The 71,078-nt window shown below is 39.8% G+C and overlaps 4 protein-coding genes, 1 long non-coding RNA gene and 1 pseudogene across 10 annotated transcripts in view; 4 read left to right on the forward strand and 2 right to left on the reverse strand.

The window, feature by feature from the left end:
• The first annotated feature begins 1,246 nt into the window (after positions 1–1,246).
• LOC147302252 (uncharacterized) lies at positions 1,247–9,124 on the forward strand. The gene is made up of 11 exons (XM_086284015.1): positions 1,247–1,399; positions 1,588–1,650; positions 3,482–3,892; positions 4,099–4,159; positions 4,739–4,874; positions 5,094–5,180; positions 5,401–5,702; positions 5,985–6,208; positions 6,493–6,693; positions 6,808–6,997; positions 7,250–9,124. The coding sequence occupies exons 1-11, from the start codon at positions 1,298–1,300 to the stop codon at positions 7,552–7,554; spliced, it is 2,082 nt and encodes a 693-aa protein (XP_086140141.1). The 5' UTR covers positions 1,247–1,297; the 3' UTR covers positions 7,555–9,124.
• On the reverse strand, positions 7,750–10,196 carry LOC147302253 (uncharacterized). Its single transcript, XM_086284013.1, has 3 exons — positions 9,975–10,196; positions 9,720–9,782; positions 7,750–9,369 (listed from the first exon to the last, which is right to left on the reverse strand). The coding sequence occupies exons 1-3, from the start codon at positions 10,074–10,076 to the stop codon at positions 8,257–8,259; spliced, it is 1,278 nt and encodes a 425-aa protein (XP_086140139.1). The 5' UTR covers positions 10,077–10,196; the 3' UTR covers positions 7,750–8,256.
• Positions 10,197–11,766: 1,570 nt separating this feature from the next.
• Positions 11,767–16,973, forward strand: LOC147302254 (5-hydroxytryptamine receptor 3A-like; annotated as a pseudogene).
• A 2,856-nt stretch (positions 16,974–19,829) lies between these two features.
• LOC147302255 (bile salt export pump-like) lies at positions 19,830–60,071 on the reverse strand. Of its 3 annotated transcripts, none has more exons than XM_086281988.1 (29): positions 59,936–60,071; positions 38,676–38,764; positions 38,521–38,539; positions 37,251–37,280; positions 37,119–37,170; positions 36,720–37,024; positions 36,464–36,551; positions 34,540–34,673; positions 34,299–34,470; positions 33,949–34,073; positions 33,686–33,860; positions 33,335–33,448; positions 33,135–33,245; positions 32,923–33,048; positions 32,274–32,477; positions 32,018–32,188; positions 31,614–31,815; positions 31,410–31,479; positions 30,901–31,003; positions 30,538–30,705; positions 28,857–28,961; positions 28,403–28,564; positions 27,642–27,845; positions 26,796–27,037; positions 26,050–26,206; positions 25,728–25,925; positions 24,000–24,206; positions 21,605–21,751; positions 19,830–21,142 (listed from the first exon to the last, which is right to left on the reverse strand). In XM_086281988.1, the coding sequence occupies exons 2-29, from the start codon at positions 38,752–38,754 to the stop codon at positions 20,942–20,944; spliced, it is 4,071 nt and encodes a 1,356-aa protein (XP_086138114.1). In that variant the 5' UTR covers positions 38,755–38,764; positions 59,936–60,071; the 3' UTR covers positions 19,830–20,941. The 3 variants fall into 3 exon arrangements, with proteins under 3 accessions (XP_086138114.1, XP_086138113.1, XP_086138112.1); XM_086281987.1 differs by lacking the exon at positions 59,936–60,071 and adding an exon at positions 42,095–42,380; XM_086281986.1 differs by lacking the exon at positions 59,936–60,071 and adding an exon at positions 38,852–39,005.
• On the forward strand, positions 52,863–53,953 carry LOC147302256 (uncharacterized). Of its 2 annotated transcripts, XR_015127201.1 has the most exons (4): positions 52,863–53,099; positions 53,352–53,460; positions 53,566–53,687; positions 53,830–53,953. It is a non-coding gene; the product is annotated as an uncharacterized LOC147302256 (long non-coding RNA). The 2 variants fall into 2 exon arrangements; XR_015127200.1 differs by having other exon boundaries at positions 52,863–53,460.
• Positions 60,072–65,241: 5,170 nt separating the features above from the next.
• LOC147302257 (retinol dehydrogenase 7-like) overlaps positions 65,242–71,078 on the forward strand; it is a 6,662-nt gene continuing 825 nt past the window's right edge. Inside the window, exons 1-6 of one of the 3 annotated variants that reach the window (XM_086282051.1) lie at positions 65,294–65,398; positions 66,828–66,993; positions 67,100–67,414; positions 70,174–70,432; positions 70,504–70,667; positions 70,751–71,078. The exon at positions 70,751–71,078 is cut by the window's right edge and continues 825 nt beyond it. In XM_086282051.1, the coding sequence (XP_086138177.1) occupies positions 67,102–67,414; positions 70,174–70,432; positions 70,504–70,667; positions 70,751–70,974 (960 nt within the window). In that variant the 5' untranslated portion in view covers positions 65,294–65,398; positions 66,828–66,993; positions 67,100–67,101 and the 3' untranslated portion in view covers positions 70,975–71,078. Of the gene's footprint in view, positions 65,399–66,812; positions 66,994–67,099; positions 67,415–70,173; positions 70,433–70,503; positions 70,668–70,750 lie in introns of those variants that run through there. The other 2 variants (XM_086282050.1, XM_086282052.1) reach the window with 2 other exon arrangements.

A 71,078-nucleotide genomic window follows, 5' to 3' on the forward strand; every position in this document is an offset into this window, starting at 1 on the left:
GGCTGTGGAGCGTGTGAGCAGCTTCAAGTTCCTGGGAGTCCACATCTCCGAGGATCTCACCTGGGCGACCAACTGCTCCAAGCTGGTCAAGAAGGCTCACCAGCGCCTCTTCTTCTTGAGGACTCTGAGGAAGAACCACCTGTCCTCAGACATCCTGGTGAACTTCTATCGCTGCACCATCGAGAGCATCCTGACCAACTGTATAACAGTCTGGTACGGGAACTGCTCTGCCTCGGACCGGAAGGCGTTGCAGAGGGTCGTGAAAACTGCCCAGCGCATCGCCGGAGCACCACTTCCTGCCATAAAAGACATCTACAGGAAGCGGTGTCTGAAAAGGGCTGGGAAAATCATCAAAGACCCCAGTCACCCATCACATGGACTCTTCACCCTCCTGCCCTCTGGGAGGCGCCACAGGAGCCTCCGGACTAAGACCACCAGGTACCGGAACAGCTTCTTCCCCACAGCTGTCAGACTCCTGAACTCTGCCTCCTGACATCTGACCCACGTTAAACTCATGGACTGAACATACACACACCCACAATGGACAACTGTACCCTCAAACACAATAATAACATGGACTGAACCACCACTCACAACCACTAGCACTTTATATAGCCTCTGTAGAAACTATCTACACCCTCACTTATCTTAACTGCACTACTGTATAGCTCTGTGTAAATAATCATTCTGTACATTTGATAATTTTTAATCCTACAACTGTTTACAACTTGCATAGTTCCCATTTCTGTATAACTGTATATCCCAGATTCTGTAAAGTTATTTATTTCATATTCTGTATAGTTTTTCATATTTATATCCTGTTCATATCCTGTACATAGCTTGTACTCACTACAGCCTGTACATACTTATAGTTATAGAATATTCACAACATACATGTTAAATGTTAAATGTAAATATTATATATAAATCTAAATGTTAAATGTTAAATCTAAATGTTATATATAAATCTAAATGTTAAATGTTAAATCTAAATGTTATATATAAATCTAAATGTTAAATGTTAAATCTAAATGTTATATATAAATCTAAATGTTAAATGTTAAATCTAAATGTTATATATAAATCTAAATGTTAAATGTTAAATCTAAATGTTACGGGAAACTAAATATTTAGCTAATATGCAAATTTATTGTACGGGTCAACGGTAATACCAAAATAAAAGCTTCAAGAAAACCTCCCGCGCTAAAGTGTGCCGGTCGCGGTCAGGATCTGTGTTTGTGCTCCTCTTACGGTCACTTTTGACTGCCATGAGCTGCTTCGACTATTCCCTACCAGCATGTCCAGCGATTTAGCTGAAAACATTGGAAGAGCCGTTTTGTCGGCCATCCAACGATTCAGCGGTAATGCACCCTCGACCTCACAAACGCCGCAGCACTTGGTAAGTTTATTTTATAGCATTTTGGACGGGTTGATAGCAGTGTTAGCAAAACTAGCAAAGCTAAATTACTTAGCTAGTCCTCAATTATTTCATTTGGTAGGCAGCAGACAGAGATCGAACATCATACAACTCTATTTATTTATTTGGTAGGTAGGTAACAGTCGTTCTTGATGTAAATGTTTCCTTAGGAATCCAGCAATGCACCTGGACCAAGTAGACCTGCCGTCTCCACTGGGATACCATACTGCTCGGTAGGCCTTCTTACACATATCATTTAATTCATTTATCATGAAATTTCCCCTTGTGGGACTAATAAAGGTATGTTATCTTATCTTAGCTGACTGGTTTTGATATACAGTCAGGTTCATAAGTAGTTGGATACAGACACATTTTCTAATGTTGCTTCTGTACATTACCAGAATGAATTAAAAATGAAACTACTCCAATACAGTTGAAGTGCAGACTTTAAGTTTTAATTCAGTGGGTTGGACTAAATGAATGCATAAAAATGTGAGAGGGAAAAATTAATTTGTAAACACAATCCTATCATTTCAGAGGCTCTAAAGTAATTACACAAATTAAATAACTGAAAATAAAATGATAATTTCTATTACTTTATTCAAAACCCTTTGTTGGCAATGACAGCCTGAAGTCTTGAAGTCATGGACACCACCAGGTGCTGGCATTCCTCCTTACTAAGGCTCTGCCAGGCCTTTACTGCATTGGCTTTCAGTTGCTGTTTGTTTGTGGGCCTTTCTGTCCTAAATTTAGTCTTCAACAACTGAAATGTGTGCTCAATTGGGTTAAAATCCAGTGACTGACTTGGCCATTCAAGAATATTCTATTTCTTTACTTTATTAAAGTCATGGGGTGCTTGGACTGTATGTTTTGGGTCAACTTCCATCTTTATTATTAAATGCTGCCCAATCAATGTGACTACTTTTAGCTGGACTTAAGCAGACAAGTATGTCTCTGAACACATTCAGCTGCTTCAGTCCTGTGTCACATATTCAGTAAACACTACCAGTGCCACTGGCAGCCATGCACGCCCAAACCATCACACTGCCTCTGCCATGTTTTACAGATGATGTGGTATGCTTTGGATCATGAGTCGTTCCACCCTTCTCCATACTTTTTTCTTGCCATCATTCTGGTAGAGGTTGATCTTGGTTTTATCTGTCCAAAGAATGTTTTTCCAAAATTTAGCTGGCTTTTACTAGATGGTTTTTTTTTTTTTTTTTTGTTAAGTCCATTCTAGCCTTTCTATTCTTGAGGCTTATGAGTGGCTTGCACCTTGCAGTGAACCCTCTGTATTAGGGCTGTTCGATATGACAATATGAAAACATCTATCATTTCATATTATACGCTATCATTTGTTCTGTGGTGTCGCAAAATAAATTTTACGTCAATATTTTTCATCGTTTTGATGGTCACTGTAGTGGCTGTATTAATTTCTTAATTTTCTTTTTTCTGTTATGTTCTCTTTGACCGCATGTTGTCTGTTCACAGTAAAATTTTCAAAATGCGTCTCAAATCAATTCCAGGCCTTTTATCTGCTTAATTGGTAATGACATCATCATTTTAATATGGATACCCTAAATTAAAGCTGAGTCTGCACATCATGTCCATGATATAATTTTGATTGGAATATGTTTCAGTAAACGGGCAACAAAATAAAACTTGTTAGGGTCCAAATACACACTGACCTAATTGCAGGCCTTTGCTACTCTAATTGAGTGCTCAAAGCACTTTATACAACAGATCTCATTTACCCATTCACATGCACAGATTAATACAAGCACTTTTTCTGTCCAACATTCGCACACAGTCATAGTCGGATAAACTCATTGGGAGCTCTAGATTAGAGCACCTGGGAACTGAATCACCAACTTGACCAACAATCACCAAATGCTAATCTACAAGATACAAAAGGTTCAGTTTTCTGTGTAATGGGTAGACAATAGTAAGATGGTCTGAGTCTACAGTTTGTTTGTTTGTTTTTAATGAACAGATAACAGAAACCTTACGGATGTATTGTAATGCATAGGTATCTATCTGTATCTGTGTTTGAATTCATTTCAGGTTCCTCTTCCATCAGTTCCTCAAGCTCATGCTACGCGCTCACATTTTGTGAGAAAAAACAAGACCTGCAAACACTATACAAAAGATGTTGTGTGCTTGCCCTTGTCTTCAGCATCAACGTTTCTCATACCGAGAGGAGATTCACGAGCAAAACTAGCACAAGATGGCCTTATTGGGAAGATCTCCTTTACATCTGACTGGTCTGAAGCACAACTTAGAGAAGAAATAACAGCAATCTTCAGAAGAACATTTGCACTGTCAACTGGCCAGACATTCCCTTTTGAGTATTTGAGTACAATTAGAGGATGTAAACGACTAATGAAACCAAATGTTTCTAGCAAGAAAGAAGTTGGCTCGATTTGTTCCACCACCTGCCTCTATATAATGGCAGGGATACAAAAACCTGCACAGGTAAACATTTTATATTGCAGTGCAGAAATATTTATTGTCTAAAAAGTGAGTCTGTTCCCTTAATATAATTTTATTAATTGTATTAATTAATATTGCAGTTTCAGCAGGTGTAAACAGTTTTTAGTGCAGCCATGTGCCTCTGTGTTACCAGTGATTTGGTGCAACTGTATTTGATTTTATGTAGAACATGCTTTCTTTTCCCTCAGGAGGAACCAGAAGAGCTGTCTGATAGTGACTTTGAAAGTCCAGTCTGCCGGAGAAGACGAGGTATGTGACGTGAATGAAAACCTAGTGAGGTTCTAAGCTCGATGACCAGCTAGATTTTGTTACTGCAGTGCGTAATAATTCCTGGGGGGTTTGTTTGATGAGAGCATCGTTAATTTGTCCGATTGGGGCGATCGTGGCTCAAGAGTTGGGAGTTTGCCTTGTAATCGGAAGGTTGCCGGTTCGAGCCCCGGCTCGGACAGTCTCTGTCGTTGTGTCCTTGGGCAAGACACTTCACCTACCGCCTACTGGTGTTGGCCAGAAGGGCCGATGGCGCGATATGGCAGCCTCGCCTCTGTCAGTCTGCCCCAGGGCAGCTGTGGCTACAACTGTAGCTTGCCTTCACCAGTGTGTGAATGGGTGGATGACTGGGTGTGTAAAGCGCTTTGGGGTCCTTAGGGGGGACTAGTAAAAGCGCTATACAAATACAGGCCATTTACCATTTTAATGTTTACGAATTATCACAGGTGATTACAGCCAAGGAGGAATATGTGCCCAACTTTCACTTAAACTAATATAAGGATATATAAAGGCTGTTAACATTATGAAGCAAGTCATGCTGACCTTCTTTCCTTTGTTCAGTGCATCATGCGTTGTCTACAACACCAGGTGAAAGTGAGGCCAAGCATCAGGAAACAGAGAGCTGCATTCAAGAGAGTGAAAATGAGGGACAGGCAGAGGGACAGCAGATGTTTCCATATAATGTGGCAGAATTTGTGTAAGCTGTTGTCTAGGGGTTAAAGAAATCCTTCATTTTAGATGTTGTTTAGGATATTGTTTTGATGCAAGTTTCCAATTTGCATGTTTGGGGTTTTTTTGCTGAATGACTGCAACTTTAGGATTTACATTTAATTTTTTTTTTTTTTTAATGATGTAGTGTGAGAAATTCTTCAAGGCTGACATGTTTTATGATTTCTAATATCTCTTATCTACTTAGCCCTATTTTTCTGGAGGAAGATGAAGCTCTTGAAGAGGCAATTCAGCGTAGCCTCCTAGAAGAGTCTGATAGACTTACCATATTTCAAGGTAAGATTTGAAAGTAACCTTTGATAATTGAATATTTTATTTGCATCTTTACTTGCATCATTTTTTTGCAGTTACACAATTACAAAGGTAATTGCTCATTTCTGACTAATTTAATATGGACTATCACAACATAATTATATGTTGTAACTCTGTGCACTTGAGTCAAATGTACAGCAAATTTCCATTTTTCCCCAAGATCTGTTTGTCATTGTCCCTTTTTTATATAGGTCTTTTAAGAAGCTCAGCAAAGAAGAAATTGAAGGTCTTCTTAGAGCTCATAGTGAGAAAGTCATTACACCAGGAACAAGACAACTCCATATCAGTCGAGCCAATGTGTGGTCGACTGCTTTGCGTCAGTTCAAGAGACCCAAGTTTGCAGAAAGCTGTGAGATGCTTTATGTCACATTTGCAAGCGATGAACATGATACAGAGGAAGATGCTGCTGACCTTGGGGGGCCAAGGCGGGAGTTTTTCCGTTTACTGGTGAAGGCCATCTTTCAGGACAGTGGTGCTTTTGAAGGTAATAGGATTTCGCAGTCAAACTAACTAACTTACTTACTCAAGGCCTAAAGGCTTGTTGACGACACTCGTTTTTATAATGTTACAAACGCAACAACCACCTGATCTGAACATTGTTTGACAGAACATTAACAAGTTAATAAATGACTACAGATAATAAATCTGTTATGTTCTGTGTGTCTGAAACAGTAAAAAAAAAAAAGTAATACATTTTTGTCTGTCAATCTCAAGATATCAGTTTGGGGTCTGTACAGAATATACTTTTTTGTGTGTTATTTTTCAGCTACACCAAATGGATGCACACTGAAATTTAACATCCTACACTTGCAAAATGGAGTATATCGAACCATTAGCAGGATGTTGTCCACGATAATAGTGCAAGGTGGAGAAGCACCTGCCTTTCTCTCTCCACATGTAGTAGACTACATTGTGTCAGGAGACATTCTTCAAGTACACCTAACACCGGATGATATAGGTGACCCTGAGTTAAGAGAGAATCTGAAAAAGGTGAATTGCAATATTATAACAAGAATATTGTAATATTTCCTATATTCACAAGTCTTCTGGTCTTCTTTTATAATATATAATAAATACACTTTTGGTTATTAGAGGCAATTCCATGTATTATATTTTCAATTTGTTTCCTTTTTGTTAAAAAAAAAAATATTGGTGAAATACAGCCAAATAAACCAAAACAAAAACGTTTCGAGTCCAATTAAAATGAACCATCTGCAGTATTTGTGTACACTGGTAAAAAACAAACATTTAAAGTGTTTTTCTTAAATATTTAGGTTGTAAATGCAACAACTCAACATGATTTGGAGGAAGCAGTCAGCTGCTGCAACTCATGGCGATATCAAGTTGAAGGTCTTCCACTCACAGTCACCATGGCCAATAAAGATCTGTTTGTGAAAAATGCAGCTCTATACCTTGCAGTTCTGCAACGGCAAAGCTGTTTCGATCAACTAACTGATGGCTTGTCCTACTATGGAGTGAGAGTTATATTTTTTCTGTATCAATTGGTCATTATTTTATAATCATTTAGAGTGAGCTACTTTTTATATTTAAAACTGGAATTTAACCATTATTTAAACTTTTCTGTCTAGATTTTATCACTCCTGAGAGAGAACCCCAGTTTGCGTGTTCTGCTTGACCTATCGGGGGAGGACAAAGATCTGACAGCCAGTTTAATTGCTGGGGTTCTCAGGCCAAGCTATTCTGTCCTTGGGAGCAACAGAATAGTTAGAGAGGAGCTGATGGTGGTCAAATTTCGGGAATTTCTCCAGTGTGTCGAAAGTAAGCAGAAATTCACATAATGTAGTCTGGCCATGAAACAATTCGGGACACTAAAGTAAAACTTTGTCTTTTTATGTCACATGCGCACACACAAAACAGGAATAAAGATGTATGATAGCTTACAACTGACAAGCAAGGCAAAGACAGAACCTCTGTATTTTTTATAAAAACATTAGCCATCATTTAGTTGTTAGCTCAAGCTTTAACTATTTTAGTGTCCCCAGGTTAACGGTAGTTTTTCTTTGTTTTTAGATGAAGAGCTGAGAGACTCACTTGGAGAAAGGACTCTTACCAAGGATGAAGAGGCATTTGTGAAGGCTTTGAGGCCTGGTCACATCTTGGCTTTTGCCACCGGGAGCAGCAAGGTTCCAGCCATAGGTTTTCAACCAGCTCCTAAAATAACATTCATTCACGATGAAAGCAAACATCTCCCGATTGCACACACATGTGCAAATAAGCTTCAGCTTTTTGTGAATGAAACAATGGCTGATGATGATGCTTTTCATTACTGCTTCTTAGTAGCACTCATGAATGGAGCTTTATTCAGCACCATCTAAACATGTTCCAAAAAAGTGAAATTAAAATGGTGGGTTTGTTAACTCTAATCCTGTTCATTAATTGTAGTTTCAAGTAACTTTGCTTCATACAAGATAGTTGAAATAAATTCTGACTGCATTTAATGTTGAAATGTAATAATTTTCAAAGCTTCAATAGATTTATAAAAATGCTAACTCTGTATTTTCAACGACAAATCAATAAAGTCACTGGTGTAATACAATAATTTTATTAAGCTTTTCTTTTTTAAACAAGGACACTTCAAAACAGTTTATGCACAGAGTATACTAAACATGCTTTGTAGAACAAGCCAGGATTACTTAGACATCTAACAGCAACATTTATTAAGACTATTGCAACTTTACAATGATTAAAACAATACTGTAGATAATCTTGTGAATTGATTTAAAGACTGACTGTTCCGTGTTGATAATTTTCACTGTTATACTGTATTACAGTGTGAATTTGAGCTTTACTTCAATCTGAATAACTGGTTTTACCCATAAACTAAAAGTGGTTGTAGCCTTCTGAATAGCCTATGAGTCACTGTCAGTCATTAACTCTGAGTCCTTATGTGGCAGGAGGCATCACTGCTAGAGGGGAGGGGCTTCTGCAGTAGTACAAAAACTGCATTTGCTGTACAGCATTTAAGAATATTAAGTGTCATCACTCTTTAGAACATCACTGGTATCCTGTGGTTGAGGTCACACATTTACAAGTTTGTTAAAAATATACTGCTGTGTTCGTTGAAACAATGTTTTACCATTATTGTTGTCTTCTTCAAAAGGGTGAATGCTTGTATATAGCTCTTGTAAATCGCTGTCATTTAATGGGACAAACCTACTTTCAGAGTTTGACAAGGAGGGTATGGAGACCTCTGCTGTAGAAAGTTCTGGGTTGTGACGATGAGACACATGAGTTCCGCAGGCAAAAAGCTGGATGGGAGTTCTATTACCTTCAGTGGAAACAGAGTGATTGTTATATCCAGCTTTGAATTCCTTCAAAGTGCGGTTGATTCGTGGTAGAAACACATAATGAAGGCAAAATAGGTCTGTTGCATTTTCTAAGTCTAGGATACCAAGTGATTCCAATTCATAAAATATAGGTGCATAAATGCGGCTACAGTTGTTGTTTAAGTCTCGGTTGAAACGTTCAATCCTCTGGTTGTGCACAGAACTTCCCATTAAGACAGAGCTTTCACCCCTGCTTGCTCGCATGTCCTCCCAAATCTGAGCATTCTCTCCTCCGTGATCAGTCCTGATATGCAGGGGTCTGCCAAATTGTCCAACAGCTGCAGTAAAGAGGGCTTTCACAGTCTCAGCTCGATTATTGCTGGAGCACTGAAGAAACATCAACATCCTGCTGTATCCATCTATTGCACCATGAACAACAAACTTCCAACGAATCAGTTTGTGATTTCCATCTATGTGCCATATGAAATTTGGATGAGGCACAGAATATACTCGCCGAGCAACTGCAGTTCTTCTCCTGGATAGAACACCAGCCGAGTCCACCCTCCGCAGTGACTTTCTTACGCGCCATCTTTGAACCACTATGTTTTTGGAACGCAGATGACCCATCAGCATCACTTCTCCAACATTTGGATGTTCAGTTTTTATCTGGGACACTATCTGATCTAACTCATGGTCACTGATTACATTGAATTTTGACTCTGAGATATTATAGTCTTGCAGTAACTTATACAGAATGGGCCTGGAGATGGAAAGGATAGATGCAGCTTCAGTAAAAGATGTTTTCAGGGAAAGAACATTTTCCAATTCCTCTTTGGAAATCTGAAGCCTTCCTTGGTAACCATCCTAGAACACGGCACAGAAAATCTCAATGAGCACAATTCTATAACAAAAGATGGGTAATTTGAGGCAATTGTACTGTGACAGATTAGCTAGAGTAATATTTTATCAATAGTTTTAAAATATGAAAGTGAGCAATCAAAAGACACTCACAGCAAAAACAGTAATAAAATATGACGTAAAACTTGTGAATGTTGTTGGTGGTGATGTGACACTGCTAGTAATGGACCCCTAAGAAGATGAAATGTATGTAGAATCAGAATCATTACTTTGACAGGATTTAATTTAAGGTGACATATTACACCAAAGAAAAAACAAAAATTAGTCAGCTAAATGATATGTGTAAGAAGGCCTACCGAGCAGTATGGTATCCCAGTGGAGACGGCAGGTCTACTTGGTCCAGGTGCATTGCTGGATTCCTAAGGAAACATTTACATCAAGAACGACTGTTACCTACCTACCAAATAAATAAATAAATAGAGTTGTATGATGTTCGATCTCTGTCTGCTGCCTACCAAATGAAATAATTGAGGACTAGCTAAGTAATTTAGCTTTGCTAGTTTTGCTAACACTGCTATCAACCCGTCCAAAATGCTATACAATAAACTTACCAAGTGCTGCGGCGTTTGTGAGGTCGAGGGTGCATTACCACTGAATCGTTGGATGGCCGACAAAACGGCTCTTCCAATGTTTTCAGCTAAATCGCTGGACATGCTGGTAGGGAATAGTCGAAGCAGCTCATGGCAGTCAAAAGTGACCGTAAGAGGAGCGCAAACACAGAACCTGACCGCGACCGGCACACTTTAGCGCGGGAGGTTTTCTTGAAGCTTTTATTTTGGTATTACCGTTGACCCGTACAATAAATTTGCATATTAGCTAAATATTTAGTTTCCCGTAACATTTAGATTTAACATTTAACATTTAGATTTATATATAACATTTAGATTTAACATTTAACATTTAGATTTATATATAACATTTAGATTTAACATTTAACATTTAGATTTATATATAACATTTAGATTTAACATTTAGATTTATATATAACATTTAGATTTAACATTTAACATTTAGATTTATATATAATATTTACATTTAACATTTACATTTAAATATAATATTTACATTTAACATTTAGCATTTAGATTTAACATTTAGATTTAACATTTAGCATTTAGATTTAACATTTAAAATCCTGTTTTAAATATGAAAAGTTACAAATATTTTACTAAATGTTGTAAAAAAATGACTCGAAAAAACATGTTTTTGTAAGATTTAGAGCTAAATGTGGAAAAATGTTGCTGTTAATTTCGGCATGTTTCAGTTTACAAACGGCGCCCCATATATGATTGTTGGGTTTTTCTCTGTATGCATGGTAGGGTTTACCTTCCAATATAAAGCACCTTGAGATGACTATTGTTGTGATTTGGCGCCGTATAAATAAAATTGAATTGAGTTTATACTTATTAAAAAGTACAATAAACAACTTAAACTGTTATCCAGCCAAAGTATACACAAATGGCTATTAGCATCAGGGAGGCTAATAATTTTAACCCTGGTAGTTTTTGTATTTTGTAAAATTAGTTTGTTTCTCTGCAAAATTATGCTCTTCTGACAAAGATCTGCAATCCTCAAACCTTCCTTTATATTACCATCCATGCCTGACCAACTGCTGTAGGTATAATGTGTAGGGGACCCAACTTGTCCATATACTGTATGTAAGCACCTTAAACTTAACTGCTTCCTGCTTTTGTTTTAAAAAGATCTATTGTATCTGGATAGTTTGTTCTTTTTTAAAGGCCCATAAATCAAGACATACATATGCAATTTTGGTTTATTTCCATCAAACCAGCCTTAACCATATGATTGGGGTTATATGTTTGTTGGGTTTTTCTCTGTATGTCTCATTGTAGGATCTACCTTACAATATGAAGCACCTTGAAGCGACTGTTATTGTGATTTGGTGCTGTATAAATAAAACTAAATAGAACTGAATTAACCCAAATTGTGAAAAAAATTGCTTGTCAATGGAAATGTTCCAAAAATAAACAAGCCCTTTACACCCTCACCAATATCCCAATATCAAACCACAAAAGCACAAAATATAACTGTGCAGCTGTGTTGTTATGTTATTTGAAACTGAAAAAGCTGTGACACCAGTCATCATGTTCTTACATTTGCTTTTCTACAGGTATTTGACTCATACAAACCCAAGTGCAGATGATTTAAAAACCTGTTTGAAGTCCAAACACTCACAGTGTGTGGATGAACATGTGTGTACCATCAAGTCATGGTAGATGCATCACACTAAAGCAGAACGCACGGAGGCAGAGTTGTGGTGAAGACAGTTTATTTACAGTGAGGGGGAGGTATTTACAAGGATAAAATATATACAGTGTATGAATGGGGACTCGGAGCCAGGACATGCAGGTGACGAAAACACACACAGGTAGTGCACTCGATTTGGTACTGTTTGATGCCAGGGAGGAAACAAAACTCCTTACAGTCACCAAAATAATCCAAGGGCTCCAGCAGGCAGGGGCAGAATTTCAGACGCTCCAAAAAAACGCCAATACTCCAACACTAGTCTTCTGTCAGGTAGCTCCTAAAGACCACTTCTGAGGAAAGCATCTGATGAGTAACAGGTGTGCCAGGTTCAGTGACTCACTGCCCCGCCTACCTATACAAAAAGGGAGGCACCAAAAAACACATACAGACAAAAACACCACATAACCAGAACCCAACTCCTAACAATATTAGTCTCTGAAGGTGGTTATAGGTTTCACTTGGACATCCACACAACTTTATCTGCATATAATGGTGCTTAAGCTGTTTTATTTTATAAATCAGACACTTGTCATGTTAATAAGGGCTAATTAATGCTGAGACAGAAAATGTCAGGGGTGAGGGCTGCTGAGCTAATCGTCATCGGTTTCATGCTGCTTCATGACAAGACAAGAGAACATTTTGCTTACATTACTCACATTTTACAGAAAAGACAGCAAAGGGGATCTCTGAAAGGCTACAAATAAATTAAATTTCTATTAAAAGGTCAGTGTTAAGTAAATGGACTGGTTCTTATATAGTGCTTTTCTACTGTTCTGAGCACTCAAAGCGCTTTACACAACTTGTGCATTCACCCATTCACACCAGCACATTTTTCTAAGTGCTTTCTAAGTAACATTCACACACACTCATGCATCGGAGAGCAACTTGGGGTTAGTATCTTGCCCAAGGATATTTGGCACGCAGACTAGGGGAAGCCAGGAATCGAACCACCAACCTTCTGATCAGTAGATGACCTGCTCTACCGCCTGAGCTAAGATAAACAGACCGAACTCTGGATGCTGTGCAGATGATTTAAAAACCTGTTTTAAAACCAAACACTCACAGTGTGTGGATGAACATGTGTGTCATGGTAGATGCATCACACTGCAAAGTCAATATTAGTCTCTGCAGGTGGTTTACAGATTTCACTTGGACATCCGCACAATGGCTAAGCTTTTTTAATCTATAATATCAGACACTTGTCATGTTAATAAGGGCTAATTAATGCTGAGACAGAAGATGTCAGGGGTGAGGGCTGCTGAGCTACTCATCATCAGCTTCATGCTGCTTCATGGTAAGACAAGAGAATGTTTTACTTACATTCAGTTTCATGCTGCAAGGACAACAAAGTCTTTGAAAGACGGTCGCCTTAATAAGTATCACCTTAACTTTTATGTATGCAAATTAACATATATTATCTGTTGTACTTTGATAGAGTTACAATAGTGAAATTGCTAAACAGTAAATACTGCTTCATAACTTTTATTTCCTTTTCCAAAAAAGAAGGTTCACCAAGAACATTATGTTATACAGAATCAGTTTTATTCATCCTAATGTGTGGCACCAGCAGATCCTGGTTTTTTTTTTCATAATGTCTCAGTACACACCAAAAGAATAAGTCAGCAGACTTGTGATCTCAAGATTTTAACTGTTGTGATCATATTCATTCTCTACTGTCTATGCAGGAGTAAAATACCAATAAAAATAAAAGAACTGGCCTATTTTCATTAGCAGGAAGTTAAGATAATTATGTTTTCTTTACTCTTTATTTTCTAGATCTCAGACTTTGTGGTTTCTTTTAACTGCACCAGTCCAACTCCTGTCGCCCTATTCGAAGAGCTTGACAAAGATTTGTTCTCTAAAAAAACTGATTCGTCCTGTCAAAAGCTTTTCAAATCCACTTAACATAAGCATCAGTATCACCGTGGTGGGAATTTTAGGAGTGGTAAGTCTACACAGTTCACACACTAGATATTAAAAGTCATCATTTTGGTAATCTTAATGTTTATGATTCTAATATACTAATTCATATGTCTCGTCTTTAGGATGAAAAAGCCCAAACCCTGTCTTATGTCTTATGTCCTGGTATGTTTTGAAAAGATCTTACAAAATCACTAAATTATACTTATTCAAGAACATTGTACGTGTATGTACATGTATTCAAATTGTTATCTATTTAAATGGCTCTAGCCTATTGTTCTAACTATGTGCTCTCTGTATGTTGACAATAGAAACCACGTATAGATTCTAAGTTATAAGGCTTTTAAAAAAAATTTCAACCAGTAAATCATAAAGTTGACTTTGTAGACCCCACTCCGGGTCGGGGATGAGTTCCTGCCCCAAGTGGAGGAGTTCAAGTATCTCGGGGTCTTGTTCGCGAGTGATGGGAGAAGGGAGCCGGAGATCGACAGACGGATTGGGGCTGCAGCTGCAGTAATGCGGACGCTGCACCGGTCCGTCGTGGTGAAGAGGGAGCTGAGTGTAAAAGCGAAGCTCTCAATTTACTGGTCGATCTACGTCCCTACCCTCACCTATGGCCACGAGCTGTGGGTAGTGACCGAAAGAACGAGATCGCGGATACAAGCGGCAGAAATGAGCTTCCTCCGAAGGGTGGCTGGCCTCTCCCTTAGAGATAGGGTGAGAAGTTCGGCCATCCGGGAGGGGCTCAGAGTAGAGCAGCTGCTGCTCCACATCGAAAGGAGCCAGTTGAGGTGGTTCGGGCATCTGACAAGGATGCCCCCTGGGCGCCTCCTGGGTGAGGTGTTCCAGGCATGTCCCACCGGGAGGAGGCCCCGGGGCAGACCCAGGACACGCTGCAGAGATTATATCTCTCGGCTGGCCTGGGAACGCCTTGGTATTCCCCCGGATAAGCTGGAGGAGGTGGCTGGGGAGAGGGAGGTCTGGGCCTCTTTGCTTAGGCTGCTGCCCCCGCGACCCAGCCTCGGACAAAGCGGATGAAGATGGATGGATGGACTTTGTAGACTATGGGACTCCGTTTGTAAATGGAAACATGCTGAAATTAACAGCAACATTTTCCCGCCCTATAGTAAACTTTGCCAGACCTAAGACAAATGTTAATGGGTTGCTAACATGACCCTGCTCTACACAAAATGTATAGTAGTAGATGTTGTATTTCCCTCTATTTCAGCAGTTAAACTGGCATTTGCAGGCTGTATACCAGTTTTACTTTTCTTCTGCTTAATGTAGGAGTGGGATATTGAGGGACTGAACTGGGATGAGAAGGATTGTGGCGCTGAACGAGTCTCTGTCCCTCGGGAAAAACTTTATGTCCCAGATGTTCAAATAGCAGAGTTGTAAGTTTTCCACATTTTGATTGGCTACAAGCTGGACAGTTTTGAAGTTATAGTGGTGGAGGTCATTGAACAGACTGTTAATTAACATGGGTAACCCTAATCACGGCTTACTGGAGAGACAGCAATATGTAATTTCAGCCCTGCTCTCTTAAAAGACTTGTCATTTCATATTTTTGCTACTAAAAGTTTTTTTTTTTTTTTTTAATAAATTGCTATTATTAATTATTAAAAATGTTTTGTTATCCTTTTCTATTCTATTCCAGCCTGGATGAAGTCAGCTCCACCAAAACTCCTTATGTCTACTTGTACAACACAGGTCATGTGTATGATGATAAGCCCATCAGAGTGGTCAGTTCTATGCTTTCCCCTTTGATATCCAGAACTGCTCATTGATGTTTGGAGCAGATATACACTTTGATAAGGCTTTCTGAAACTTAAAAAACTAAAAATAAATTATTGAAAGTGTGAACTTCACACTCGACAAATTTGAAATCCATATCTGAACACAAAGCTGTTTGCTAATATTTCCAAATAAAACCATGCTCTTAAATATCAACCTAGCTACTGATATTAGGATGATTAAAGGCACAACTTCCAAACAGGTCCTGAATGAGTCCAGAGACATGATGGTGACCAATGGAGAGTGGGAGCTCACGATATCAGTATAGCTGATTCCACCCTGGAATTAGTTGTGGGAAGCTACTCAGAGATCACGTACTATGTAAGCTTTATTTTTTTTTACATGCTTTTATTTAATTATGTATTTTTGAACTGTTAAAGCTGCTCACAACAGTGCTTTTTCATGCACTGAAAAACTTCCTTTGTGCTAGTTCTTAATCACTGAGGAATGACAACAAACTTATGGACAGCTTTGGGCTTCCCTATAGTAACACTTTCTGGTGGTGCAGCACTGCCCTTTTGGAAATACTTCAGTTTCACCACATTCTTAAATTAGGTTTATACAATCTCAAATGAACAAGACTGCATGGCATCTTCATTATCTTCCTGTCATTATTTATTATACTGTCATGGTCCTGGATCATTTTGACCCAGCGTTTTGTGTTTTGTGATTATTTTCCTCTGTTCTAGCTATTCTGTGTCCTCCCCCCTTGTGTCCGGTTCGGGTCTAGATTTCCTGTCTTGTTCTGAAAGTCTGTGTCTGTTGTCATTGTGTTCAGCTTGTCTCCTCTGGTCCTCATGTGTATTAGGTTCAGCTGTTCTTCCCTCTTGTGTGTGATTACCTGATTACCTTGTGTGTGTATATTTAGTGGGTGTCGGTCTGTGTTCTTTGTCGGCTCGTCTGCGTTCTATGGTGTTCCTGTCTCTGCGTCTCTCTGCCCTGCACCCCTTTTGTATGGTCCCAGGTTTGTCACTTAGTTTCTCCCAGTTTAGGTTTCCGTTTGTAATTACTCATGCTTCATTGCCTGTTTTTGCCACTACCACCCTGTAAATAAACGTCACTCGTATCATCAGTTTGCTGCATTTTGGGTCCTCCTTTTCCTCCACTCCACACGGCTCTCCGCCAGCCGTGACATATACAAAAATTTGTTTTCAGTAGTTAGAACCACCTTTAGCCACTAATCTGTGTGAATGTCTCACATCACTGTGGAGGAGAAAACCTTTAAAATCTCAAAGGTTTGTACCTGCGTCTCGTCCCAAGATCGTGCTAAGACGGAGACCGGTTCTCTATGTGGTGAACCTGCTGATCCCCAGCTGTTTCCTCATCACAGTGGACCTCTTCAGCTTCAACAAGGTCATGCTTAACTTTTCAATTTATCATAGCATTTCACTGGCTGTTTATTTTTGACAGCACTATCAATGAACACCAGTGCCACAAACCTCTCGGACAATCAGAGCATCTACAGTGTTACACTTCCAGTAAAACCAGTGCCAGCTTCCGAGAGGGTTCTGGATGAACTGAGGAGATTAAGCAGAGATCTCACAGCCATCCGACTTCAGATGGACTAATGCTTTCAAGGGACCAAAGCTGCACAGGAGTGGGAGATGATTGGAACAGTGATCGATCGGCTGCTGTTTGGCTTGTACATCGTCTTTATCGTCATGAGCTTCATTACAATAATGAGCATCTGGATATGAAATAATTTGTTTGCAACATAATTAAGTGACAGAAAGATGAAAAAACAACATAACTGGCGTACTGTCGTGGTAATTGGCATGGATCACAAATAAATACAGTGCTATGGAAATGTATTTGACCCCTTCCAGATTTTTTATTTTTTGCGTTACCTGCCCCTCCCTCCCATGTCCACCCACACCACACTATTCAGTTCAATTCAGTTTTATTTATACAGCGCCAAATCACAACAACAGTCGCCTCAAGGTAGACCCTACAATAATACATACAGAGAAAAAACCAACAATCATATGACCCCTATGAGCAAGCACTTTGGCGACAGTGGGAAGGAAAAACTCCCTTTTAACAGGAAGAAACCTCCAACAGAAACAGGCTCAGGGAGGGGCGGGGCCATCTGCTGCATCCGGCTGGGGTGAGAGATAGAAGATGGGACAAAAGACATGCTGTGGAAGAGAGCCAGAGATTAATAACAAGTATGACCCCCACCCCTACCTGATCTTCATCAGTACCAGCTTCCTCCTTTTGCCAGTGCTTTAGCTTTGTTTATCAAGTATCATAGGCTGTGTTGGAGTTGCAGTCAATACTGTTTTTGGTCCTGGTTGCTATTAGTTTTGTTTTTCTGGATTACGTTAGGGGAGATGCCGGAATTATGTGGCTGGGTCATGGTTTTCTTCATATTTTGTTTGTTTTAGCTGGGGCTCCCATCTCTTTTTGTTTCTGTCTGTCCTTTTGTGAGTTACTACATTCCCTTTATTGAAAGCTTGATGAATGGCAGCAGCGTTGTGTCATCCCATATTTCGAGCACCTTTGAGCCACAGATTCAGGGACCGTAGCAGCATGTGTAAAAATCACTGCACATTTAAATATTAACATTTTCTTACATACATTAAGTGTATTATTAAGATGAGGAATTGTTATGTACATTTCAGATCAGAGCTGCTTCAATTGCTTATTCTTAATTCTTGCTTTTCGGTGTGAATATTTACTAGGATCATACAAACCACACAGAGGACCTTGCTTATCACTCTCACACCCAACCGAGACACATCTCTCAGCCTCCCACGGCTGTTTTCATCAATCAGAATTGCACTGACATTACATGGCACAAAGTCAAACAGTGTCCTCTCTCTGGATGAATTGGCAGGAGAAGCTGCTAGATTAGAGTGCATCTGAGGAATGCTAATTTTGCAGGAGTCTGGGTCTGGGGATGTCATGATTAAAGACTCAATTTCCCAGAGGTCAGTGTGGTGTGATCACATATTACCGCTAACTGATGGAGTGTCTCTCATGGTATGCCTGTCACAAGTGGCAGCATCAGCACCGGTGGAGGAGAGAGCAGGGTGTTTCTGTGGTGTTCAATATTCCTCTCACAGCTTGGAATTATATTCAGTCACAGATTTCTTAAGTAGCTGTGTTATTCTATCCATCTGCATATTTATTTATTTTTATTTATTTTGCCATAGTTTACCTAAAGTTCTAAAAGACGCTCTCTGCTTATCTCAGCATTGAAATACTGACTTTCAGCTTATCTTCTTATACCATGAAGCCCTGTCGTGCATTATCCCTACATGTGTCTCAGTGGAATGCATTTTAGAGCAGCAGGTTTTAATGCATTCATGCTGTGCATTGTTACTGAGTAATAGTGATGACACTAATGCAAACATATCGCGTTCGGACAAATTACAGACAGCTAGAAACAGAAATTTCAATTTCAGTATTTTAGTGTATTAAATACAAATGCTCCAAGCATATCTTCCTACAGCACCGACTGGGCAGCATGTGACTTTATTAGTTTCAGCTGGGTGCTGAGTCTGAAACTCACTTTATATGTAATCCATCATACTGACCATTTTCCTGCCCTTGTTTCTTGTCAGTTATTTTGCAATTATTATTTTGTAATACAGCTGAAAGCAGAAGCTATTTGCTTTCATTTAGTGGTGCAGTTTATGAAGCTTATGCATTCATGGTAAAAAGAAAACAGAGTGTCATGCTTATTTAACAAAAACTAAGTACAGCCTTAATGCTTCACTAGGAATTAAGGGGGTAATTATTAATTTAATGCAATATTGAGTTTTTTTTAAATGTTATTGTTATTGTCAATATTGCCAATTTGCAACACTCTTAAACAGATTCATATTTGAGTAAAGGACCACAGATATCTGACTGAAAAGAGCGTGTATTAAAGCAGACATACTGGCAGAATTTGATCTCATTCTCATGATAGGTTTTTGTAATTACTGTCCCATAAAACGTATTCCATAACTGCATTATTAAATATTTCACAAATATAAAACTCGTTAATGGGTTGAAAACAATGTGTTATCAATCTATTAAAGAAACAATTTCATTGAGGAGCACTACAACTGGAAATAAAACTGCATCTTATAAAACAATTATATGAGAGTCTAAATATGGATCTAAAGGCACCAGGTGATTAGCTTAACCTAGCAATGACAATTTTAGGTAAACCCCCCAAAACAACAAGAAGATAAATATAAAAATTAAATTGTAAGCTTTACAGAAGCTGGTAGTCTAATTCATCCTTGGAAAGAGCTTCTATATTGCCTATAAAACTAAATCCTCTTCATTTTTTTACTCAAGTACAAAAGTATTACTGGATTAATATACCAAAATAGCATTTTTAATGTGCCCATTGGTGATGTAGCATATTTTTAGTTGCATTGGTCCTCTTAAATTGTTTGAGGGAATTTAAAACAAATAATCTGATGTTGTCTTTTGTTTGAAATTTTAATTTGCAAAATTACAAGTCAGTAATAAACATATAATAACTATGGTGAAACTTGAACAAGTAAAAGAAAAAAAATACAATTTCAAAATGATAACACAGAAGTAAACAAGTCTATGCTGTTATCAATGTGTTCAGTTGCTCAACATCACTGGTTGAATATAAAACCAGCTTACAAGCCATTTTCCATTAAAAACTGTATTGCAATGGTCAGCTGTGGACTTTTTTCAGTTTTTCTGATGTATAAAAAGAATATTTGGCTGCTAAGAGTGAAGGTGTAGGCAATGAGACAAAGCCAGTATCAACAAGATTAAAAAACAGAGTAAATAAAAGAAAGACACTGATTGGCTAGCTTAAAATACCACCATACAAGATGTGTGAATCACATACAGTATTTGCCTCCTTACTGATTTCTTAGTTTTCTGCATATTTGTCACCATTAAATGTTTCAGATCATTAAAGAAATGTTATAATTAGACAAAGAAAAATCAAGTAAAGCAGTTTTTCAATGATGATTTAATTTAGGGGGAAAAAGGTTATCCAATCCTACCTGTCCCTGTGTGGAACTGCAATAACTGGCAATGTGTCTTTGGAGGCTTTACAAGCATGAACAGCCTGTTTAAGGTTAAAGTCTATTCTATTTATCTATTTGAATGTATTTAATAAGTCCTGTTGAATATCTTGTTTCAACAGACCTGGCCTGGGTGGGGTTCGTGATAATGAACTCAGTTGTACAAAAAAATGAGGTTAATCTCATTTAGGCCCAGTTGGGTTTGCATTGCCTTTTTTTTCTCTTTATAAATAAAATGATTTAAAAACTGAATTTTGTATTTACTCTGATTACACTGATTAGTCTGACCTTTGTCTAATAATAACATTTGTTTAAATTGGAAAAAAAAAACAAACTGTGACAAATAAGAAATCCGGGCAAATACTTTTTTACCTCTTAAAAGACTCCTTTCACAAAAATAAATACTGTAGAAGTAAACAGCTAAGTCAACCACTTCTTAGGTCTTTTCTACATACTTTATTATTTAAAGTATGGCATCAAGTCCTCACTTGACATTACAGCAGTAACAATGTTTCCCTGAGCGGTTAGCTGATCGGTGCTCCTGTTGTAACCAGCTTGTAATAGGCTCCCTTCAGGGCCATGAGCTGGTCGTGTGCTCCTTTCTCGATCACAATGCCTCTGGACATGACGGCAATGATGTCAGAGTTCTGGATGGTAGAGAGGCGATGGGCAATGACGATGCAGGTCCGTCCCTGTCTGGCTTTGTCCAGGGCTTCTTGCACAGTCTGTCACGGGACACATGAATTAGTGCTCACAAAGACACACACACATACATAGTCAGGAGCCATGATCAATTCTCTCACGTAGCAGACACACAAGCCTCACAATTATAGCAATTTCACAATCATGGGCTGATTACTATCATTAGAATGTTCCAGAGGCTCAGTACACTGCAGAGGCCTCTGCTCCTCAGCGTGGTTCAGCTATTGGAGCTGTAAAAGCTACAGCACAGACCAAACTGACTGTATTCATCTTAAAAAGGCTGTACTGGAGGGTTGGTATGAACTGTAAGCTGTTGGTGATAATAATAGGGATGATGAATGGTAGTGATGTTAATGATAATAATAATTAAGTGCCTGCTCTCTTTGCTCTGTGTGCCCGGAGAATATCAAGCAGCTGCACTACGCTGTGATGTTGAGTTTGTGGACTCAGCAAATGGAAGCTGTTCAGAGTTCAGCGAAGCATACCTTCTCGCTCTCGGTGTCCAGGGCGGAGGTAGCCTCGTCAAGGAGCAGGATCTTAGGGTCACGTATGATTGCCCTGGCGATGGCAATGCGCTGCTTCTGGCCACGAGATAACTGAGACCCCTGAGAGCCCACGTTGGTGTCGTATTTCTGAAGCACGGGGAGAGAACAAAATTTGTGTCTATAGGCAATTTTTCAATACAGTACTTAAAAAATAAGTAGACACTGAAAACGACATAAACAAACAATGAGAGTAAGCAGAAAACATCAGTAGTTAGTGATGCTTTTTTTTAAATTCTCCAAACATAGCTCAGCTGTTATGTCATGTACGTAACACTTGATTGCAAACTTTCATCTTCCATAAAAATGATTTTTGTGCAATCGCAGAAACAGCTACTGCTGATAACACAATATGAGCTCTTTCCAAGAGTTCTATTAGTGAAAGATCCCCGAACCCAGAGTGCTATTAAAGCTGAGTGTATATGGAACTCAGCCAGGAAGCCACATTTTCCATTTCAACAACTAACAAAAACACTGATGAGTAGTCAGGCTTTTGTAGCATTGTAGCCACCATTTCTACCTGTACCTGTTTCAATAGTGTGTCTTCATTAAAACTGGGATTTGTGAGGGTGTGTGGGCATTTAGCAAAGCAATTGTCATTGTTAACTTGAAGTTGTGTCAGTTACGTCCAGAAACGTAAAGGACATTGGCATCACATTGGAACATCCCAGACTTGACTATTAACAGCTTCCTGTTAAATTGAGAGTGGAACTTACAATACTTCTCCTCACATACAAAATCTTGAGTAATCAGGCTCCATAGTACCTTATTATCCTTACAGAGCACTTTCATTCCTTTCATGCCTCTCTACTGTGGGACCAGCTCCCAGTCTGGATTTGGAAGACAGGCACTACTTTTAAGATTAGGCTACTGTAGTTCGGGCTGGATCAGGTAACTCTGAACCATCCCTTAGTCATCGTGCAATGACCTTAGACTGCCGGGGGGCTTTCCTCATCTCTTTTCACTCTCTGTGTGTCTATACGCTACTTTATTAAATTATTGGCAATTATAGTTTGCTTTTTGCCCCGTATCTCTGTGCTCTCTTCTCTTTAACATCAACCTCAAGCAGTCATGGTGGATGGCCACATCGCCCTGAACCTGGTTCCGCTGGAGGGTTTTTCACTCCACTGTCTCCAAGTGCTTGCTCACAGGGAGTCATTTGATTTTTGGGATTCTTTCTAATATTATTTACCTTATAATATAAATGACACGACTATTGTTGTGAATTGGCACTATATAAATAAAGCTGAATTGAACTGTGATTTACATATTTGCTTAAGAAATGAAAGATTGTTGGTTCAGTTCAAGCTGGAAGGGCGTCTGTTATAAACATCCAAAATCAAAGTTGATGTTATCAAATGTGTTGACTATCTGTAACAAGGGAGCAGCTGCATGTTGGATTTTTAATACGAATTGTTTACTTTACTGTTGTTGGTAAATCCCACAAAATACCCAAAGAGTCCTTAATCGCCAGAAACAATGAAGTTAGGTGGCTGTGTTCATAATGTCTGGGGGTTTTTTTTCATGTTGCCTTATAATAAAACATCTCCCTCTGCTGGTCCTGCAGCTTAATGCAACTTACTGCAACTTTTGCATGCATGTCCATTTCACATGGTGTGCTGACGTGTCTATTACTCACTTTGCCTTGATACGGGTTGGATTCTGAGCTCATGAACAACTGTTTGTTTTCAGAGATAAGGTGGTCCACACAGGACAGTCACTACAAACATATGATTTATACCTGTCTCTGTTTGCCTTTCTATAAAAGTCAGCAATTAATGGTGAAGCTTCTTCGTCTAGTCTTGGAAGAATGGGGTATAAATGACACATTAATGGCTTACAGAATAAATTATTGAACCTAAGCCTTATAATGTGAAAACTAATGGATTTTACAAAGAACTTTGACATTTGGCATCTAAAGAGTAGGCAAAAGTTAGGGATGCATAATGGTAAAATTCAGGGCTGAGAAGGTATTTAAAACGATCATTTAGATAAGTAATAGCTGATGACTGACTGACTGTAATCAAACCCAAGCTGCCCATTGTTCATCTCTACTAAAAGCACAAGTGAATGTCCATATTAATGTGGACTAATCACATTTCAACATGCCTAATCAACATGTTAGAACAAGTATTATAATGAAGAAGAAAATAGGAGGACACTGCAACCTGTGCACTTGATCGTCACTCAGTGCATAGAGTCCTTTTTCCCTGTTGTTTACCTTTCCTGATTGACTACATGTTGCCAGCCTGTTTACTGCTCAAACAGTAAACTTTATTTAATTTTGTCTCTTTTTGAATCCCAGCCACAAGCATCATATACAAACTATTTATCGTACCTCAGGAAGGGCCATGACAAAGTCATGAAGCTGGGCCTTCTTTGCGGCAGAGATGACCTCATTCATGCTGATTTCTCGCAAGTTGTCGCCATACTTAATGTTCTCTGCGATGCTGCAGTCAAACAGGATGGGCTCCTGGGACACGATGCCAATCTTGGAACGCAGGAAAGACACGTTGACGCGAGTGGTGTCATGGCCATCAATCAGCTGCAGGAAGTAATTGATTTTTCCATTAGTACAAAGCAATGTAAGAATCAAAAGACTAGAAATACAATCCAGTTAATGAGCCATCAGACTACTATCTGGACTGTAATTTCTCTCATAACTATGCAGAGGTGATCGTGTCCTTTTTAAATCTCAGACAGAGAATCAGGACTATGTGTTTCCAAACCACTTCCAGCTCAATTAGGGCCATTTGAATCCTGGCATGAATATCTTCCTGGCATAAAATCAAAATGATCATCCTGGGTAGAGTGCTCCATTTTATAAAATACAGCACAGAGTCAGCAAGAATGTCTGACTGAAAGATGAAGTGACATGAAATACTTCCACCACCGTGCTCACTGAATGTCCAGCAATTATTCTTTGACTGAGACAAATTACACGTTTCACTTTCATAGTGACATCAAAGTATAAATGAGCCTCATGAGAAAAAAAGATGAAAGCAGAGACTATACACACAGTGTGACTCATTCATTCCAAAATGAGATATCTGACATTTCCAAAAAGGTCAGCAACTGCTGTGACAGTATAATATTGGCAGTTTTAAGTCAGAACTCTCCATTTTGTGCAGAGTCAGATTTTTTTTTAAGGCTACAGTACACGTTTTTTTTAATCTTGTATTGAACATACAGTTATTTTCAAATGAAGAGCAGTACTTGTACGCATGAAAAACTGAATTTCAATTTCAATTCAATTCAATTGTTCCATTTTGTAGATTGTTGGTTACTTTAATTAGATAAAGTTACACTTTAAAACTTAAGTACATGGTTTTATATCAAATGAAAATTTAAAAAGTAACTTGTAACAGCACATATTTTTTAAGTTAAAGTAGCATAGAGTGGACTAGTGTCACTTTTTAAAGGATTGCTACTCTACAATGAAACTACATATGGTAATAATTCATCAAAAAGAAAGAGTTGTGGTAAAATGCAAAGCAAAACAACAAAAAGAAAAATGCTGCAAAAACACTGTAATACTGTAACCTTTACAACAGAAAGTCAAATGAAAATTCTATACTTTAGCATATGGTTTATTATACTTTAGTAAATAATTTTCTGCATCCTTAAAAAGACAGGAACTAATTCAGTTCATGAAAAAGAAGCAGGTAAAGCAGACTTTCACTAAAGGTAGCTAGCTTAGCAGATCTCAGTAGATGCAAATTTTAAGAGAATTTCTACCTTAGTGCTTTCTATCTACTGTATCTTTCACTAGCATTTGTCTGCCGCAAACATTTACACTTCGATGAACGCATCAGAGAGCAACTTGGGGTTCAGTATCTTGCCCAGTCAAGCAGACTGGAGCAGCCAGGTATCAAACCACCATCCTTCCAATTAGTAGATGACCTACTCTACATGCTGAGCTACAGCCACCTCAATAATAAAATAAAAGCTCTAAGATACTATTGGTATCTCCATTTTTTACAATATGAGCCATTCATAACATACTCATTTGGTTTACATATTGAGCCTGTTGCGTATTAAGCCTGTTGTATTTTGTCTCTCTTACCACTTTGCCGTGGTTGGGATCATAAAACCTCTCCAGCAGCTGTACACTAGTGCTCTTCCCACAGCCACTGCTGCCCACAAAGGCCAGTGTCTGGCCAGGTTTCACTGAAACATTCAGCCCATTCAGGACTTGGATGTCTGGCCTAGAGGGGTAGGTGAACTTGCAGTCAATGAAGTCAATGTTCCCTTGGAAGTTATCCTGAAAACAAAGCAGAGTGAGGGTCAGAGAGGATAAAAACACATAAATAAAAAAGACATTCACCCACATTTCTTACACCTTCAAAGTGCATGGTACTTCACACATAACTTATGCACCACCTTACCCATTTTTCTCCCTTGTCATTGTAGACACTGATCTGAGGCACGCGGTCTAGTAGCTGGAAAAAACGTGCTGCTGAGATCTTGGCTTTGGCATAGTCAGGTGTGTAAGAGGAGGCTCTGCCGAGGGCTGTGCCACTGGTGACAATGGCTGAAATTACCCTGTAAGAGATAACAAAAGCACAAATAGACCCCAGCAACAATGAAAGCCCACTGTACTGCACCATGATTTGGGAACGTGGAAATACCACCTACACACATATGCACACGATACACATTGGTCAAGTGTGGTCAGACTTTTTCACTCATCGTGGGCAGTAACATTATGGTAACTTTGGACTTAAATTAACCCTTTGAATTGTTCTTCCTCCAAGATGCATTTTTCATGACTTTAACGAAACAATCTTTTTTGCTGTTTTTTTTAACAACTCAATTGTTGTTCACAATTATATACAAGTTTGAAATTATACATACAGGCTCAAATGTATACTTACACTCCCACTAATTGTAGGCTAAATGTACATTAGCAAGTTTCACTTTGACCAAATGCTTTTGGGAGCCATCAACAAGTTTATGCACAATTTACAAGAAGAAAAATCTACAAAGTTGTCTCGAGTATGTGTTTTGGGGGACCTTTAAAAAAAGATGTCCTTATTACAAATAATTTTTAACCCTTTACTGAAGTTATCTTTTTAGGATGATGCAGACTAGTATTAGACATATACATCATATACATTGACTTGACTCTCACCTGAACACCAAACTGAAATGGAGCCCCTCCTTTTGCACCAAATAACCTCCAAACCTGTAGGAGCCTGAGTTTGTCAAGAAAATTATGCACTGGGAAAAACCATAGCAAGCTCCATATACATTCGCCTTCTTCAGGGCTGCTTGATATGGCGCGTCCAGCTGGGCCTCATACATCTCCACAAAGGTCTTCTCCTTCCCCAAGCCAGCGATGGTGCGAATGTTGTTCAGAGCTTCACCAGAAATCTGGGCATAAAGGACTAGAGTAAAGTCTAAAGCAAGCCTAGTTGTTGTGTGCTTTAATGTGCAAAGGAGAAAAGGATGTAGATAACGTAGCTGCTCTTTCTTATCTATGTCCTGTTTTTTGCAGCTACAGTTATCTAGTTTCCGCCCTTAGGTATTATTAAATTTACATCTAATCCACTTTACTTAAATGGGTTGGGCTTACTGCATTAGGATAATTCACATAGCATAAAGAAAGTTTGTAGTCCACTTTTTACTGTGAACTTTTCAGCCCACTGTATTCTCCTAAAATTTTATCAGTAGCATCCTGACTGCATTTTGAACATGGCTGGCCCCTACACCATTGGAGCCTGATAGTATTAACTGAATACTTCACTCCCCAAATTACAGGAACAAAAAAATTATTGAATTGAACCCTGGACCCCGATAAATGTTCAGCTGCAGGTTTTTGCAGGGATGAAACCTGCAGCCTAAAACTGTAGTTCAGGACTGTAATGATGCATTTTACTTGTCATTCTATATCTGAATAATGCACTTGTACTATTTTCAGACTGGAGGATGACGTAAACTGATATGAAATGCAAGTAAAATAGGAATCATATCTGACCTGTCCAGCCGCTTCCATGGCCTCCTTGTCCTGTTTGGCGAAACCTGTGAGCATTGAAGCCTGGAAGCCACTTGACAGAGCAATGAACGGCAGAAAGCAAAGGATCAGCAGTGTGAGCTTCCAGCTGAAGTAGAAGGAAATGATAAGTGCAACGCCAATGTTTGCCAGAGAGTTGACGATCATGCCGATCTGTGAGCCCGTAGCCTTGGAGGAAGAGAGCAATGATGTCACTTGACTCAGACTTCTGGTGATTGTCCACATGGACTGAACAAAATTTTAATACATATAAGATTCTATAAACAACAAACAAGCTATTACACAATTATTTCAGTTGTTTATTCTCAAACTTGCTAGAATTAAGAAACATGTGCAATTTAGGCTAAAATTGTGATTTAAAAAGAAAAGACATAAACTACATAAATGATAGAAATTACATTCTAAGCTGAATATGACCTTTTAGAATTTATTGAAACGTGTAAAAAGAAACAGAAAGCTCAGCAGCTTAAGCAAGAGTTCCAGTGATACCAGTGATATCAAGGAATAGCTAGCTGATAGCCCAGGTTAGGCTAAACTAAAGCTAAAACTATAAATAATCTTATCAGAAACAATGTGTGACATCACAGCATATCCATTTTTTATACTGTGTTTAGTTTCAGCATCCAAGTAGCTGATTTAATTATAAGCATAACTTTATAGCCCAATATACATGAAGATGTACTTTATTTTTTTGTTTTGTTTTTTTCATTAAAGCTATAACTCACTCCTTGCACTTGTGAGGCATCAGTGGCCAGACGTGTGGTCAGAGCTCCTGGACTGTTCCTGTGATCATCAAACCATCCAACCTCTTGGCCCAGCATGGCTTGGAAGCCAAGCCGACGTAACCTGCGGGTCAGCAGTTCTCCAGACTTAGAGAAGGCGTAACCCTGGAGACACACGCACACCCAAAATATTAAATCCAAAACACTTCCACAGTGATTTCATACCGAATGTGATCTACTGAATGAGTAACCTAAAAAAAAAAAGGTTTCCCACTCATAAATTGAGTATAAAGCCTTTGCTTTGCAGGATGTAAGGAAATGTTTTCCTTCAGCAGAAGGCATTTATTTACCAAAATAAACAGGTCTCTTATGACCTTCCTTCAACCTTGACCACCAGCAGGTGTTAAGGCTGCAAAGAAGCACTAAAGAAATCAGTATTGCAAGTGAACTACTCTACCTGCAGCAACTGGGTGAAGAAAGAGACAATGCCAACCACAACAAAGAACAGGCAGATGCTGTTGATCTCCTTCCTCTGAGCCACAGGATCTTGTACTGAGAAAGTCTAAAACACATATAGGCATTTAAAAAGTGCTTTCAAATAAATGAAGAATTTCATTGACTTATTTGATTTTATTTTATTTCAGCTCACAGTGTCACTGTACTTAAAAGAATCTGATGATGGTTTAACAGGACCTCAAGGGTGGGATAGCACGAAACATTTACACTGGAAAATATTTAGTGGGTATTAAAATTCATTTTAATAAGTCAGCAAACTAACGGCAAACCAAACTGACAGGGCTAGAGTTTTTAAAACTGTCATGTGATTAAACTCAGAGTCATAGAATAAAGGGCTGTTTGAATATTGGGGTTTGAGTGATTAGTAAGACTAGGAAAATGCTATATAAAAGCCATTCCATTATACTAGCCAGCTAACATATCATTTACACAGATAATGTATTGGTCACTGCTGCTAATTAGAAGGAAATTTGCAAAATGAATATCACAGTTCACTGTCAAACTAAACCAGTCGTTTGTCAAAGTCTTCTGATTTGAAGTAAGAGCTTGAGTCTCATGTACAGTTTTACATGACTTTATAGCCATATTTCATGTGCATATGTCAGTGTCATAAAAAAGATAAGAGACACACAAATCTAAAAGTGCTTAACACACTAACTCACACATGTCCAGCTGTCATTTACAGCTGGACATGTGTGGATATGTGTGAGTTAGTGTAAACTCTGGGCTGTAATTGGTCCAGCCCAGAGTCGATCATGACCAACTGGCCAATCCACCACCGTTCATTTATACCGTTAAAAAAGGACAAGAAATAAAACCCCATCGGCCCATAAAAACGAAAAATCACGAGCAGCACCAGGCAAATGCCCGGTATGCCCAATGGCCGGTCTAGCCCTGCCCCGAATAAACAGTGGTTTCCTGGGGACTTCTGGGTATTTTACAGGAAAAGAGAAACACATTATATAGGAAGGAATTTTAACTATATTATAGGATTTTAAAAAAAAAGGGCAACTGAATAATTAAAAAAAATTATCATTCACATCAACATAATGAATATTAAATAACAATTTTTAAAAATTGTTATTTAACAATTAAAATTTTAAAAAAATGTTGTTTATTCTATTGTACCTAACGTTAATTATTTGTGTGTAAATATAATTACATTGGGTTTTTTTTAATGCACTGAAGTCTATGCACTTAGTTGTTTCGTGCATGGGAGCATACATTCCTTTCCAGCAGCACTAGTGCACCTCCAAACCATAAGAGATGAAGAACACAGTTTGGCAATAATAGATTTAACTGAATTACATCTAACTGCTAGCTTGGTGATTGTGCAACCATTTTGCCACTTCTGTTCTGTTCTTCCTGTGGAAAATGTCAGTACTAGAAATTCACAATATTGTTGAGTGAATTATATGAGGTTGACATAAATGCTTTCCTGACATAAACTGTATGCTGAACAATATGAAGGGAACACTGCATTTTCAGCTTCTGGTGCGACTATATGTTGACTGCTGCTTTTGCCCCTCGTTTGATTTGTACATCTGGTTTGGTCCAAAACTTAATGCCTACATTCTACAAGCTTTTAGATTCAGATTCAAAACATGAGACTTGAACCTCACCGCCAGGATTTGACTGAACAGCAGAGAGTAGACGGGGTTGACCCCTCCATTTATTGCAGCCCCAATGGATCCAAAAAGCATATATGGCCACTCAGGTGTGTTGTACTTTAGGATCCTGGCAGCTGAAGCAGGTTCCACAAGTTCATCGTCCTCTTCTAGGAATGCATTCTGAGCATAAATATATAAAGTTATATTACGCAGGAGCATTATAATAATATAATGTTTAAGCATGGATTAAAAAAAACGACAAATACAAACAAGTAGTTTTATACTCCACTGGTTTGTAACTTTTGTTGGCTGTTTGTTGGCAAACGTTTCATACATAAAAGAAACACAAACCCACTCACACCCACACATACACACCTTGTCGTTATCTGGTCGAGATATAGAAATGTCTCCAGTTGGAACGGAGGCTTCTGGGATCAGGTTTGACAACTGGGACCTGGACCGCCTGCGGATGGAGGCTCTGCAAAGAATTAATCAGTTAATTACAGAAAAAAAAGAGTAATGCACATTATAGGTTACTGAATATTGTAGGTACTCGAGTTTGTGAGTGGTGCTGCTATTGTGGCACTGATTACTGGATGCTTGTATTGGGGTGACAGAGTACCTCTAGCCTCCTCTACTGTCGTACCTGTTGTATAGTGGCTCTGGATGATAGTGTCAGCTAAATGTTCCAAATGTCAGATTAAATGCAAAAGGGTGATTAAGAAAATTGCACTGACAAAAGTCAATTTCAGCTACAAAATGACTACTGTAATAATCCTATTTAGATGCACAGTCAGGCCCAAGAAAATGGATAAAAACTCAACCAAGAAAATGAGCAAATGTGATGAAGAGAAGGAGTGATTGGGCACGAGTTTGTGTAATACCTCAAACTGTCACGGTAACTGCCTGCTCTAGATAGCTTTAGTCTCTCGGGCTCGTCTTCATGGTCGGCCACTAAGAAATAAGAAAATCAATAGAAGGAGATGGTCACATTCACTAGATTCTTGTAATATCTACATGCATAAGTCTTTCAAAACATTTAGATTGAAGCAGAGTGGATTTCGTCATTCCCAAAGGGCTGGACCTACTTTGCCGAGCCTTTTCATTCAGAGCCTTGTCTCCTTGGCTCTGCAGGGTGACAAGAGTGAAGTAGACACCCTTCCTCTCCAGAAGTTCATTGTGTTTTCCCCTCTCTACGGCCTGGCCGTGCTCAAAGCCCACAATCACATCAGCGTTCTTTATGGTGGACAGACGATGAGCAATAGAGATAGTTGTGCGGCCCATTCGTACCTGTGAGGAAGTTTAAAATACTTAAATACTTACTTATATTTGATCATTTCTTCTTCATTCCCAAAACAGAGGCTGAAAATTTTAGTTTTGTCAGTATTTGGCCCTTGTAGTGACGGTGGCAGCCATTTTTTTAAGAAGTCTTACAAATTTTGAACCTTTCGTCATTAAATATCTAATTTAGTCGTAGATGAGCCAGACATACTTTATCCAAAGCTGCTTGAACTACAGCTTCACTCTCGTTATCAAGAGCTGAGGTAGCCATGTCCAGCAGCAGGATACGAGGGTTCCTGACCAGCGCTCGTGCTATAGCAATCCTCTGTTTCTGCCCGCCGCTCATCTGGCCTCCACCCTCCCCGACCAAGGTGTCAAATTTCTATCAAGAAAGGAAAAAAGTTGTCAGCCAGTGCTTAAACGTTGTGATCACCTATAAAGCTTAAAAGCCTATTGCTCATCTGCACCTGTGGCAGGTCCATGATGAAGTTGTACGCGTTGGCCTCCTTTGCAGCAGTGATGATGTCCTTGTCAGAGACACCAGGGCGACCGTAGCGTATGTTCTCTGCAATGGTCGTGGCAAACAGCACAGGCTCCTGCTCCACTATACCGATCAGAGAACGCAGCCACTGGATGTTCAGCCCTCTGATGTCATGACCATCCAGGGTCACCTGAGATGGAGGCCACAGAGAGCAGGTGCTTGTGCTAAAATTGATGGATGATGCTATTACAGCACTTTGCTGCTATAATGCATTTCCTTGTTTCTTTCTGTCTTTGCAACAATCCTAGTTTCAAATCATAGGGTTGTTAGTCTTATGGATGCCCTTCATCGGGCAATAACAGGCTATTTTCTACTCAAGAAGCTTAAAGAAATAAGACAGTGTGGGGTGTATGGGCCTGTAATTCCAGTAAAAGTGAAAAATGAGGCTGTTAGGATCCATTTGCTGAATAATGAAACGGATTATCGTGTACTTCCATCAGCTTTAGGGGATGGTTATTTTAAAAATAGCTAGAATAAAGCTTCAAAGGATGGAGGTGTGTATCCAGGTAATCATCACACTCTGATGAAAGAGTCTGATGAATGATGAACGTGACAATTTGGAGCTTCACACCTACCATCCCCTCTTTAGGGTCATAAAAACGCTGGATGAGTTGAATGGCGGTGCTCTTCCCAGCTCCGCTTGACCCCACAAAGGCTGTGGTCTCCCCCGACTTCACTACAACATTGAGCTGGTCCAGGATCTTAGCAAAGACAGGACACTTTGTGACAAGATCCTGAAACCAGAACCATCTCAACTATGCATATGTGTGTAGATGTCTGTAAGTACCTTTACTTCAGGTCTGGATGGGTAGTGGAAGGTGACATTGTGAAATTCAATGTCCCCTTTGACCCTGTCGAGCTTATATCCAGCTTCAGATAAGCAGTCAATCTCTGGCTCCTGGTATCATTTTAAAAGGTGCAATGTTAAAAAAAGGTCAATGGTTTTCTGTGGAAAGGCTTAAAAGATATCAAGTCAAGTCTTCTCACTCTGTCTATAGTCTCAAAGATTATAGTCGCAGCTCCACGACCTGACGCAAAAGCCTCCAGACACGGAGAGGCTTGCCCCAAATTCATGGCTGCTATCAGAACCCCAAAGAACACCTGAAATAACATATAAAAGTCAGTATATTATACTCTTCAGTGTAACAAATCTGGATTTTATCAAGAGCGATGAAAGGTTATTTTAAAGTGCCACTTTGTTGTTTTATCTTGCACTAATAAACACGTATAAAGCAAAATAAATAGGGCAGAAAAGTCAAAAAGTTACAAATTTAGATAAGCAGGATTTACCCGTTATTATAGGCTGCAATTCATATTTTGGCATAATATATGTGATACCTGCAGCAGTGTTCCTGGTGTGTATTCTTTAGTGTCCACAACCAGTGAGGAGCCATACCAGAAGGCCAGACCATAACAAAGGAAGATAACCAGCCACATAAAGCCAGTGAAAAACCCCACAATCAAACCCTTTCTAATGCCCCAGCGCTGAGCGGAGACCAGGTTCCTGTCGTACCTTTAGAAGAAAAGAAGAGTTCATTTGAGCTACCCTTAGAAGTACAAAGAAAATAGTAAACATGCTGTACCTTTCTTGTATACCTCACCTTTGCACTTCCTTTTTCTCTCCTCCAAAAGCAGCCACAGTTCTGATAGAGGACAGGACCTCATCAGCTACAGACCCAGCTTTAGCATAGGCCTGCAGCTCCATCCCGGTTAGCTTAGACACAAACTAGTTACAACAAAGTGATGCCAAGTTAATGGAGAGGAGAAGTGAAGCTGAAATGTAAAGTTAAATCAAGTCTTGACAAGTCAAGAGAGGTTTGTTCAACAAAACAGGAGAAATGAATTTGACGATTTACCCCCTGAGGTCAAAGTAATCAACCCCAACAAGAATAGTCAAAAAGCTGTTTTGTCATAAAATCAAGCTGGAATCTTAATATCAAACAAGTCTCACCAGAGCCATAAGACCTGCTCCGACACCAATCAGCGGACTTGCTGCGATTATGACAAGTGTTAACTTCCATCCTTTGACAAAGCCAACGCAAAAACCACACACAAAGGTGGTGAAACGCTGCACAAATATGGAAACTTGATCCGCAATGGCATCATTGATCTTGTTTATGTCACTAGAATAGAGATATAACAATTGTAATACAGATAAACCATAGTAGTCCATATCATCACGTTCTACTCACTCTGACATGCGAGTGTTGAGCTCCCCGACAGAGGTGCAGTCGAACCAGCCGATCTCCATCCTCATCACTTTGCTGAAGTACAATTTCCTGATGAGCTGAATCTGCTTGGCAGCAGCAGTCACCCACAGGGAGATCTGTCAGTTGTTGAAGAGAGGTTATGTTCACTTTTGTTAATTAGCAAATATAAAAGCAAGCAGGGCAGCAGGGTGTCATCAGGACCTGCACTCTTCCTCCTGACCTTGTTTTTGATTTATAAAAAGACAAATTACACCTGTGGAACAGCTAAAGGGGCACTTAACACATGAAAGGGCACTCATTGCTTAAGAGGTAGGTTAACACTAAGCATTTGAAGTTATATGCACATTCCACATAGTCTTCTGATGCTCAGGAAGAGCATTGCTGAGAAAATAATCCAGATGGTTATTTTGCAATGTTGTGCAAAATTTCTTTTTATTTTTTACTAGCCAACAGAGTCATGTGATATTTCCTGAGCAGAAACCAAGGGCATATTTGGGATTTAAAAAGGACTGGAATATTTACATTTGCTCTCATTTGGTTGGTGTGTCAGAAGTGTTACCCTGTCAGCAGTGACATTTATGAAAAAATAAATAAATAAAGTAAGGAAATAAAGAAGGCATTAGTAGAACAGTGACTAATGATTTTCAAGCCATCTTATTTCTTAATTGCTGGAGGAAATCAAAGATGACCTGGAATCTTTTACTAGAAGAAGCTGCTCAAGTCCTGCACCAGACCTATTTGAAATCCTTCACTTTTTATCCTGTGCAGCTTTTCAAAAGGTAGAATGAGGCTTTTAGTAAACTCTCAATTTACCCAGGGTTTTTAGGTTCTATCATCACTTACAGCGATCTTCAGATTCAGTTTAGCCTGATCATGATAAATAACCTAGAAACCATAGACTGTTGCTCAAATTTCAGTGCTACGTAGCCTCCCAATACAACTTCTCTTTAGGTCATGCCATTTTTTATTTACTTTTCTTCCACGAATTCACATTTCCCTAGTATTGTTCCAAATGTCCTTTTGGCAGTGAGGTTAGACATCCCTCCACTAACACCTACACTTCTAAAACAGAAAATGCCACAAGTCCAGGTTGTTACTTGCGGTTAACTGGACATAAAATAGCAGTAATAGAATAGCCTCTTACTGTCATTGTACATGTACAATGAAAAAGCATAAGAATAAAGAAACAGCAGCACAGAGCAAGGAGAGATAGTGGAAAGCCACGTTAATAGATTAGACCTAGGCTCATCAGGTTTTCCTGATTGTGACTCTAGGGCAGGGGTGTCCAACTCCTGGCCTCAAGGGCTCTTGTCCTGCAGGTTTTGGATGTGTCCAGCACAGCTGATTTAAATGGCTAAATGACCTCCTCAACATGTCTTGAAGTTCTCCAGAGGCCTGGTAATGAATTAATCATTTGATTCAAGTGTGTTGACCCAGAGTGATATCTAAAACCTGCAGGACACCGGCCCTGGAGGCCTGGATTCCCCCCCCCCCCCCCCCCCTGCTTTGGAAGATTGCATTGTTCGCTTTCAACTTACATCTTCACTTCTTTGTGGTTAGAATTATCACAACCTGTGCTGCAAATTACAATCAATCATTACCTGTGTGTTGTGGTAAAAAAACTAAACAAAAAAAAAACTGGAAATGAAAAGAACAATACAAATAAATAACTACTGTGGCATTTATAAAAAAAAAAGTGTTTTACTCTTTTTCAGCTTTTTGTAAAATAGTAAAATACAGGGATCATAATTTAGCATTAAAAATATCAATTTCATTAAAAGAAAAATTTTTCGAGCTGATGATGGATGAGCTGATCTGAGTCACAGTGCAGTTGATGGGTGTTTTTAATGAGTAAAGGATGACTTATAACACAAGTTTGTTTATATTAAAATATTCCGTGACTAACCTGAAGGTATCCTAGCAAAAACACAGCTGCTCCAATCCCAGCGTAATAGAAGGCAAACATCATCATTTCATATTCAATGTCAAGAAGCCTGTAAGTTAAGTCACACATATTATTCAAAAGTCACAGTTCCGCTTTGCCACGTGCAAAGACATACTATAGGACTATAAAACACATAGAGATTACAATACAGAAGCCACAGCTTGAACTATATTTCGTTTTGACAAATGAAATATTGTATTTCTCACAACCCACTTACCCACATGTTCTGTTCTCCAGTGGTACGAACATCTCGAGAGTTGAATTGAGAAGGCCGATATCTGACTGGTTTATGGGCGCTGACAGGTTGTACGCTGCAGTGTAGTTCTTTTTCCACTGGATGGTGTTGTTCACGCACTCCTTGCGGTCGTCACTCAGTTCTTGTAGCTCAATGTCGTACTCGATGAAGGCATCAGTGAGCAGGCCGAACACCAGCAGCATGAGAGGCTGGGCTGAGCCATGCAGCAATGCGCACAAGCAACCCACCACCATCATCAGTATGTCTTTGCACGTGGCAAAGCGGAACTGGGCAGGTGCATCAACACAAAGCACACACTAGATTAGGTGGATCCAAATTGATAAAGGAGGGGACGTTGCAAACAGTGTAAGGCATTTTTACCAGCTCAAAGAAGCCGACTCTAATGGCTGGTTGCTCTTCATTTTTCTGAGCTCTATTTGACATAAAAGTCCAATGAGTTGATTATTTACTCAAATGTGACAAAGTATTCAGAGCCTGCTCCTTGCTACTTACTTTTCATCCTTCTTGGAATGTGTAATTGTTCTGCATGGAAAACAGGACAGTGAGTAATTAGACAAACAGATACTTGAGAAACACATTCATGCAGGGCATATAAGATAAGATAAGATAAGATAACCTTTATTAGTCCCACACGTGGGAAATTTGTTTTGTCACAGCAGGAAGTGGACAGTGCAAAAGTTATGACGCAAAAATTAGAATACAATAAGAATAAATACAGTACACAGCTGTACAGAATAGAATAAAATAATATACTATATACAGTAGAATAAAATAGAATAAAAATATACAATAAGATAAAAATAGAATACGAATGCTATATACAACTGAGTAAAAATACAACGATGCCAGAAAAGATTATTGCACTTAGTGTTATTGCACATGTGTGGATGTGTGTGTTTGTTCAGTTAAAGTCTTTGTTGTGGAGTCTGACAGCAGTGGGGAGGAAAGACCTGCGAAATCTCTCCGTCCCACACCGTGGGTGCCGCAGTCTCCCACTGAAGGAGCTGCTCAGTGCTGTCACAGTCTGCTGCATGGGGTGGGAGACGTTGTCCAACAGGGATGACAGCTTAGCCACCATTCTCCTGTCACTCACCACCTCCACTGGGTCCAGAGGGCATCCTAGAACAGAGCTGGCCCTTCGGATCACCCTGTTCAGTCTCTTCCTGTCCCCAGCAGGACATGGGGACAGGAATATGACGAATTCATGAGTCTAATGTATTTATCAAGAAATGAACAAGTCATATCTTTATACCTAATGGGTCATCAATTGATGATTGCTTATCAACTCTCTCTATATTTATTGTACAATCTACTGTACAATATAAAGCGCCTTGAGGCGACTGTTGTTGTGATTTGGTGCTGTATAAATAAAATTGAATTGAATTGAATATTTAAGCTTAACATTTAAAGTAAATTTGATATTAAATGATCTATTAAATATTCAGGAAGATCAAGACTTCATAAGAAGTGTCATTTAAGGAAAAATCAGATTAGATTATTATGTAAAACAGAGTACTTTTCTATCCTTTCAAACTTGTATTAACAAGGTTGCGATATACCAAACTATCAAGTGATTGAGTTGAATCTAAAGACAGTGATGTGTTGAGCAAAAAGAACAGAAACTACTGACACAGTCTTTTTAAAATGCATTAAATTATTAGTTGATCCAGAAAAAAATAATAAGACTGATAATGACATTTTACTTAGAAAATTCAGATATTCTAAAATTTCTCATGATCAATAAATAAAACATTAAACTTACATATATGAGCCAGTTGGTTCTGTAAGACAACAGATACATTATTTATATCTGTCATTGAAACTAATTTTTATAAAATGAAGTTTAACATAATTTTCATTGTTGATTATATCTCAGTTTTCTTAATAAGTTCTCTACATTAAAAAATAGCACGTTACCTTCATCTGAAACCTCATAGCTGTGGTTTTCCTGTCCTAGTTGTTTTATGCTTTGCAGTTTCACAGATCCTGTTGGCATGTTGAGTCATCTAGGAAAAGAAAAGGAAAACAAAATTGAAATCCCACTAGTACCAGAGTGCTTTTTTTGTTTGTTTTTTGCACAAAGAATATCTTACAAATCTGTTATCCTATTTATCCTTGATTGAGGTGTATCATAAATCCAAGTCAGATTAAATTGGCAGTCCAGTATCCTAACATGAAGCTGTTTAATCCCTGGTGATTGTCACAGCTTGCCACTTGCGAAGAAGTTGAAACACTGAATACCTTGGCAGCTCTTTGCGTGCTGTTATTGAACAGATTATGCATTTGTTGGAACAGGGGGTTGGATTGTTTTGTTAGAAGGTAAGTGACCTGAAACGGCCAGTGACCTGAAATGGTCAATGACCTTGCAAAAGCAAACCTTTTACTTGTAAAGGCCAACCACCGTTTATCCTAGTCTAATGTCAAGCTGAATATTAGAATCCATAGCTTTTTAAACTGTGTACAGCTGTAGTAGGTTATGGTTCTATCTCCATAAACTATCATAATCCTCTACCAATTATAATCATACTGTAATAAGTAGAAAATTATGGTAGGCCAATTTTAGCATTTTAATAAATGCAATACATATAAATACATATTAATGTGAGCCACCCCTCATTTCTTTATATGTTGCTTTCATGGAGCCAGACAACACTAAGAAAATGCTATGGGGCAGTTGTCGTATTTGAATATAAGAAACTTGTATATCCAACATGACTGTTGTGAGATTATTCTGTTATCATATGTTATCTTATATCTGTAGTTAAAGTAGTTGAATTATGTTAACTGCTGTAGGTCATATAATTTCCTTTAGTCTAGATTGTGTGCTGTGTATGTAGCTTAGTTTCCATTATATTTTTGGGTTAAAAGAATGTGACCATTTTTGGATTTGTTAGACAGGTGTGCATTACCCTGTACCCTTGATCTGCTGTGAATGTGTTACACTGTTTCTTGACATTTCATACTGCTGAATCATGAAGAGAATGTTGTGTGCAGAGGACCTTGTGCCGATAATAGAAGAGACAGACCACATTCCATACCCCCACCTTTACAGAGAGCAGAAAGACAGGGAGCCGAGGCCATAACTTAGGCGCCGTAACAGAGAAATAATGTGAATGTTTAGGCTTTTACGACTAGGTGGGGGGCCACTAAAGGCTATAAGAGCTTGAGTAACCCTCCACCAGTTTGAGATTTGTTGTGACCCTCTTCATGCATGTCTCCCCATCATGATGGCTTATGCTCATAAGTGTTGAATTGTATGGAAATAAAAGAATTGTTGATTGAGCATTTATACACCGAGTATTGTCCTTCCTTCAGCCCAAAGATTAAAAGAATTGGGAGATTTTAACACTGTCAAAGGAAAATTGTGTATATGTGATCAGCTACATGAAATGTATTCCTTTATTTATCACTAAGCAAATGTCTACGTGACTTTTGACATGAAACTCTTGTGTGATAAACAACTAACAGCTCCCTCTTTCTGTAAGAACATACAGATCTAGAAAAAGGGGAACCTCAGCTCAGAGTTCTTAGAATAACTCTGTTTTATTTGTACATACACACACACACACACACACACACACACAGAAAAGTATAAATAAAGCATGCAGACAGTGATGAGACGCAGGTCGTGCGTCCATGACTGCCCTTGCGAGTGAAAGACAACTGCAGTGTTTGTGTTTTCTAACTCAGGTGTCTCAAGCTGAAGAATTGCGGGGTGGTTCTTAGAAATCCCCTGATAAAAGGTTAAATCATCACGCAACCTCGAATGTTGCTGTCATCTTTCTGCTCCTGTAAAAGGAAACACACATAGATTCATCTGCACCTTTGTCAGGTGGGGGTTAACTTCGCACAGTCGTGTTACATCAGTAAAGTCTCGTCAGCTTTTGTCAGCTTTTACCAGTCAGACAGTTTTTTTTTCTCTTTCACTCATTTATTCATACATTCATTCTTTATTTCTTTGCTGATAGTGGAATCGATTGTCGCATTTTAATGTGGAGAAACTCACTTGTAACAATTTTCTCGACGACGTGTCGTACAGCGCTTTCTGTTCTAATCGTGCAGATCTGCTCAAACGACAGAGATTATCAAACAAAACTTTCAGTGCACTGTGAAAGTATCAAAATAAAAAGGCCTTGTTAAGTCATGACACAAGCTCCTCATCTCAGGAGGGTAAATCATACCATTAGCATGATTTATCATACCATCATACTAATCGGCAGGCTCAACTTCACAACAAAAGAAAAATCATCAGCTAGATTCACTCCAAACCAACCATCAGCTGCACAACACACAACACAAGCCTAATGTCTTATTAGCTATGAGTTTAATCCCCAGGTCTGTGCTCTTCACTCATTTAGGCCACAGATTTTATTCAGTTTTCCTTTTTCCCCGTCATGACATGTTGTCATGCACTTCACAAAAGAATTTTGTTCTGACGTATTCAGAGTTGTGTATCTAGGTACAGGATTCACTCGCACATCAAAACAGGAAACTCAGTGTTTTAGTCTCCACTCTAACAAACTCCAACACATCCCATTCACTTGTGCTAGAATTCAATCATAATCTAAGAACGATCAGCTAATTTGCATATCAGCTATTAACCCACTAAGATGACAGGACAACAGAAATGCATGTTGAAAATGTTATCACTAAAAGAGAATTTCCCTCATACAGTAAATTACTTGTGCTGCATCAATCAAGCAGGAAGCATCTCCCAATTTACTATATCACCGACTAAATTTATTGTCTGATCACTAGTTGGTCAAACCAGAATCTTTTTTCCCACAAAGTTAAACTGTTGTCCTGCAACCTAGAGAGTTAATTGTCAGCATTGGATAAATTCAGTATTTGATAACAAGTGTCTGCTAAATTGACACTATTTTAACACTGATGAGAGATAACAAGCTGATCTTCATTGCATGTGTGTTTGTGTCATTAGGCAGGTTTAATGCATATCTGTGGAGCTGCATCTCCAGCAGGACGTGTTCTTAAAGCTGCCTTTCCTACACATTTCTCTGCTATTATTTGATCATTTCTTAAGTAATGTGCTATGAGTCCACTGGTCTTTGCATCACACTAAGTGACTTGGAAAAGATGATAAACAGACTCACATGCTTAAGATGTTGTCTAATCTTCATGAGCTCTCTTGTGTTTGTGTTAGTAGGGTTAATGCATGTTCTGCTTGTGTGTGTGATTTTGTATATGTTTCTATTTTCGCAGTGTTTCAGACCCCTTCTCAATTTTCCAATTTAAACAGTCAGTTTTCTTTTCCCCTGGTTTGCTAACCCAAATTTTGATTTCCCACATTAAATAACAAAATTCCTATGTGTTCTCACCACTCCTCTCACTCTGTTGTCCTCTCACTCTGTTGTCCTCTCCCACTTCAACAGTCCAAAAGCAGGCAGTTCTCCTTCAGCTTCGTCCTGTGTTCCACTGTCTCTTCTTGCCATTTTACTCCAAAGGTGGCAAATGTCAAACTCCAACAGTCTCCTCAGTTCTCCTCCTGTTTGTCCACACCGCTGCTGCTTGCTGGGACTCTTTGCTCAGGACTTTGCTGCTGTCTCTTTATCTGCCATGTTATTGCTCTTTGGAGCTGCATTCCTTGTCTTCAGGGAGGAGTGAGAGCTGCTTGTGAGTTTGAGAGACACATGGTGCTGTAAATAAGTTAGCCAGGAACTTGACTTTCTTCCGACCGCTGCATGTGGAAAATTGATTCAGGTCTGCTTTTCACCTGAAAGTGACAAACTAAGACATGTTCATTATTATTATAACTGCTTAATCAACACATCTCTCTCTGTTTTTGAGCACAGTCCTTTCTTAAAAGCAGAAAATGAGATTGTAGTTGTTCTTGGCTGATCAACACAAAACCTTTTTCCTATGATTATTTTTCATCTACAATGTAAATTTTGTCTCTTTCTCACTCTTTTTTTTCTCTTTACAATAGCTGGTGACCTGCAGAACCACCACTCTCACAATTGGAGGCAATTACTTTTACACAGCGCACAAAAACACTGTGACGTCAGACACATTCACACTCACTTTTTCATCTGCATAAATAAATCATATGGCTGGTGATATGTGCCATGGTGATCCATAGGTATGATCACAAGTTTATTTATTTTTCAACCCAACAAAACAAATAAACAAAAACATGATGCTGATGCTATGAACACTCTACACACATGAGTCAAGATGCAGGAAAACTGCTCACGGAAACGCTGCACACTCCAGTTATCACAGTTATCATAGTTCTGTTTCCCTCTCTTTGAGGAGTTCTCAGCCAGCTCTCGATCTGATAATGTGTAGCTTGCTCATCAGCTCAGAAGAGACCACAACGCAACCTCACACAGTGGTTGCTTTGCCACACAGTGGCAAAGACTTGCACTTTCATATTCAATTCAGCTTCTCCATCATGTACTTTTAGATGTTTCATACAGGATTCAGCATATTAGTTGTTTTCACAGGTGTGCTCTACATCTCAACCATGGCTCATAATAAGACGACAGTCTTTCAAACCGGTCAAGTGCCTCTATGCACATCATTAGTTAAAATATTTACCTATATCACTTCACCTCATATGTCATTGTACTGAATTTGAGAAACCCTAAGCTTAATGCAGATTACTTTTAACAATTATCCACCTCAATTAAATCTATGGTCTGGCACACAGGCTGTTGTCGAACAGGGCAAGCTAAAGAATAAACATTTTGTGTCAGCAAGGGGTGGGGGAAAGCCATTCACCAGAGCATATCTCAAGTGCTGCTGATGTGGACTGGCCTTCTCCGCACGCTCTTCAAGGCTGGTGTGTTTTCTAAAAACTTCTAACATTTGAATCTCTTCCATTTATAAACCTGCGATTAACCGCACGGCTCAGGTCCGCGTGAACCCGCGCAGCTAAGGAGCTGTCGCTCTCTTTTATTTAAAGTCCAGCATAAACGTCTGTCACCCTCTGACACACTCTTGGTTGCTTAGGAACCCATGATAACAACAACAGCGGGTGTCACAGACCACGTGTTCTGCTCCACACCCACTCACACAAACACACTCAAACACAACAACAACAACACAAAATAGGCCTATTGTCCAGCACAATCTGGACCCCGCTGAACTTCTCAAGTTCCCCACAAAGCGGCGGATCCCACAAAGCGGTCTACATTTCTCCCCACTAAGACGGCGAACCAAAAAAGTTCGAACTGCGCAACTCTGCGACTTAATGCTTCTGTACAAAAAAACCCCCACTGAGCGGCTTTGTACATCGCCCCACTAAGACGGCGAATTTTAGCCCCACTAAGCGGCCACGGACAACGCCCCACTGAGCGGCGAAGACGTACAGACGGCGAATTTTAGCCCCACTGAGCGGCCACGGACAACTCCCCACTGAGCGGCGAAGACGTACAGTTATAGAGTTGGACTCTAAACTTACTCGGTGTTGCTTAGCGTGTAGTATAGCCTCGGATCCCGCCGATCGTCATTCATCAAGGAGAGAAAACAGACAGCTAATCCACTGGCCCGATGACAAATTCTCACGTCTCGGGACTTTACTACAGGAACTTCCTGGCTGACGTCAGTCTTTCAGCGTGTCTCTTCTCCCCTTGGTGAATGTCGACTGCAGGGCTCCGGCTCTCGAAGGACCAATTAATGATAGGTTTGTAGCTTGAACCTATTCGCTGGAACGTTGAAGACAATATATTTACACAGCAAGCAAGACACGAAGTAGGCAAAGTTCTTCATGTTTCTCGTGCACGGGAGAGAACCGGACAAACGTCGTTCCTTCGCTTGACCCCAGTTACTCTCATCTGCTCCCCCATAACACTGCTCTTTTATTGAGGTTATATGAATATGCATAGAGGTTCATTAACATATGACGTCTACATACAAACAAAAAGTACCTTGCCTGTGTGTGTGTGTGTGTGTGTGTGGGGGGGGGGGGGGGGGGGTGTCAGAGTGTGACCCCATAAATGACTTCCCTAAACCTGCTGGTCTGGAAGTCCAACAGTTCATCTAAACAAAAGGCACTTAGCCTAAAACAGATATAGCCACGTTTATCCTACCATAAAACAATAAAACAAGGTACGACCTCTTCCCATGCTCCCAGGATGTAGGTGTGCATTCCTGCTAAAGATCACACATCCTATCACTACACAATTGATTATACACCTCTAAGCATATATGGTTAAATATTTCTAAGCATAAATGACAATCAACAATACAAAACCTAACATCCCCTGTCAATGACTAATTTAAATTTCTCATCTAAACTTAGTTTAGTCTTGCAATTTTCATATATTGTTTAAGGGCTTTCAGTCTCTTACAATGAATTATGCTCAAATCAAACAAAGTGGTCATGTTTTCCCTGGAAGTTATGCCCCTTGGAAAGGAGTTCCGCAGGAAAAAGCGGCTGCACTGTTGCTTTGAAAACTTTACTGCGGTCTTGAGTTCTATACTTTGAAAAGCTAAAATACCAGTATGAAAAAGTGTAAATCCTTTACATTTTGATAGGTAACATTTTGTTACACTATTTGGGATAGTTACAGAGCAACATGAAAGGAAAATGTAGGCTCCAGTTAGCTAACATTAACCAATATCAAATGATGATGTGATAATCAAACACAAGGTGAGTTGTGAGCCATAGCTGTGTCTACTAGAAGGCCTTCTTCTAAGAACTGTCTGTTAGTATTATTATCAGTGTGGCTGCTCTGTCAGAAGTGCATCAGCAGTTACATTACCAGCAAAGGATGACATAGTTTCTGCAGTCAGTAGCTATGGGAATGTACACAGACCGAAGATTCAGTGTAACAGTTATCCAAATGATGTAGATCCTCTTTACGAGCCCCTAAAATCAAATAACATTAAATTAAATCAAGGACTTGAGTTTCCAGCTAATCTAAGCTCCATGCAACCTCTGTGGTCACTGTAGTAATGACCTGGCCATCCATTTATTTTGTGGGACAGTAAACAACATGCACAGCATTTAGAAAGCTGAATACTTCTTGCTGTACATCTTCCACATGTTACACACAGTGGCAGTGGTCGACCAGTAATAACAAAAATGAGTTCATTATAATAATAATTGTGCTAGTGAAAGCTTTTTTGTTTAGTAGCAGTTTGTTTGTTTAGTATGACTTGGTATTTTGTATCTTTTCTAACGTCCCCAATACAAAGAACATTTAATTTTGTTGCTGTATAGATACCTCGTATTGATCCTGCCACGCCATGTTTCTCCAGAGTGATCGCTGCTGTGATTAGGTGCTGTACTGTTGTGATTTGTCAGATTGTTTAGCGGGGTTAACTTACGTATTTCATTGCCTATTTCTAAAAGAAATCAAAGATAGTTTTGAGGGAAATCTCAATTATAAATAATATCATATGGTCCAATACAAAATTAACACTATGCATAGATGTGCATGTCTGTGGAGATTTTTCTGCTCAGAGCTTATAAAGACTTGTGTGAAACACAGGTTCATGCCACAGCACTGAAACTGTCCAAAATTTTGAAAGTTTTGAATGATTGGTCACTGCACATAATAAACTAACTCCCTGCCCTACTGCCATTCCCTCGTGTCTAAAATGTCCTGTCCCTCCCTCACTTCCAAGGAAGCCTCTAAATCCTACTTCACCTGGGCCCAGGTGAAGATCCCAAACAAACGTAGAATACTTAAAAATAAATCTTTGCAGGTTGAGTAGGATGACAGACTGGTACAGGGAGAACTCAGTCCTCAAAATAAAAGATCCCATGCTGATTAGTAACAGGAAAAGACCTGGGGCCTGGATCTCCTCCATACCTGCTTCATGCCCTGGGGAACAGGGCTGTGGCCCCCCACACTCCCTAGCAGATCATTATATGGAGAAACCTTTGGAATACAAGCATGCTGATCCACACAGGTATGCACACAGGTGTACACACGGGTGTTCACAGACGCGGACTACACCTTTCTTGGCTGCTGCCTCAAAGCACATTGTGTGCTGTCTATCTTGCGTGCTGCACAATATCATTTAATATTTAGTATCTACTGTTATCTACAGCTAGCTAGTTTATCGGGGTGGTGCTGTATTTATTATGTTGCTCTTTTTTTGTTTGCTTTCTCTTGTTTTTTTTTTCTCCATACAGGTGATCCAGGTGTTTTGTTTGTTTTTCTTTCTTTCTTCCCCCCTTTCTCACCGTCTCTTCTCCCCTCTGGTTTTCTTTCTCTCCCTCTCTTTCTTTCATTCTCTCTCCCTGTCCTATCCCCCTGTCATGTCTGTCCCGTTTGTAGCAACCAAAAATAAAATAATTACATAATTATAATAAAGGTCAATCAAATGGACCAATAAGGCAAGGCCATGATGATCCACTTGGTAAAATAAATCCGCTTGGCATCTTTCTTGGCCTTAAGACAACAATTCTGATGGCTAAAGATCCAAACAGGACAAAAAAAAAAAGTAACAGGAAAAGACCTAAGAAGGTACATAACACTTGCAACACTTTTAATTTAGTTGTCAGGTAAATCATTGTTAATTAATGATTTTATTATCATACATTAACTTAATTTCATGTTTTTAATGGAGACTTGGCTAGATAAAGATACAATTACAATCATTCTTACTGAATCAGTCACTCCTGACTTCAGTTTTGTTCACGAGAGAGAGGGAAAGAAAGGAGGGCCTATTGACCAATCTAGTCAATAATTCCATCCAGTGCAAACATATGTACTACAGAGAATATACTTCCTTTCAATATGTTGCAATCAGGGTTACTATATTCAGTTTTTCTAAATTTTATAAGCCACCTAAATACAATATTCTTTGATGAATTTGCTGAATTATTGTCCATAATTTGTACTTAATCTGATTATCTGGTAATCACTGGTGATTATAACATCCATGTTGACATTTCCCATGTGTAATATTCTGGTTAATTATAAGTTGATCCAACATGTTACAGTGCCAACGCACAGGGCGTAGACTGGATGTAATATTAAAACCAGGGGTTTTAATATTTCTAAGATCACAGGAAGTGATGTGGCTCTCCGTGACCATAACTGTGTGTTTTTTTCGTGTAAATGCTCCAGTGCACAAAGACGCAAAATTGAGGTAATCAGTAAGTAATATATTAATGAAATGACAAGGGAATTATTCTCCCACACTATCTCCTCTTTGCCTCCACTTTGTGGACTTTGTCCACTTAACAGTTAACAAGCTTGTAGATGAGTTCAGTTTCAAAATTACAGATGTTTTGGAGTGCATTCATCCAACAACAGTAAAGACTCAAGTGAGTTTCTCCATGGAGAAACAAATCTTGATATCCGCTATCAAGACATTCGACCTTATCCTTCTGGGTGTCTTGTGGGAGGTGCTTCAGGAGTATGTGGTGTCTGGCCTATTGCTACAGGCCATTCAATCCTTATAAAATCATTGCAAGAGCTTGGTCCCCATAGCTGGCAATAATTCAGACTTGTTTCCAGTGGGTGTTGGACACTGCCACGGCTGCCCTTTGTCACCTATTCTGTTCATAATTTTTCTGGACAGAATTTCTAGGCATAGCCAACTGGCTAAAGGCTTCCATTTGGATGGTCTCAGAATCTCATCTCTGCTTTTTGCAGATAATGTGATTCTGTTGGCCTCATCAAGTGACCGCCTCCAGCTCACACTGGAGCAGTTCACAGACAAGTGTGAAGCGGTGGGAATGAAATACAGCATTTCCAATTCTGATCCCGGTCCTCAGCTGGAAAAGGGTGGCGTGCTCACTCCGAGTCAGGGACGAGTTCCTGCCCCAAGTGGAGTAGTTTAAGCATCTCGGCCACCTTCTCCCCTCACTCGGGTACTTGTTCGCGAGTGAGGGGAAAAGGGAGCGGGAGTTCAACAGATGGATTGGTGCTGCGGCTGCAGTGATGTGGACGTTGTACCAATATGTCATGGTGAAGTGAGGGCTGAGTGTAAAAGTGAAGCTCTCAATTTACTGGTCGATCTGCGTCCCTACCCTCACTTATGGTCACAAGCTTTGGGTAGTGACCGAAAGAACAAGATTTTGGATACAAGCGGCAGAAATGAGCTTTCTCCGAAGGGTGGCTGTCCTCTCTGTTAGAGATAGGGTGAGGGCTTAGGCCATGCGGGAAGGGCTTAGAGTAGGATGGATGGATGGATAAAAACAGATGAGGGTCCAAAGTACAATGCCCACCTTCACTTGCTAGAATGCTGAAATTCTGCCTGAAATCTTGGTGATATTTTGGAATCTAAGCTAAATTTTAAAAGTCATATCAAAGCAATAAACAAATCATCCTTTTTATCACCTAAAGAATATATCTAGAATAAGGGGACTGATGGCCCAAAATGATTTAGAGAATTTTGTTCATGCATTTGTTTTCAGTAGGCTTGACTACTATAATGGAGTTTTTTTCAAGTCTCTTTTAAAAATCATTAAGACAACTGCAACTAATTCAGAACACAGCTGCATGTTTCCTTACAAAGACCAATAAAAGGGAACACATTACTTCAGTTCACAGATCTCTAAACTGATTTCCTGTGCCCCAAACATCTCATTTTAAAAGGTTGCTGCCAGTGTATTTGTCACACTGCTGCCAGGTGCTGAATGGTTCTGGTCCAGAACTAAACTCTACTAATTTGGTCAAATAATATCAAACTACCAGAAAACCTGAACTCTGATCAAAATCTGCTCAAAAGTCCTTTAAATTAGGTCTTGAAACTTTTTTGTGTTATCACTTTTAAATAATATGTACAGGTTTTTTTTTCTCTTTTGAATATATTTTCATGCATATGTACACTGACAGTGGTGGCGATGATGATGATGATGATGGCAGAGCTGATGATGGTTGTGGTGGTGATTGTGGTGGAAATGATAATAGTTACGATGACGGTGTATTTGCCATTGACCTCTGTTTGTGTCGTATATAACTCACTGTGTGTTCCGTTGATGGTTTCTCGCTATCTGTTGTTTAATGTTCTTTGTTTTTAATGTAATGCCTTTTAATGTTTATATAAAGCACCTTGAGTTGTCTTGTGCATGAAAATGTGCTATATAAATAAATCTGCCTTGCACCTCCCCCCTCATACTGGTCACCAGCTTTGTCACACACTGCTGTGGAATGGCATCCCATTCCTCAACCAGCATTTGTTACAAGTCTGCCAGTGTGGTTGTGTTGGTCCCTCTGGCACAAACAGCAACCCAAGGTGATCTCACATGTGTTCATTGTGGTTAAGGACAGGACTGGAGGCAAGCCTCTTCCTCCCAAATTCTGGAGATAGTCTGATAAATCTCTCTGATAAACCCACTCTCTGGGGGCAAAAATTGTTAGGGGATGGAGTTTGGTCCCAGACTGTGGAGATTTGGCCACTGGTTGCAGCTTTGTTTTTCAATGGAGGGAGAAGCCACCCCACACCATCACATTGCTTCCACCAAATCCTGTTACCCTGTTGGAGTAATTATATGCTTTTTGATAAAGCATAGTTAGGGCTGAATTAGTCGACCTTAAATAATTCCTTAGATACATTGCAATACCTCTAATCTGCTGGGGCATTCCCATGATGCATTGTTTCTTTTTCAGTCACATTTGGTTAAGAGTTCAAAACAAGTATACAAGTAGCTGAGGTTGAGTGGTTTGGAGACAAAGTTAAAGAGGCCAGGCTGAAATGGTTTTGACTAGGGCTGGGCGATATATCGAGTTTTTTAAAAATATCGATATATTTTCATACGAGATATAAGATGTGACAACATCATTTATATCGATATAGTCTATGTTACGTTATGATTATACTTGTGGAGCCACAGGTTTGCCTCTCTTTCGTCCACTTTTGTCTCTACGCAACGTTACTCGGCCTCGCCTCTCCTTCACTGAACACAACTCCGCCTCCCCCATAGCTTCACCTGCAGGCAATGACAAGATGAAAGCGGAAAATCTCCGTTAGCGAGTTACCGTGCGTGGGGCTGGACGGTGTCAACGTGTTAGCGAACATCGTTAGAGCTAACCGCGCTAACGACATGCAGCCAGGAGGGGCTGCACGGCCTAAAATCGTTTCATTTTCTCAAAAATCGACAGTGCGCCTTATGTATGAATTCTGGTTGTGCTTACTGACCGCGAACCGATATTATGTGGTACACAGCGCTCAGCAATCTGTCAAAAAATGTTTTAATATGACTTTGCTAAGCTACGGAGCTGCACCGCTTGATGGATTGTCGGAGGATTACGGCTACCGGGGAGGAGCCTCGCGGAGTGATACGTACTGTGTGTGTATAAGGACCACAAATGGCACCTGTTCAGAGACGTGGTGCAGCTGTGAAATCTGTCTCTTTGTTATTATGCTCAGCGTCTATTAGTTTACATTTTCATTGCACAATTGTGAGCTTTTTGTTATGCACAAAAACAACATTGTTTTCTTTTATTTATGGACCATGATTATTTAATAAATGCTGATAATTTATTTTTGAGTAATTTCTTCATGTACATCTACGCTGTATGTAAATAAAAGTGCCCGTGTGACATCTGGGACACAGTGTGACTAAGAACTCTCTTTTTGTTCTTAACTTATGGCTTTAAAAAAAAAATCGAGATATATATCTTATATCGCCATCCAGCTAAAAAATATCGAGATATGAATTTTGGGTCATATCGCCCAGCCCTAGTTTTGACATGTATGGAAGACAAATATTGGATATACTGGACAACTGATGTTAAAAATGGAGTTGCTGGGCAGAAGGAAAAGAGGAAGACCACAGAGCAGGTTCATGAATGTAGTGAAGAAAGATATGCAGAAGATCTGTGAGACAGAGAAAGATGCTAGGGATAAGGAGAGCTAGGGGCAAACTCTCTGCGTTAGCAAGCGCTAAAGTGAGAAGGCAACACGTTCTCACTCCCAACTCGTCAAACGTGTGACGCATGGTCCTGTTTGGCTTTTTGTTATTTTAATTCTCTTTTCTGTTTTCCAGAACAGTTCTTCACAGTCACTGTCCACATGGGTCAGTGGGACCAAGAAGCACTCTGCTAATGTGTGGACCCTGACCAGCAATATCCAGCAAGACCCAGACAGCGTTTTCTATCTCCCAGCTGGAGTTTTTTGTTTGTCTGTGACTGGAGAGTCAGATTTTTGTTGAGCTTCACACTTGCAGAGGTAAGTCAGTTTGCAGAGATCCCTCCCACCCTGGCTTTTATGTCCTAGATTTCTTATCTGAAACAGTAATATTTCAGTGACTGCTGCTTATACCACAGGTTAATACACTCTACTGATCCCTGATAGGAGAATCATCAATTTTGCCAGCAAAGAAGCCTGGTGGATGTTTGTTTACAGTCTGATGATGGGACATCATGCTCTGAATCTTCAAAGTTTGCCTCCTCATTATTATTCATACCCAGTAATGTGAAGTATGCTTATATCTACTATAACTGAACCAACCTGGTGCTTTTCATTTATGGAGGCTGTTGAGTCTGAATGTTGGATGTTGTGTATCTCGTGTTCTCTGGGCTTTGTTGTCCTCAGTCTTTTCGCAGGATCAGAAAACAAAACCAGGAGGCGCGTAAATGTTTCTTCTCCATGATGTTTCTTCAAATGTTTCTTCTGGATGATGATATGACCGTGACACGGGATGCCACCTTTGGTCTTGTGATGAAGCAAAGCTCAGGAAGAAGTGGGATTAAATGGTACCCACATGTTGAGAAGGATGTACAGGGGCACCTGCAGCCAAATCCAAGCTTCAGCTTAGTTGTAGTTGCAGAACGCTATAGACTGAGACAGCTGAGGCATCAAATGTTTGATTAAACGGATGAAAAAGAGAAGTTTTTTCCCTATAATTATCACTTCTTAAAATCTGTAGCAGCTTCAAGTTTGTCAGCGTGCTGAGCATGCTCAGAATGTGACAATATATTTTTGTTCAATATTTAATTTCTTTCAGTTGGAATTGTTAAATGAAAAAAAAATATATATATATATATATTCTTATAATTTAGCAAACTAATTTATTAAAAAAATATATATACATATATCTGTATTAGTTTTAATAAATTAATTTGACACCTGTATTGAAAATACCATATTGTATTCATACAGAATCAGTTTGGTATCATTGTTTGTCTGTTCACTGATTGCTGAAACTAAGAGCTACTTTGATCTGTTTAGATCTAAAGTATCCAAAGTTGAGCTCTAATGTTTCTTCACCCCTGTGTGTGTGATATGTGATTTCCTACATGCTGGCAGAGCAGAGCAGCAGTTTGTGCTCACAGATGGTGACGGTGTGGAGAGACGGTGGTGTTTCCTCAGAAGAACCAGCAGAGTCACAAAGGACACCAGTCCATCTCACCACCTTGACTTGCTGACTGATGTTCGTCTGCACTGCACAGAGGAAATCAACTGACCGAGGTTTGTCCAGTGACGTGTTATGAAATGTATATTTGTTTTATGCTTACAGATATGTTTTTCTTGACAGAGGCTCTGCAGAGGTTAGACAAAGCAGAGAAAACATGTGCTTCACATTTTACTGTGATTTATTGAGATATTTGTTGCCTGATGTTCAGCAGGAATGGAGAAATAGAATCAAAGGGAGACGTTTTTGATGTTTTTGTAATGATGTAAGTAAATCTTCAATATTATTTATTTGCTTGGTTATATTAGGAGTGTTTCTGAGTGAGGGGGAGAGGAGTCATCATCCAGGTAAAGTGACGTGGATCAGTGGATACACTTGTCTCCCCTTTAAAGGAGACGATCCAAGTCATCCTTAAATGTTAGTGCTTTCAAATACACAAACATTTTTAAAGGACAAAAATGAACATCCAACTTTGACTGTAATACAAAATAAATCTTTGCATGTGTGTTTTCAAACTCTCAGATGGGCAGGATATCAGTCTTGGACTGTCTAACCTGCCGGAGCAGCACTGAATGACCACCGCACATGAGCATGTTCCTGCAACATTCAGCATCTGATCCTTCATCTGTGTGCTTCTGCTTTTGGTAAGTAGAGTTACCCAACTCCAGTAACTCTAAACACATGCCATCCATTTCTAACGGCCTGGTTACTTCCTGTCAGTTACTTTAGAAACCATGTGGTCACCTGACCTAACACTGTTTCTTCTCCTTCCCCTTAATGTTCAAGTGTCACATGTCAAACAGCTGGAGAGGAAACTACACCAGTGTACTGAGATGTTTCACCAACACGTGCCAGATGCTGTTCCTTCATGGTGACATCACCAGAGACAGCCCCACCCACCTCAGGACCCATTGATTATGATGATTATAATGATGACAGCGAGCGGAACTAAGACTGTAAAAATCCACGACCAGAATGTTTCTTTCTAATTATTAATGAATACTGAGAGCCTCTTTCTGTGTTTTGTCTGTTTTGGGGTTGTTTTTTTTTACCTCATTTGTTACTAACAAAGTTCACCAAACTCACACAGTTTACATTCTGTATGTTTCCATCTTTACCAGCCACACTCTAACTGCATTTAAGAAAATAATCCTTCGAAATCGTCGTTTTTCTCTTTTGTAATTGATGATAATTCAGTGAATATACTGCGCTGCTTCCTTTTATTGCGTCACACATTGCTTTAAGTTTTTCAGTGTCCAGTTATTTTTTACTGCTGTTTGAATTCTCTGTATGTTTGACCCTGTGGACTGTTTGATGGACTGCTTGTCTTCCTGTTCATTACCGCCGCCTGTTTTTTAACTCATTCACTGCCAGGGTTTTTGAGCATTTTTACTCATTTTTGAAGAGCCACAGAAAACTGTGTGTTATGATCATATAAACGCTGAACCTACCAAAATGAAGAACAGACTCTCTTCTTCCATCCAAAAAAAAAAGCTTGTTTCTACCATTTTCCATTCTTTAGTAATCAGCTGTAGAAGAGAGGTGGGTTCCACCAAAAATGCCTGTTTTGACCACAAAAAGGGAGAAAACGAGCTTTTTGTGAAAAATACATTTCAAGCAGTCTGATGTTCACTGACAAGCTGCCCGAGGTTGTATTCTAGCCCCTCCCATTGAAAAACGTAATTGACGTCTATAGACGTCAATGGCAGTGAATGAGTTAATAAAGATTTGGATTTCTGACTTTAACACAGCCTCTGCGTGTCCTCCCTTTGTGTCCTCTTCCTCTGTGAATGTGTTGCATGTGTCACAGATTCATTTTATTAACAGCTTTCCCACAGTGAGTTGCATCAGCATTCATTCACAGCACATTTCGGAAGGATTCAGATTAATACAGTGATCTTACAGTCAGAATGATCCTGACAGAGTGCCACTGTAAATGATCTTTCATCAGGTAAATTTTAAAGTTCAGTATTTCAAAGCAGGAGTTATGAAGAATCATACTGGCATTAGGACTAATAATATGTACTTACAAAGTCAAAGTTTTTTAATTATGCTAGAATATTGGAAGACAATCAACTTTTAGTGTTTTCTGCATATTAATTATTCTGAAATAGAGACGGTGACCCTAACTGTACAGAAGCACTAAACAACTGACAATCTAACAGACATCATTGGCCTGAGCCGTCATGCACAGTGAGTTTGATCCTTTGCTGTGAGAGTATGACAAGCATGTTTCTGGTCAGTTTGGAAGAAATAATATCACAATGTTGATCTTTTTTTCAATATTCCTTCTCTTTTACAACATAAACTGTGATCAAAGCTACTTATGTTCACAGCATGTAATAATACTGACAGTCCAGGGCATTGTGGTCTGTTGAGCTAGGGTTAGGGTTAGCAATTCAGACATATGTAATAAATATTAAACGTCTCTGACGTGGGCCACTGTCCGCAGTGTTGGGAAATCCATACCAGGCTGGAACGAGTCAAGGTAGGTGAGCATCCACGAGAAGACACAGCAGATGTATCCTACTAATACTGACAGGACCAGGAGACTCCAGAAACCGAGCATCTTCTCTTCAGTGCCATCCTCTCCTGTCACCCTCTCTGCCCGCAGCTCTTTGAGTATGGGGTAGATAAGGGCGCAGAGAAACCCTTATTACTAATTTGTATTATAATTCAATTTTCATGAAATATTCATATTCAGTATTGGTCCTTTTATATTATAACCACACATCCACCCAGGCTCATGGTGGGGCAGGGCTCTGTCCTGGGATGCTTGAGTACAAGGTAATGTACACCTGACCAGGTATCCAGTCTGTCAGATTTGTTTTCAATATTTGGTTCAAAAACATGAGTGACAACAAAAATCCAACTAGGATTCTTGCATATGATGAATGAAGTCTGTCTTTGACTGTATTGTCCAGCTGATCCATCAAACCCCCAGCAGGTGAACCTTATTCATGACATAACACGGCAACAATGCAAAAAATGAAACAGCAACAGTCTAAATGTAAAGTGCATTCTAAAGTCCTCTTCAATAAATCATATGAAAAGAGTCATTCAGGACTGTAAAACGTGAACTACAGAACCCAGAGTCTTCATCATTAAATCTCTGGTTGCTTCATTTTTCTATACTATATCAGATATTTTAAAGGTTAGCTTAGGTAAACTTGCATTCTCATGGTGAGGCAAAGTGCTTTATGTGTGTGTGTGTGCGTGTCATGAACGGCTATAAAAGGCCTATAATTAAAGAACAAAGCGGGGTTTGAGTTCGAGTTGCGGCAGACTGTCACTACTTGTAAATGGAACGCAGCCTTCCTACGGCGGACAGCTAATAACAGGAATCGGACGCGGTCCAGCCAAGTCCACAGCAACCACCATAGCAACCGCCTAGCATGACCTTAAAAACATATTCTGTCTTCATAACTATCAAAAACGTGAAATGATTTGCAAAGTGTGAAAGTGTTACAGCTGCAGAGAGCTATGGCGGTATCTTTGGAAGCTGTTTACATAGCTAATAATATACGATGTAACCATGGAGACAGTCAGTCACGTGAGCTAGCGGTGCACGTTTACTACAGTGAATAAGGTGATTGTGTGCACCACGTCCACACGCTGCAGGGGGTAAAGACATTACTTCAATATTGTTTTATATTGATATATATTTGCCTTCTGTTGACCATCACCTCAGGTTCACCATTACAGTTTCAGCAGACAGATGCACACTGACTAAATATGAACACATTCAAAAACTCATGTCTCAGAAATAAGCACAGCTGTTCATGTTTGTCATTAGAGTTTTATTTGTAAGAAAATTATGAACTTCATATTGTGCATTAAATAAAAGAACATTTCACAACTCTGAGTCAACAGAAACAGGTAACAGAAATGTCTCTAATGTGTACAGTGTAGTGTAAGCATTAAAAGATCATAAAGGAAACACTAACATTCATGTGAAACTAATTGTAATAAAAAAAATGAACAGGTGGTTTATAGATGTAAAAGAAAGAATCTGAAAACAACACTTTTTTGGTCTAAGTGATCAAAGTAGAAAACAGAACTGATGTTCAAGAACAAACCGTAGCTGCACTAATATTACACATCTCGATCGTTGTAGTGAACAGACATGTTGCTTTAAAACCACACGCAGTGTGTGACCATGACTGTTCACTGAGACCATGAACGCCACTTCGCTGAAGCTTACATTCAGTTATTTCTTTGTTGAATCTAAATAATGAATGTGTTACAGTTAAACTGACACTGGTCAGTGTAAATGGCTCATTGGGACACAGAAACCTTTAAATTAAACCCTATCACCTGATATCGAGTGCCAAACAATATCAAAGCTGTAAAAGCTGTTTACAGTCAGAATTTATAAAACTATGATTGTAAATAAATTCAAACAAGTGAGCTTTTCTCTTTGTGCTGAATATCAACACTGTGATTTCTTAGACTGTAAGCTGTACTTTAGCACAACCAGTTGTAGAAGCTGCCACTCCAAATGTCTTTTGATAACAAGAAAAAAAAAAAAACCTTTTCAGTCCACGGCCTGAAGTTCTTCTCTGACATCTTCTGCAATCGGCTTGGTCTGCTGGTTTGAAGTCAATAAACCACAAAAAAGATGATTTAGTCACTTTGTCTGTGTCATGCAGCTCGAATGTGTCGTGTAACGATGTTGAATAGCCGTCGTTATCCCTCTGCTGCGTCAGTAGGATTGTACTGTACAGCATCTCATTGATATGTGAGGAATGTTAATGTAACACGATAACAGACTTACATCATTAAAATATAAAGGGCAGGAGATATTTAGATATTTTTATATTTATATTACATTTTATAGCTGACGGATATTACTAAATAGATAGAATTTACTAAATGGTAAATGGCCTGTATTTGTATAGCACTTTTCTAGTCCCTAAGGACCCCAAAGCGCTTTACACAACCTGTCATCCACCCATTCACACACACATTCACACACTGGTGATGGCAAGCTACAATGTAGCCACAGCCACCCTGGGGCGCACTGACAGAGGCGAGGCTGCCGGACACTGGCGCCACCGGGCCCTCTGACCACCACCAGTAGGCAACGGGTGAAGTGTCTTGCCCAAGGACACAACGACCGAGACTGTCCAAGCCGGGGCTCGAACCAGCAACCTTCCGATTAAATAGCTGGATGAACATGAAAAATATGTCTATAATAACAAATGACCATGAGAGCCAGTAGAATTAATTCAACTGGACACTCAAAAGACGTCCTTAAATGCTCTTTAAGTGGCAGAACAAACGAACAAACAGTTAATCGCTTACTTGAGATGAAATCTGCTCAGCTACTTTGAAAACAGCTTCTAAGTGGTTCCTCCTTTAACAGGATGACTGCTCAGGGGTAAGGCCATCATGCAGTCCAGCAATCTTTATGGCTCAGATTTGTAGAACTATTTAAACAAATGTCTTCTGAATATTCAATTCAGGTTCAGGTGTCGTGGAATTTTTTAAATAAAGTCTGCAACACAGAAAGAGCTGTGATCAAGCTATTTGTTACTGCGCCAACACACATCAAACATCACAGTTCAGTCATGTCAGTGCTGCCACAGAAGTTGTGCTCCTCCTCCTTTATGCATTCCAAGGAAGAGGGAGGAAGTTACAAACTGATCCTACCACACTTCAACAGATCAATGGTTATGCTGTTTTGTGCCCTTGGCCTTATCAGCACCCGTAAAGGGAGTTGTTCTCTCAAACTGCTGACGCTGAAGTAAGTTCATCTAGTTTTAGAAACTTTCACTGAACAGTCCATAACAGTGTCACAACTAAGCATATGCATAAGCACTTAAATACTTTAAATGAGAATAACAGAAAATTTCTATTAAAAAGGCTAGAGCCTGTCCCAGTAGTCATAGGTAGGACACATCTGGACAGGTCACCAGTCTGTCAGAAGACTAACACAGAGACAAATCTATTTAAAATTAATGTAAGTTTGCTGCAGCTGTATGTATGAACATGTGTTTCTGTGCTCACAGTCCACCTCTCAGGAACCTGCAGTTCACTTTTAGTCAACTTTAAACAGACCTCACAAAAGGCTGATGTGGCTGGATCAGTAGTCTGATTTAAGTACGATACCTTTGGCCAGGGATTAATCTGGTGCATCGCTTCACTGCAGTCTTACGTATTTTCCCCACACCTGAATAAAAAATACTGATATATACAAATAACAGCTTCAGCTGATGCAGCCTGACTCAATCCTAAATGTTCAGCACACAGAGACACAGAGGTGCCGTTTAAAGTTTAGTGATAACCTGAGTCACTGATCATTTGCAGTATTACAGAGTCTGGCAGTCTTTGCATGATGTCCACGACACTGTAAGTTTCTAGCTGACTCTCAGGTGTAACAGGTGTGCCAGCAGGAAAGAGTAACAATAACCTGCATCCTGAGGTTTGTCATGCAGGATTAAATTTACAGTGGCTTTGTTCACACAGCTAGGATTGTATTTTACACTGACCCTGGGTCAGTATAAGTATCATACAGTTTAAACGAAGCACTGAAACTTGCACATATTTATTATGGATGCACTGAAGCTAATCGAGATATTTGCTGTCAATCTGTGGCTGCGATTAAACACTTTACTGAAAACTTTATTAACTAGTAACTTCATCAGTCATGACAGAAGCTAATATTTCTGTGCTAACATCGTTTAAACAGTAACAGCTTTACTCCAATATAAGCTAACGTTTACACCGTAACTTTAAGCTAGCACCATAAAGACGGTAAAACACGTAATAACATCTACAAATGCATCTTAAAGCTGTTATATTAGCACTCGGTGTATTACTAACATGACCACATTAACATTATTGACACTCGCTGACTTTTAAATGCTGTCCGTTTAAATGGTCTTACCTGTACACACTGCATATCCACCGGATTCCAGCCAGAGTGGATTCTGGAGTCTTCCACGCTCCTGTTAGTGATCCTCCATCTGGATGGATGAGAACAACCTTCTGAACAATCTAGCAGGAGATGGCCCATATCTATGGGACTGGTTTGTGCTTATAACGCCCATTGTATGGACTGATAACAGCCGAAGCGGGTGAATAGTGACCCAGTAGCTATGTTGGCCATTACCCAGCATACATCACTCCCTCCATAAATGCAATAAACGATACAAAAGTATCGTTCTACCTGTTTTTCAGGTAGTTGTTTACATTATATAGTTTATTGTGTTCTGTATACGTCACTACAATGTGATTTGGAAAATGTCTAAATATCCATTCGCTTCCGCTTATCCTTTTCAGGGTCGCGTGGGGCGCTGGAGCCTATCCCAGCTGTCATAGGGCGAGAGGCGGGGTACACCCTGGACAGGTCGCCAGTCTGTCGCAGGGCCTGGATGGATGGATGGAAAATGTCTAAATATACCGACAACAGGCACTTCCGCGGCAATCTCTTCAATCGGAGGACCCTTCACGTCAATTCCCGACGCGAGGGGGGTACCCTGCGCGTCCATAAGTGAAGCAGAGGGAGCCTGACCATGCGTCACACGTTTGACGAGTTGGGAGTGAGAACGTGTTGGAGAAGGAAGAAGAAGAAGAAAATGAATGCCTTTAAACTTAATGTGGCAGGGTGTGGTCTGCTGTTCAGCTGCAGAGGAGGGGTGCTGCAGTGGGTTTGGGGGCAGTGCCAGGGATGCTGGCAGGGCAGGTGGGCTCAATCATCCAATCATGCTTTCCCTGTTTTAGTAGCCAGCTGGGACCACAGAAGACGAGAGACCTGAGCCAGAGCAGCCGCAACGGCTGAAAAGGCTGCAAGTTTGTTCACTGAAAAGGAAAATAAAAGGTTCACTTGCCCTGCAACACTGACGTGTGTGTGCCGGGCCAGACACGCAGTGTCACACTTATAAAAAAATGAAGTTGTTCCAACTTATATTTATATTTACTTACATTCTTATTCATGAGGACCTTACTATCAGTACATTTCTCTGAGATTAAATTGAATAAAGGGATAAACACAGGTTGCTGAGTCTGGTAGTTGCAAAAAGTCCAACTTCTAATCAAAAACGAATGAACAGTCAAGGCATTGCTGTGCAAGTGTAGATAGTAAATTTAAGACATGTTTATAGATGCTGTTGAAGTCCTCTAACTCATATTTTAACTATGTGGAACACACAAAATTCTTCTTTTTTGTGTATAAATTTCCCTCTTCAGTCATGAATGATGGACAACTTCAGTGATTTATATTATTTATATAATAATGGCTGGCAATTGGATATGCATGGTTGCACATTTGAGGGTTTGATGGTTGTGAACTTTAGGTCATTCACCGCAGCTTTCAAGTGCATTCAGGAAACCACAAACAACAAAATAATGTGCATGTCTGGGAGAAGCCTTTCAGATTAAGAGGTCATGGTAACATAGCGATACTCATTTCAAGCACAGTGTTTTAAAATCTCCACTGCATGTCAATTACTTTATTCAGGCTGGCAATACCACAAAAAATGGCAAATGTACCAAGTGCAATATCACTAAATAAATAATTTAAAGAATGGGTACATTTAATAGCTCTTGTTTGATGTGTTTTTGACATGTGTCATGGAAAATGTATTATCTTCGTGCACATAAATGATGTGTAAAGTCAACCTAAAGGGAACTGTGGTTCTCTCTGTAGGCTTAGAAATGTTGCAATGATTAACAAAATCCCCAGAAACTTTAAGTTGCTTGACTTGGTGAGATTTATTTAGAGCTGGGAAATGTGCATTAACAGCTTAGTGTACCTAGCAAGTAGTCCTGTTTTATTATATTCTGTTAAAAATTTGTCGTATAGCATTTACATATCCGTGAGTTTAAAACTTTAAAAGTGGAAATCTTCTAGGGGTATCTGAAAGCAGCCTCTGCAGAACAGCAAATGAGTCATTAAACAGCACTTCTGCCACCTTGTGGTACAAATGTATGACCCTGATCCTTGTCAGGCGAATATAATTTTGAGGCAAAAACATGGAGTTTTCAGAAGAGATTCAGGAAAAATTAAACCAGTGCAGACCAGCATTTTTTTAGGGGTCAAAAAAGAAAAGTTGTATCTACAACCAGTTTTTGATACGGGCGGTTGCCCGGGGCGGCATCACGGGCATCGGCAAAAAAATAATAATAATAATTTACTCGTACTCATGCTGCCCCGACGTCATGCCAGCGCATATTGGGATAGGCATAGGCACCGATCGGCTTACTATCGCCCATTTGCTGGGAGTAAGGGCACACCGTTTGCGAGGTGCGCCTGCTGCTTGTGGCACAGGGAGGAGAGGGCGGGGCGGCGGGTGATTCTCTGGCTGGCTGGAGCTCGCGAAATAAAATAAAATAAAAACAAAACAGCAAACATGAAAACACCGGACATTATGATACAGATTTATAATTTGCACCGATGTTTTTTTCGAAATTCTGTACGCGAAAAGTGAGCGTGAGAACCCTTGGTGCGCTTCCTCGCTGAAGTCAAAGTAAACTTTATTGTCATCTCCGCTACATACAGTCCAGTATATCAATATATATAAGAACAGTAAGAAAATAAATATACGCTTTATGACTAGGGTTAAATGGATCGCGAGCCGTGGTTTTGTTTTTTTTTTTTCTTTCTCTCGCACTCTTTTTCCGCTTCACTCCTCACGCGAGCCTTGTGCTTTGCGCTGGGAAGAGGAGGGAGGGGCGGTAGTTAGACTTGCACAGGAACAGAGCAGGAGGGGGAGAGAGAGAAAGAGGAAGGTAAAAAGAACCACTAAAAGTGCAAAGAGGGACTTTTGGAGGGGGTTTTGTAATTCAGTGGGGAGGGAGACGAGAATACAGAACATTTGGTCAATGATTAGAAGGATGAATGGTATGAAAAGGGAGTGTGATTATCCAATCCTGAGGGATGGAGACGTCAAAGCTGTAACAGATGAGGAAAAAGCAAATGTGTTGGCTAAAACTTTTGTTAAAGTCCACAGTTCAGGCAATGTTAGTGAGGAAGGGCGACGAGGCAGAGACATGACTATTGCAGAGAATAGAGGCTTAATGGACCTGGTAGGGGATGCAGATGATTCATTAAATATCCTTTTTACAAAGCCAGAACTACATCGGGTACTACAGAAATCTAAATTATCAGCGCCGGGAAAAGATCAGGTATGCTATACCATGTTGAACCAACTCAGTGAGTCAGCTAAAGAACTTTAGGGTTGTATAACAGAGTTTGGGAGGGTGGGAAACTGCCGCAAAGCTGAAAGGAAGCTGTGGTGGTACGGAAACCTGGAAAGGATGTCACAAATCCAGGAAATTTTAGACCTATAGCGTTAACATCGCACATTTGTAAAGTGATGGAGCGTATGGTAACTGAAAGATTGACCTACTATTTGGAAACTATAGGCATAATTATTAGGCAACGTCCTTTCCTTTGGCAAAATGGGTCAAAAGAAGGACTTGCCAGGCTCAGAAAAGTCAAAAATAGTGAGATATCTTGCAGAGGGATGCAGCAGTCTCAAAATTGCAACGCTTCTGAAGGGTGATCATCGAACAATCAAGCGTTTCATTCAAAATAGTCAACAGGGTCGCAAGAAGCGTGCGGAAAAACCAAGGCGCAAAATAACTGCCCATGAACTGAGAAAAGTCAAGCGTGCAGCTGCCAAGATGCCACTTGCCACCAGTTTGGCCATATTTCAGAGCTGCAACATCACTGTAGTGCCCAAAAGCACAAGGTGTGCAATACTCAGAGACATGGCCAAGGTAAGAAAGGCTGAAAGACGACCACCACTGAACAAGACACACAAGCTGAAACGTCAAGACTGGGCCAAGAAATATCTCAAGACTGGTTTCCTAAGGTTTTATGGACTGATGAAATGAGAGTGAGTCTTGATGGGCCAGATGGATGGGCCCGTGGCTGGATTGGTAAAGGGCAGAGAGCTCCAGTCCGACTCAGACACCAGCAAGGTGGAGGTGGAGTACTGGTTTGGGCTGGTATCATCAAAGATGAGCTTGTGGGGCCTTTTCGGGTTGAGGATGGAGTCAAGCTCAACTCCCAGTCCTACTGCCAGTTTCTGGAAGACACCTTCTTCAAGCAGAGGTACAGGAAGAAGTCTGCATCCTTCAAGAAAAACATGATTTTCATGCAGGACAATGCTCCATCACACGCGTCCAAGTACTCCACAGCGTGGCTGGCAAGAAAGGGTATAAAAGAAGAAAAACTAATGACATGGCCTCCTTGTTCACCTGATCTGAACCCCATTGAGAACCTGTGGTCCATCATCAAATGTGAGATTTACAAGGAGGGACAACAGTACACCTCTCTGAACAGTGTCTGGGAGGCTGTGGTTGCTGCTGCACGCAATGTTGATGGTGAACAGATCAAAACACTGACAGAATCCATGGATGGCAGGCTTTTGAGTGTCCTTGCAAAGAAAGGTGGCTATATTGGTCGCTGATTTGTTTTTGTTTTGTTTTTGAATGTCAGAAATGTATATTTGTGAATGTGGAGATGTTATATTGGTGTCACTGGTAAAAATAAATAATTGAAATGGGTATATATTTGTTTTTTGTTAAGTTGCCTAATAATTATGCACAGTAATAGTCACCTGCACACACAGATATCCCCCTAAAATAGCTAAAACTAAAAACAAACTAAAAACTACTTCCAAGAACATTCAGCTTTGATATTAATGAGTTTTTTGGGTTCATTGAGAACATGGTTGTTGTTCAATAATAAAATTATTCCTCAAAAATACAACTTGCCTAATAATTCTGCACTCCCTGTAAGATTCAAAGGAGGGTGGGAGGAATGAGAAATGCAGGACGGACTAGGAGGGAGGAGGTGATCATATCCAGACTGAGATTTGGACATACTGGCTTGAATAATACGTTATTCATGATACGGAAACATAGTACCGGAAAATGTGATTACTGTGGGGTAGAGGAAACTGTAGAACATGTCATGTTGCAGTGTCAGAGGTATCAGGTTGAGAGGAGACATTTGATTCAAAATCTTAGTAACCTAAAAATCACACTGGATTTGGTTGATTTGTTGCGAAAGGAATCGGGAAGTAAAAGTTATCAGGCCTTATTTCAGTTTTTAAGAGAGGGGAACCTGTTTGGAAGGATTTTTTTTTTTTTTTTTTTGAGCGTCGTTCCAGACCATACTACATACCAGTTGGTGGCGGTAATGCACCTTTCAATTGTTTGCCAACCGCCAATACAACTGAAAGAAAGAAGAAAGAAAGAACAGAAAAGACTAAACTAGTAGGCGGGGTCAACTGGATCGGCTCTCCCTGTCCAGTGCGCGCTCCCGATGCAGGGTAACAAACTCAGTTGGGGATACGTACGTTGTCACAAACTGTCTGTGAAATCTTCTTCGGATCAGGTAAGAAATCCCGTGTACTGACAGCACATTACTGGCATAAGTCAGTAGCTGAGTAGATGAATAGTGTTACATTTTCAGTACGTTTGGTGGACGCTTTAATATTTGTTTCAAAAGGGTTAAGAAACTTCGAGTTAATGTACTTTGAACTCGGTTCCATATGACCCCAGCTTTGTTCTGCTGTCAGATTGAGCAAAGAAGCGTCCAAGTCCCATCTTCTGGCTGCCGCTATCCTACATGCCAACCTGCATCAGTGATTACATCCTGAAGCTGGAAGCTATTCCCATCGCCAAGCAGATAGAATAACTTTGCATGTAATAAAGGCATTCTCTCTGTATGTACATCTCATGCATCAGTAAATTTAACTGATTTCAGAAAGGCTTTGTCTTTCAATCTGTTCTCATTACTTATCACATTACTTTCTCAGAAAGGAACCTTTGCACCTTTTTCACAAAGGCATTTTCAAGGCCATCTTATCTACAGCTAGTCTGAACAGATGGAAAGACCTGTGTCCATGAGATTATTGATAGGCATGTGGGAAAGGTTAAGAAAGACCAATAAAAAAAAAAAAGAGTCCAGTTCACACTTGGTTTCAAAGTACACAGCGAGCAGGATCGTGTTGTTGCTATACTTCAAATAGTAGAAATGCCTTGTTTTGCAGTATCAAAACAAGACTGCAATGTCACCTGCAGGATTTTAACTTCTTAAGTTACAAAGCAAAATGTTTAGTTATTGGTAGAGTTAGCTGCGCAAATAAAAATAGAACTGTATGTCCAAAAGATATAGAAAAGATAAAATCTTGTTTTTTAGGATGCAGTGCTAATCTTACCTTGGAGGGAGTCACTGACCTGGTGGACACAAGGTTGTAAGGTTCATTCTGTTCATTTTACTTCATGACTCCTATCTAGACGAGGAGTCAAACTGTTTAAATACATAGTATTTTTTTGTCTCCAGTGGCACTAACAATCTTTCCTATATGAAACCTTTATATATATATATATTAAGCCTTTATATTCTGTCATTGTTCCTGTAAACAGTAATGCCATTAGTGCTTTCTAATAAAACCAGATTTAGAGCCAAAACTCTGTATTTAGGTAGTACCTTCACGCTTTTGTTTATTCTTATATTCATATAGTCCCTGCTGGCGTCTGACAGCAGTTTGAGATCTAGAGTGGTCATTTGTATAACGCTTCTGTGGGGGCGACCGTGGCTCAGGGGGTTGGGAAGCGAATCTGTAACCGGAAGGTCGCCGGTTTGATCCTCGGGCTCTCTGTCCTGGTCGTTGTGTCCTTGGGCAAGACACTTTACCCTACCGCCTACTGGTGTTGGCCAGAGGGACATATTTAAACACTAACTTGAGTTTGTTAGTCTGTCAGAGGACGTCGGACCCTCAGGCCACCCTCATCAAGTCTGTTCCTGATCGTTTGCTCAGATATAAAATGACCTCCAGCAGGCCACTGCTTAACCATGAATCCTGTTGCTCAGCACATGGATGCCTTCACTGTTAACTTTGGCCATGAGACTTGGGCTTGGGACTGTCGACGAAAAGAACACTGGCTTCTGTTATTAAGAAAAAAAGCCAAATCAAACATGCAGAGGTACCTTAAAGTTGGCCTTACACAACAGTGTTGTCACGTGGCTTACTCTGTTCACTTTGTTAAAACAGCCAGTAACGAGTAAACATACGTTCCTTTGTCCTTCCAGTCATGTACCTGTACCTTCTGGGCCTGGTGGTTCTCTACTACCTGTACCGTTGGATCAGAGAGCTCCCCAGGGTCTCTGACAAAAACAGCAAGTATGTGTACATCACAGGCTGCGACAGTGGCTTTGGGAATCTTCTGGCCCGGCATCTTGACAAGCAGGGCTTTCGAGTGATTGCCTCTTGTTTCACTGAGAAAGGAGAAGAGGATCTAAAGAAGTCCTGCTCCAGCAACCTGATCACAACTCATCTGGATGTTAGTTCTCAGGAAAGCATTGACAAAGTTGCGGCAATGATCAAGGATATGGTTGGGGCACGTGGTAAGTTTTATTTGGTGGAAATACCTGCACTTCATTTAAATAGCTGTTTCCCCACAGAGTTTGAGTGCTGTTTATGTTTGTGACCTCTGACTTTCAATAGCACCATTAAGACCAAGTAAGTCTATAGGATCTTCTTTTTCTTTATGCCAACTGGTAAAAAATAAATAAATGGTTGAAAATCACAGAGGTCTCACCAACTGTACATTTCCTGGTAGGACTGTGCCATATCATGTCTTCTGCAATAATACCTGTATACATTTTTAAGTGATATAAAAATGTATACAGGTATTATTGCAGAAGACATGTATACATTTTTAACTGATATAAAAATGTAATAGCCTGATATCACTCTAATAGCAATGCCACATGTTAACTTTCCTTAGTATGTGCACGTATGACGGAAGCCCAGGCACATGTGTCAGCAACAATTTGAATACCTAAAAGAGAGCTGCTTCAACAACCTCCAATAAAGTACTTTGCAAAATATGCAAAAAACTGTTCTTGCTTGAAGGTGGAAGCAACAAATATGTTTCAGCACTCAAGGCAGAAACAGATTATACCAAGTACAACCAGGGTATGAAGGAGGAGATGCCAGCAGCTATGTGCGACCCAAATGTAAATAAAGGACTCCACTGAGCATCACTGAAACTCTGCTAGTAACACTCCATATGACAGGAAGCGCAAATGGTGGATTATGTGGGTACATAGGACTAAACAACTAGTTAAAAAGCTTGTTCCAAGATCCAACATCCCAGTTAGAAAATTTTTATTTAATTCCTAATTTTATTATGTGACAATATTGTGCACATCCATTTGTGCAAAATCTCTAAAGTTAGAAATCTCCTGTCTCGGAGTGATGCTGAAAAACTAGTTCATGCATTTATTACTTCTAGGATGGACTACTGTAATTCATTATTATCAAGATGTCCTAAAAACTCCCTGAAAAGCCTCCAGTTAATCCAAAATGCTGCAGCAAGAGGACTCACAGGGACTAGAAATAGAGAGCATATTCCTCCTATATTCGCGTCTCTTCATTGGCTCCCTGTTAAATTCAGAACAAATTTAAAATCCTGCTGCTCAGATACAAGATTTCATTTAAGGTTTTTTCTCCAGTTTCATGACTGTTTACATTGTAGATTCTCACTGAAGGCATCAAAACTCTGAATGAACACGTGGAATTATGTAGTAAAGACAAAAGTGTGAAATAACTCAAAACATGTTTTAGTTGTTTGATTCTTCAAAATATCCACCCTTTGCTTTGATTACTCCTTTGCACACTCTTGGCATTCTCTCAATGAGCTTCATGAGGTCATCACCTGAAATGGTTTTCCAACAAGCTTGAAGGATTTCCCAGAGATGCTGAGCACTCATTGGCCCTTTTGTCTTCACTCTGCAGTCCATCTCATCCCACAGGATGCTGTGGTAGCCATGCTGATTCAGTGTGCTTTCAGTTTTGAATAAATCCCCAACAGTGTCAACAGTAAAGCATCACACCTACTCCTCCATGCTTTACAGTGAGAACTATGCATGTGTCTGCTACTGGAACTCTGTGTGGCATTTATTTGGGCTCTAATCTGAGGTGCTGTTAACTTGTGACTTCTGAGGCTGGTGACTCGGATGAATTTTTCCTCAGCAGCAGAGGTGACACTTGGTCTTCCTTTCCTGGGGCGGTCCTCGTGTGAGCCAGTTTCATCGTAGCCATGATGGTTTTTGCGACTGCACTTGGGGACACATTCAAAGTTTTTGCAATATTCTGTACTGACTGACCTTCAGTCCTTAAAGTAATGATGTACTTTCGTTTCTTTTTAATTAGCTGATTAGTTCTTGCCATAAAATGAATTCTAACGGTTGTCAAATAGGGCTGTCAGCAGTGTACCAACCTGACCAACACAACTGATGGTCCCAACCCCATTAAGAAAGCAAGAAATTTCACAAATGAACCCTGACAAGGCACACCTGTGAAGTGAAAACCATTTGAGGTGAATACATCATGAAGCTCATTGACAAAAGGCCAACGGTTTACTGTGATGTCAACCCTGAAAGTAGTAAAGGGTGGCTACTTTCAGGAATCTACAATATAAGACGTATTTAGAGTTATTTATTAATTTTCTCTTTGCTACATAATTCCATATATCTTGCTTCATATATTAGATGTCTTCAATATGTATCTACAATGAGAAATGGGGAAGTGATGGTAACAGGGTGCTGTGGGAATGCTACTATGAACTCCAGCTAGGTGAGTGGCTGCAGCAAGTCCCAGGAATAAAATCCCAGATCTCTGTCCAGAAGAGCACAGTCCTAAGATACTGCGCAGTACTCTCTGGGGTCCCTTTAGGGTCCAAATGTCCAAAGAAAAAAATTTAAAGACCTCCAGAAAGCCTGCAGAACTATTGCTCAACTATTAAAAAGAATGTCTGGCTCCTTGGAAGCATAATATGGTCATCCCAGGCAGCCAGTCAGAAGAAAGCTAATGATAGGAGGGTCTTATAGTAGGAGGAGACTGAGTTTGCTTTTACAAACATACAGATAAGAACCAGTATGAGATAAGCAGGGTTTATTCTAAACTCTGTCATGCAGCCTGACTGTAGTAGAGTTTAGGGATAAAAATATGGACCTGGACTTGAGCAGAATAATTTCGCTTTGAGTTATTTTTCCCATTTGAATGTCGATCAACTACTGTTGCTAGTGCACATAAAACATTACTGGTCAAGAACAGATGAATTTCAGCAGACTGTATGTGCTCTTTTTCATTATTTTAGGCCTGTGGGCTGTAGTGAACAATGCCGGCATCTCCATTCCCAGTGCCCCATGTGACTGGCTGACCCTCAATGACTACAAACCCATGCTGGATGTGAACCTGAATGGGGTGATTGGTGTGACCCTAAGCGTCCTACCGCTCATAAAAAAGGCAAGGGGAAGGGTGGTGAACGTTGCCAGTGTGTTTGGAAGGATCAGTCCTGTTGGGGGCCCATATACTGTCTCAAAGTACGGTGTTGAAGCATTCAATGACAGCCTCAGGTAAGGAGAACTCATAAAATATTGGTATGATAATACAAAGATTTCCCGGGTTGATGAAGTGTCCTTCTTAGGTTAAATATGGCACCTTTTGGTGTGAAGGTCCTCTGCATTGAGCCAGGCTTCTTCAAGACAAATGTGACCAACAGTGCTATCCTGAGCAAAAACATTAAAATGATCTGGGATAAACTTCCACAGGAAGTCCGAGATGATTATGGAACGGCATACCTACAGAAAGGTATATGTGGATTACCACTTCTTCCATTTATTTTGGTTCCCAACTGATTATTTGTTCTTATTTCATTTATTTGCCCCTTTTAGCATTAACAACCTTAACTGACAAAGTTGCCAAAATGAGTGATGCAGACTTGATGAAAGTGGTCAGCTGCATGGAACATGCCGTGGCTGCTGTCCATCCTCGCACTCGCTACTCCCCGGGCTGGGACGCCAAGTTCTTCTGGCTGCCGCTATCCTACATGCCAACCTGCATCAGTGATTACATCCTGAACCTGGAAGCTATTCCCATCGCCAAGCAGATAGAATAACTTTGCATGTAATAAAGGCATTCTCTCTGTATGTACATCTCATGCATCAGTAAATTTAACTGATTTCAGAAAGGCTTTGTCTTTCAATCTGTTCTCATTACTTA

Source organism: Aulonocara sp. 'chitande type north' Nkhata Bay, linkage group LG23 (assembly GCF_057382095.1).
Source record: "Aulonocara sp. 'chitande type north' Nkhata Bay isolate Kocher_YH1m ecotype deep benthic linkage group LG23, A_spYH_male_GT1.1, whole genome shotgun sequence".
NCBI lineage: Eukaryota > Metazoa > Chordata > Actinopteri > Cichliformes > Cichlidae > Aulonocara > Aulonocara sp. 'chitande type north' Nkhata Bay.

Excerpts from the sequence above, each read along its gene's own strand:
- LOC147302252 (XM_086284015.1), top strand. The coding sequence starts at position 1,298 with ATGTCCAGCGATTTAGCTGAAAACATTGGAAGAGCCGTTTTGTCGGCC. Across the intron at positions 1,400-1,587 it reads CACAAACGCCGCAGCACTTG|GAATCCAGCAATGCACCTGG; the intron begins GTAAGTTTATTT and ends ATGTTTCCTTAG. Across the intron at positions 6,998-7,249 it reads ATTTCTCCAGTGTGTCGAAA|ATGAAGAGCTGAGAGACTCA; the intron begins GTAAGCAGAAAT and ends CTTTGTTTTTAG.
- LOC147302253 (XM_086284013.1), bottom strand. The coding sequence starts at position 10,076 with ATGTCCAGCGATTTAGCTGAAAACATTGGAAGAGCCGTTTTGTCGGCC. Across the intron at positions 9,783-9,974 it reads CACAAACGCCGCAGCACTTG|GAATCCAGCAATGCACCTGG; the intron begins GTAAGTTTATTG and ends ATGTTTCCTTAG. Across the intron at positions 9,370-9,719 it reads CTGGGATACCATACTGCTCG|GATGGTTACCAAGGAAGGCT; the intron begins GTAGGCCTTCTT and ends GCCGTGTTCTAG.
- LOC147302255 (XM_086281988.1), bottom strand. The coding sequence starts at position 38,754 with ATGCCAACAGGATCTGTGAAACTGCAAAGCATAAAACAACTAGGACAG. Across the intron at positions 33,246-33,334 it reads TCTTTGAGACTATAGACAGA|GAGCCAGAGATTGACTGCTT; the intron begins GTGAGAAGACTT and ends AAATGATACCAG. Across the intron at positions 33,049-33,134 it reads CATCCAGACCTGAAGTAAAG|ATCCTGGACCAGCTCAATGT; the intron begins GTACTTACAGAC and ends GTCTTTGCTAAG.